Raw genomic sequence first — 72,089 nt, forward strand, 5'->3', positions numbered from 1 at the left:
GCAACCCCTTGATTTTGAATAAATGCTTATTAAATTTTCATTCAAATTAAACTTCATATCTAATAACTAATTTACGAGAAACACAAATCACAAACACAAAGTTGTTCAGATATTTTATTTATTGAGTTTTAGATTTGGTTTTATCTATAGGTTAGGTTGTTATGAGGTAGTGTCTATATGTAGGTTCCTATTTTGATTATGAAAAATATTGCTATTCTACTACAAGCCTAAAAACCCAAGTTTCTCCGGGTACATTCAATTTGGAATGTATCCGGAGATCTTCCAATTTTTTAAATTCTACTATAATTTTTTTATATATATATATTTTTTGGGGGAAATAATATATATATATATATATATGGAGAGAGAAGAAACTACAAATCTATCTGGAGCGACAGAGTGATATGACAATGAATGCAGTCGTGAATACACTACAAGACAAGTACAATGATAGCAAAAGAGTGTCCAGGTTAAAATTCACCAAACAATGGTTACTTCTAGCCAAGGAGTTCTCCAAACACTCATTTATTTTACCCTTTGTTGTGTCTTATTTAGGTCCTCTTCTTCGCCAGAATCCTCTCGCCGTCACCAAAATGGTATTGAGATTGCGGCAATACCACGCTTCCCATCTCAACCAAGACAAGGGAAGATGACGAGAAAGTATAGACTTTGTTTATTGATATTTCAACTTTGTGTTCACTCCCATTCATCAAAGTTTTATCTCTGAAATTAAAAAATCATATATTACTACATATTCTTTTAAAAAAGAAAAGAAAAGACAAAGAGTTGACTTAAACATTTATCTTACTTTGAAACGTCTATCACATCCCATATATATTTATATCATATAAAATTCCCATTTCTTATCCAACTTTTTATTATTTTGAAAACACTTTCAAAATATATACTCTGAAGTTTTTCATCATGTTTGTATTATATATTATGCATTGTATACATAAAATCATGAGTCATTTTCTGATAGATGTTTGTACTCTAATATTGTTTCTTGCCAATTCCCTTTGTAGAAACTCGAGGATGCACAAGTCATTGTCAGCTACAGAAGTTGTAGTTCGTAACGCCACTCATGTGTGGTATATTGTCAATAGGAGGGTATATTCTTTAACTTCTTTTTGCATTATAGTGATATATTTAATAGATTTATTTTTGTAAAAATATTATATTTAATGGTTGTTAGTATTTCTCTGCATGCAGAAATATGTAGAAGGTTTCACACAAGACAGTGACATTTTCTGCCTATGTTGTAATTTCATGGTATTTGTTTCAATAAAACTATCGTTGTTAGAATCACTTACTTCCATAAATACAAGCAGTTGCATCTGACATTTGTAAATACTTATATATAAACTCAGAGCCACGTTCATGCCCAAGTACATCCCGTTAGAAAATGTTGGATTTGGCAGAAGAGAAATTTACAATAACGAACAACGGAGTGGACAATTCAGAAATTTGCCTTCTCACTTAATAACACAATACACAAACATTATAAATAGCAAAAACAAAGCAACCAAACAGTCCCTTAACACATAATTCAAACACTGAGAAACTAAACGGACAACACACAATAATTAATTCTAGACACAACAATATCTCAATACATAATTTAATGCCAAACTTAACTAAGTTTATATTACTAACACCCCTTAAATTGAACCTTTGTGACACCCAAGAGTGCTCTTGCCCAATTGAAATCACTGAACTTCAACGGTTTGGTGAAGATGTCAGCAGCTTGATCATGAGTCTTCACATACTAGAGTTGGACCTCATTCTTTGCAGCACTTTCTCTTATGAAATGATATCGCAAGTCAATATGCTTACTCCTTTCATGAATACAGGATTTTTGCTCAAAGATATTGCCGATCGATTGTCAACATGAATGGAAGTAGCTTCATCTCGAGGATAGCCAATATATTCCAACAATTTTCGCAACCAAATTGCATGACAAACACAGGACGCAGCAGCAACGTATTCAGCCTCACAGGTGGAAAGTGCTACGATTTCTTGCTTCTTTGAACTCCAAGTGAATGCAGCATTTTCCAAATTAAAAACATAGCCAGGGGTGCTCTTTCGGTCATCGATATTTCCTCCCCCATCACTATCGCTGTATCCAATTACTCCAAAATATTCAACAACAGAATAAAATGAACCATAATCAATGGTTCCTCTGATGTATCTCAATATTCGCTTAGCTTCTTTCATATGGATTGAACTTGATGATTCCATGAATCGACTGATGATGCCAACACTGTACAAGATATTTGGTCTTGTACATGTCAAATACCTCAGACAACCAACCAAGCTTCTGAATATTCCAGGATCTACCTTTTAGTTTCATCATATTTTGAAAACTTCAGCCCACACTCCATTGGTGTGCTCACGGGTTTGGAATTCATCATGCGAAAATCTTTTAGCACTTTCTCAGCATAAGTCTTTTAGGAGATGGAAATCCCTTCATCACTTTGCTGCACCTCAATTCCAAGAGAATATGACATGGGGCCTAAATCCGTCATTTCGAATTCTTTAGTCATCCTCCTTTTAAAATCATCGAACATGCTCGGATCATTCCCCGTAAAAATCAAGTCATCCACATATAGACATACAAGTAAAACACCAGCATTTTTGTTTTTCATTAGATACACAGCATGTCCATGTGCGCATTTTTCAAATCCACATTTCAGAACATATGCATTATCAATCCGATTATACCAATTTCTCGGCTTGCTTGAGCCCATACAACGCCCTTTTCAATCACAACACCTTATCCTCCTTCCCTTCAACAATGTAACCTGGTGGCTGCTCTACATATACTTCTTTTTCCAAGTATCCATTCAAGAAAGCCAATTTCACATCCATTTGGAAGATTTTCCAATTGTGTTGGGCTGCTAAAAATATGACCAGTCGAATGGTTTCCAGTCGAGCAACTGGAGCAAACACTTCCTCATAATCAATTCCAGCTTCTTGCGTAAAGCCACGAGCAACAAGTCTAGCTTTGTATTTCTCGATCTCTCCTTTGGCATTTCTCTTTATCTTGAATAACCATTTCAGTCCCACTGTTTGTTTTCCTAGTGGAAGTGTCGCCATTTCCCAAGTATCATTTTTCAAGATCGCCTTTATTTCATCATCCATCGCCTGCTTCCATTTTTCATCCTGGACAGCTTCATCAAATGTAATTGTTTCAGCATCAGTATATAAGCAAAACTGAGCTTTTACCTCATCAGTTTCCTCATAAAGATCTGATAATTGACTAGCACGACGAGGGCTACCAGACGAACTTGGTGAGGGCATTGAATTCGGATGAGAACCTTGGGATGGAGAGAGGTGCGAAGGTATTTCCCACTTTACATGTCCGCATTTCCATTTTCGTCAGTCCTACTTATTTTGCCACTTTTCTTTTCTGGAAAAGAATTATACACTTTAATCTTATTTTAAAAAATTTAATCTATATTTTTTTTAATTTTAATTATACTAATAAGTTATCTTAATGTTGATTTATAATTATTTTATTATACGATAATTATTTTCACTAATACATTTTTAATTATTTACTAATTATATCCCTCCTAAATTTCTGTGTCTACAGTCAGTCGAATAGGAGGGAGTAATAGATTTGGATAAAATAAAATTTTAGGCTAATCTAGATTTGGGTGGAAATAATATAAATAGAGCTAAGGACACCCTTCCTTCTACCTCATCTCTTCCTATACAAATTTTAATCTTTATATATTTATTTTTCTTTCCTTCAATTTACTTTCCTTCCTACTTTTATTTTTCTTTTAGCTTTCCTTAATTTCTTGTCATATTCCTTTAATTTTCTTACTTTATTCTCCTTTTTGTCTTTGTCCATTTTTTTCTCTGTTTCTTGATTTTCTACTATTGAACGCAGTTCCGAATCTTATTGGAGGAAGACGGAGGACTCACTCGATTTTCGGCAGGCTCACTACGAGAAGCCACCGGAAAATATTTTGAGCGACAACAATTAGGTCATCCAAAATTGCGTTTAATGAACACACAAATACTTTAAAGATGCTATCAGCAAATCGTGCTTTCAGCGTTGCAGGCCACAAAACTTTTGTGGGCGATAAGGGAGGGAAATTGCAAGAATCCAAACAGCACCCTGCACCTCACATCACTGGCATACTTTCTTTAATAATTAATGTTACCTTATGATATATATATATCATTCGTATATGATTATATATTACCTTTAAGAACCGTGCAAGGAGTAGTAGTTGAACGCTGTGGACGAGGAGGGCTACTGCAGTTTGTTGTGATTATAACTTTTATATTGTAACACAATAACTATATATATATATATATATATGTTAAAAACTATGAAATATGATTTGGTCACTACGACTCTTCTGATGAATTCTTTGTTTACACAGCTAGAAATCCACACATGTGCAGAAAATAGAGTCAGTTAATATTCGTCTTACAAAAATTACAACTTTGGCTATGAACTAACTAAAGAGGATCATCGAATTGAATCATGCATCTAGAATTATCAACAATCTCGATACAACCATAACCAGACCACAAAACAATAGAAGAGATTAAAAATAAAAATAAAAACTTTTTTCAACCGAACATAAGTCTGTCTTTCAACTTTGATCTTCAAATTGACACTCTCTCTGCTGTTGCCATTCAAAAGTGCAGGATCTAAATGTCTAACACCTTGTACATCACTTTCTTTTTCATCGAAATATGCAGGAACCAATTTAATGACACCATCCTTGTCAGCACTCCACTTCAATGCAGCCTCTTCATTGAATATCACATTCCTACGTATTACCACTTTGCCATTTATAGGATTATACAGACGATATGCTTTTGATTGAGGACAATAACCGATGAAAATGCACTTCTCAGATTTTTCATCCAGTTTTGAACACAGGTTAATCAAAGCATATGCTGGACAACCAAAAACTTTTAAATGGCTCACCCGGGGTTTTCTACCATTCCAAACTTCATATGGTGTTCTATTCAAAACAGCCTTCGTAGGAGATATATTTAATAAATACACGGCTGTTGCCACTGCTTCTCCCCAAAAAGAATTCGGAAGTCCTTTAGCTTTTAAAAGACTCCTCGCCATTTCCACCACTGTTCTATTTTTTCTTTCAGCAACACCATTTTGCTCCGGTGTATAAGGCGCTGTAAGTTCCCTACGAATGCCATGATTTTCGCAGAAAGAGATAAAATCATTAGACAAGAACTCACCGCCTCTGTCAGTGCGCAACACCTTCATACTCTTTCCGCATAGCTTTTCCACCATAACCTTGAACTTCTTAAAGTTATCGAAACTTTCAGATTTGAGTTTCAAGAAATAAACCCAAGTCATACGACTATAGTCATCAATAAACAGGAGAAAATATCGACTTCCACCAAGAGATTCTGTTTGCATTGGCCCACATAAATTAGCATGTACAAGCTCCAAGAACTTTGAAGATCTCCAAGATCGTCCACTAGGAAATGAACCTCTGGACTGTTTTCCATACACACATGCTTCACAAAAATCAATCTCTGAAATATTTGGCAATCCAAACACCATTTCTTTTTGACATAACAACTTCAAACCATTTACATGTAGATGGCCATAACGTAAGTGCCAAATATTTGATTCTTCATTTCTCCTAACAACCAAAACTTTGCCCATTGATTGAGAGACATCCAATGATAACATTCGACTTGTTGTCATACAGATAGTCGCTAGTGTCTGACAAGAATTTTTTTCACAAATAATGCATGATTCGTCATCAAACATAACCGAATAGCCACTTGAAATTAATTGTCCTACACTTAGCAAATTATGAGCTAATGTAGGCACAAATTGCACATGATGGAGAAGACGAAAATCACCTTGAATTGTTTTCACAATAATTGTACCTTTTCCTTCAATATTCATTTTCTTTCCATCACCAAGTCGAACTTCTCCTTTTTGTGTTTCATCAAGATCTTTGAATAAAGCTTTATTTCCCGACATGTGATTTGAGCAATCACTGTCCACAAACCAAATATCTTTATTTTCATCACCACACATCAATGAATGTGTCATAAATGATTTGCTTGTTTCTTCCGTTTGCTCGGTAAAATTTGTCTGCTTCTGTTCATCCTTTTGCTTTGCCCAACAATAAGCCTCCTTATGCCCTAAGTTGTTACAATATCTGCATTGATAATGATTTTTTAATTGGCGTGGTTCAGAAGACCTGCCCCTGCCTCCACCACGACCTCATCCTCGAAAGCTACCTCTGCCGTGCCCACGATTTACAGAAAATTCAGACTTTCCCTTTGAACTCCCCCCCTAATTTGAAACGCTTTTTCTACTGATTTTTCAGAGAATCTGTTCAATCTTGCTTCATGCGACATCAGAGAACTCATCAATTCATCAAGTGTATACGTTGACAAGTCCTTACTTTCCTCAATTGCAGCAACAACGTGATCAAATTTTGTAATCAAACTTTTGAGAACCTTACTGACAACAATCTGATCACTGACCGATCCAGATTCTCCATAACACTTCATCTGGTTGACAATACCAGAAACACGTGACATATATTCTTGGACAGATTCTTTTTCTTTCATACTCAGTGTTTCAAAATCACACCGAAGGGTTTGCAATTTAATCATAAGTACTTTGTCGTCACCCAAATATTCTTGCTTCAGAATATCCCATGCCATCTTGGATGTTCTCGCAGCTGCAATACGGGGAAAAATATCACCCTCTAATGCCGATTGGATGAGTGGCAATGCCTTTGCATCTTTTCTACGATTTTCCCACAATTGTTGATCAGGTGTTGCAGGAGCCGGGTCTGGGTCATCAAATCCAATTTCAACCAAATCCCACAATTCTTGAGACTTGAATAACGTCTTCATTTTCAAACTCCAAAGATGGTACTTCTCTCCTTTGAAGATTGGAATTAATGGTTGAATTGAAGAACTTCCGTTTGACATTTTGCAGACGAACAAAAAACTTCAAAAAACTTTACTTTTGAAAAGAAGATACGACACAAGCCTTCACTTTCTTCTTCGCTGCGGAGAATATGGACCAAAAAACCTGGAATTTATTTTTGAAGTCATGTTGCGCTCCATATGTCTTGAGTTTCATTGAGGTAATGATAATGTGAATTTGTTTGTGGAGATTATGATTGCAACAAGTTCTTGCGTGTACTTTTTTTGTTTATGCTTGAGGGCATGCATGGTTTGGGTGTGCGGGAATCGATGATGCATATATTGTCCTATATTTATATAGATAAAAATTATAAAATATAATTAATGTTATGGATAGATTTCTACTCATTTAGTTATGTTATTGATTGGTGCAAATGAATGGAGTAAATCACGCCCATGCCATGTAGCTTGCATGTCAAGGAAAGTGATGGATTACGTGGATTGAGACGTACTTGTAGGCACGATGATTGAGATTGAGTGATTAAAGGCGTATTGAAGAACCGATCATCTATAAAATGGGGGCCAAGGCATGAGATGAGATATCACAACTTACACTCATATTTCATAGTTTGAAGGATTGGGCGAGGCATTTGAGAGGAAGCGCCACTAGGAGATCATCATTATCTTTATCTTATTGCATTCTTTTATTTTGAGCATCAGTAGCTAGTTTTCTTTATTCTAGTCCAAGGTTGAATTTAGATTTCAGGTTTATATTTGTAAGATTATGTATTGATCTAAATTGCATCTTGTTTATGAAATTGATATTCGTGCAATTTCTGTGATTCATAACTATAATTGTTTTATTTAATCTTTTATCACGGCCGGATTTTAGATTGGTTTAGCAATTGGGTGCCAATAGAACATTTGCATCTGTAATTGTGCACTTGTTTGATAAAATGGTAAATAGGTTGACAAGCTTAGCCTAGGAATTGCATGATCAAATAATTTAATATTTTCGTAATTTATTGAATATTTGTATTAGGTTTTTCTCGGGCTATTTTCAATTGAGGAAATTAATTTAAGGTCGTACCTAAATTATTCCTTGATTAGGGAACATCAGAGTGGAGTTTGTACACTTTACTTAATCTTGTTTGTTTGTTTAATTCTGATTTTTAGTTTTTTTAGCCTTTGGAATAATTGTAGTTCGGTATTATTACTTTTTTGAGTTTTTTCGATTATTTCTACGGCTCCTTTTCTAATTGTAGTTTGTTTGCAGTTTGTGGCTGATTATTGGCTTGGGAGAGAATCCCGCGTCTTGGGTCGCCGGAAAATTTCTCTAGTGATCCAATTTTGAATTTAATTTTTTTGTAAATATTAAAATTGCTTCGGAAAATCCGAAACAATTCTGAGACAACTGGTAACATTACCGCACGCGCCCATGATGCCTGTTGCTTCAGATTTGGTCTCGGAAATTCCGAGGCTATTAAAAATTGCCTCAGAATTTCTGAGACCACTAAAATGCCAACAAGTTTTACTCTTCGGGCACCATGACTGGTTTGTTTTGAGTTCTAAAGATGGCACCGGAGTGGGCTGTGTGATGCCATCCAGCTGGGTTATAGACAGTGATGGCACTACTTTTCACAAAGTTCGTTCATTTCTGCGCTTAGTTCTATGATTTTTTTGAGCTGGATAATAACAATACTTCTTCAATAGAATCTTTGTCCTTACCTCATCTTAATTGCTGAAAGAGGGAGAGTGTAATACCCTGGAGTTGAATAATTATATGAGTATGGGATGATGTAATACTCTATGTTGAATAAAGGTTAAATGAATTGAATAGACTACTCATGTCAACAATGTGCAAATTATTTTTTGGTAGCTCTACTGAAAGAACTCTAAAGTTAAGCTTGCTTACATAGAGTAATTTGAGTGTCCCAGGGTCCATGTGAGTGAGAACAAAGGGCACTGGAGAGGACTTGTGTGACCTGTGGGGCTAGTCTAATCCCGACACGCCCGGTCCAACCGAGGTGTCACAAAAGGTATCAGAGCCGCTCTGCGACATCCCATTGTTGTTGATTGGACTATTAAGAGACCTAGCAATTGATGGATCCTTGGCAACACGCCCTGTCTAGTATGAATCGTGGGTCGGGGTGTCACAGTTGGTATGAGAGCGGACCTGTGATAGTCCATTGTCGTTGAGTGGAGTATTGAGGGACCTAGCAGTTAATGGATCCTTGGGGTGCAACATAAGTCGGGAAGGAGGTGCAGAAGCAGCTTCTGGAGTAGGATGTGGTGAAGCAGCTTTTGGAAGAGGAGGTGCAGGACCAGCTGCTGGAGTTGTACGCAATTACGGAAAAGTCTCATCCAGACCAGTACTAAAACACACTCCTCACCCGGACTAGTAATCATACACGTAGGAGGGGGTATATCATAAATGCATGAGACATATGGTGGTCGAATTGGGGTGTGACATTCTCCACATCAGATGGTTTAAGGGCATCGACAATATCATGATCAAAGAAAGAGGAGATGTCCAAGTCATGACGAGGTGTGAGAGAACTCGATTCAGCAAAAGGAAACAAGACTTGTGTACGTATGCCCACATGGCTAAGAAGCACATTCTCTTATGATTGGGTCAAGACTTGTGTACATATGCCCACATGCATTTTTTGTTTTCAGTTATTATTATAATTACTATTATCATAATAATAATTATTATTATTATTACTATTAGCTTATTTTGTTGTTTGATACTATTGATTTACATCAATGTTGTTGGGTTCGATTATTACATTCTTCACTCTCACAGTGACAACTATAAATAGATTGTAAGTGATTTACAATAACTAAATTTTTAAAAGTATGTTTTAATTAAATCTTCAATAGAGGATGTAATTTTATACTTCACTTATGCTTAGTCATCTAGCAAAAGAAAATTGTACTAAAATTGCATTCATGTTGAACACTACTACATAAACAATTTTTGTGTAGTCATGAAGTTCACAAGATACTTTAAAACAAATAAATAAATAGAACATATATAAGACTTATTCGGTTAGACTTTCAAAAATACATTGAACTATCGTCAACCTCAATCTGAGCTGAAAGAGAACAAAAAAATACTAAATAAAAATGACCACTCTTATGATGTCGAAGTTATCTATTGGTTTCCTAACATTGCACTTCCATTTTGTAGGAATATTGAGATGATGAACAAATCAATTTTAAAAGAAAAGTTTCTTCTTGATGGCGCAAGTTGGACATATATCATACACGTGTCATGGGTTAACTTCAATCGTCGAAGTAACCGTGCACTTCTTAGCAACTTACTCCATCGGCTACTAAGGCAGGCTTCCCAACCCAGTTAAGCACCACAATGCCAAAAGTTTAATAGAGAGAGAAAGTGTGAAGATAAACTTATAAACACGTTGATTGTCAATGCTTGAACGATACAAATGAGAGGGGTGGTGGTCCTTTTATAGGCCAAGGACTTTACAAGACTATTCTAGAATGTACAACTATCAAATCCATATTTACAACGCTCTAGAATATTCTATAACACCTTCCAAAATGGTTCCAGAGTATACCAGAGAATATTCCGAGTCTAGAATATGCTAGGGAATATTTCAGGTCTAGAACCTTCTGCCGAGTTTGAGTAAATTCTCTTGCACAAGAAAAATTCCTAAGTATGTGAAAACCACTGTACTGCGACCACCTCGAAGCCCAATCGTGACAATTCTCCCCCACCTAAGCCTTGACGTCCTTGTCAAGTCCTCGCTCAGTATGCCTCGATGTGGGACTTGAATTTCCATAGGTCTTGCTCCTTCTTCCATATTGCCTCACTAACCGGAGCACCTTTCTACCGGACAAAGTACTCAGTTCAACGGGGCATTCTCTGCTTGCCCATCTTGCGATCCGCCATGATCTCCGTAACCTTCTTCTCGTATGACACCGTGGTAGTAGGTGGAGCACGGTGTGAGTCATTTCGGGATGGGTCCTCCTAATATTTATGATATGGCTTCAAAAAACTTACATAGAAGACCGGGTGGATCTTGAAGTCATCGGGTTGGTTGAGTCAATAGAATCGAGTGCCGACTTTCTTCACCACCTCGAACGGTCCCTCATACCTCCGCGTCAAGCCTTTGTGCACTTGACGGATCGCCTTTTTGTTTCTCCGCAATATCTGGACCAACACTTGAAGGATTCGATGTCCATTCCAAAACCTCCCCATAATAGTAAATCAGAGTTCGGATGCAAAATTATGGCCAAAATATGATTTACCGACAAAACTCATAAATTCAAACTTCGAATCCCCAATTCACTCAATTCTTTGATCATTTGATGTGTATAGACTCAAAACCAACTATAATACTCAATCAAGGTCTAAGAACACTTAGGAAACAACAAAGCTTGTTAGTGCCGTAAAAAAATCACTACTATTTGTGTTTCTTGAGAGACGAATTCAACAACATAACACATGTTTGGCAACTAACAATGGATTGGAAGTAGCTTTCATTTCCACTAGAGAGGAATTTTTGCAACAACAATTTGGTTATTTCAAGAAACCATGAACTATCTCCAAACAACATGTGTTAAACATATTTTTTAACATGAATTAAAACAAGTAGGACATAGAGATACATGATCGAACATGTTGTGAACAAAATAGCTTCGAAATCTTATGAAAAAAATAAAAAACCGCTCTGATACCAATTTATGACATGGATTACGATCATCTCCATAAATCAAACTCGAAATGAAATATGTAATACATTTGGGAAAATGGCAAATCAAACTTACAAATGAAGAATCGAAAGAAAATTAGGATAAATCGAATTCCAAAAGCAATAACTCTTCTCGAGCGAGCACTTTCAAGAATCCAAAGACTGTCCCAGGCTGCCGATACGTGTTTCATCTCTTACGAAATTGCATCCGAAGCTCTAATAATTGATTTGCCTTCTAGGCAGCTGTAATCACTCCAATATTAAGGAATCTCTCCAAAGATAGCAAAGGTAAACCCTTTCTAATTGTTCTCTCAAGTCTAGGTAGTGTGTGCAACAAGAAAATACAAGACACTATATATACTAAGTGGTGAATTAATCTAAGCCGCACATCTTGAGTGACAATTAAATCTAAGTCATATATCTTGATTAAGATTAAGGGATCATAACTTCCTAGCAAATAAGTAACTTCGACTTGGTCCGGGTTGTGATTGGTCTTTCTATGGTCGGGTTCGGATCATCCAAAGCTGTGTCAACTCTTATGATGTCGAAGTTACTATTGGTATCCTAACATATCACGTCCACTTTTTAAGGGTGATGAACACATCGATTTTAAAAAGAAATCTTCTTCTTAATGACACAAGGCTGACATATATTATGCACGGACAAGTATTTACAAGTTTCCTTTTTTTTTTGTACATTTTATGTGGTCCTTTGTTCGTACTGTAAAAAAGTGGTATATGTTTTTATTTGATAATAAACCCAACTAAAAAATTTTACTCTTATCTTCATTATCGTAACTGTTTTATATCTTAAATGTTGTTAACTGCACCATATATGAATAGCTTAGTGCCAGTGAGTTTGAAGAGCATGCAGGGTTTGGTCATCGAAGAAAGCCGTAAGTATCTCTTTAAATTTCTTATTTTTATCAGAAAATCTTGCCCTATAATTTTTCTATTGCACCTCAATGTTTCAGTCGACACAAGTCTGTAGTTTTAGGCTGTAAATATGACAATTTATGTCGACCATACAAATAGAGCTGTGCGTGAAGCATTACCTTTTTTATTTTAAGCTATAGTTTATTTTGCTACGTCTTAGCTTGAGACTACTTTTTCTTTTTTTCGCAGGTCAACAAACATATGCACGTCGAAAAATGAATCACTCAAGGAACTCTCTGCAAGGCTTCAAGCTGCACTGATTTTCGGCAATGCTTTGTGCAGCGAATGTCATGATAGCACAGATCTATTGCTCTGAAAAGAATGCCGGCGTAGTGGTCTATATTGTGCCATTATAGAAAGATGGAAGATTTGGAAGAAGAATGAATTCTTTTTATTTTTTACTTTTTATTTTCTGTTAGATGCACCGAACTAAGTACTTTCTTTTAACAAAGAAGCACTTGAATGTGCATTGTTTTTTTGCTATTCATGCCCCAACTTGATCTTTTTATAAAACTTATTACTATTATTATCTCTTCTTTGTTTCTCATACAGAATGTGTCCATCATTCCACTTCTAAAGACAACAAACAAATTGCGAATATTGCAAAGACATGTTCAGAGAGAAACAGAATACCTTGGATGATGCTCAAGCACCCCTTCCTACGGCTCAATCCACAGGGGCATCGACGCTGAGCAGCAGTGCTAGTAGCGATGATCTTGTGAAGATGACATATATAAATGCTTCATTTGCAGGTACATTCGAAAAGACAAGTTATTCAAAACACTTTTCTACATTTAGAATGAAATGCAAATAATAAAATAAAATGCTGAGAAAGTTTGCAGATGTATTTGTTTTTGCAGGGGTAACTCTTTCTCCATGAATATCTTCAATGACCACACAATTATGATATGCCAGCAGGTATATATGATTTTATTCACTTCAGATTTTAGAAAGATTTATTTGTTTAGATTTATTTGGGTGTTGAATCGGGTTCTAAAGCCTACCGAATGTTGAACCCAATTGAGCTGAAGGTTGTGGTTGCTCGTGATGTCATTTTTTATGAAAAGAAAAAATGAAGTTGGGCCCAATCACACACAGAAGGGGCTGATGCAAATAAATTGTGGGTTAACGATTTTTTCAAACATATCCCGGAAGAAGAACTACCAGCCGACACCAACAGAGAACATCAGCCCAAACTTCCTGCTGAGCATGCTGATGGAAATTCTGCAGCAGCTCCGAATGCAGCTCCTTCAAGCGAAAATAGTGCAGCAAATGTGGACCCCTCGACGTATGAACACACTCCTATTAAAGGCTTTCGACCGATATCTACAATGAGATGGAGCATGTGGAAAAGGAATCCGATGAATTGATGTTTGTAGGTGATGAACCTACAACATTTACAGAGGCTGCTGGTGTTCCTTCGTGGCAAGAAGCAATGAAAATGGAATTTTGTTCGATTGAAAAGAATCATACTTGGAAGCTTACAACTCTTCCACCTGGGCACAAACCAATCGGACTGAAATGGGTGTTTGAAGTCAAGAAAAATATTGATGGAAATGTCGTCAAACACAAAGCTTTATTGGTCGCAAAAGGATATGTTCAACGGAAATGGATAGATTTTGATGAAGTCTTTGCACCGGTGGCCCGATTGGAAAGTATAAGGCTGCTATTGGCTACAGCTGGGATGAAAGGATGGTTGGTCCATCATCTTGATGTGAAGTCGGCGTTCTTAACTGGAGAATTGTAAGAAGAAGTATATGTGTCTTAACCCGATGGTTTTGTTGCTAAAGGGAAGGAGCATATGGTATACCGTCTATACAAGGCCCTCTATGGATTAGGCCCACCGCCACAAGCATGGAAGATACATCTTCACAAGGCACTCAAAGATTTGGACTTATTATTCGAACACAATTTTGATAGTTGGAGTATATGTGGATGATTTAATTGTCATAGGATCTAATGAAGACCAAGTAACCCGGTTCAAAGGAAAAATGCAGCAGGTGTTCGAGACGAGTGCTTGGGGCTGTTGACATACTTCTTGGGAATAGAAGTGCGGGAAAGTGAGAAAGGCATAGAGATAAGTCAAGCGGGGTATACAAAACGGATTCTACTAGCAGCTGGAATGTGGGACTGTAACCCAACAAAGTGGCCGATGGATGCAAAATTTAGCTTATCGAAGGATGAGGAAGGCACACCTGTGAATGCAACAAATTATCACCAACTCATTGGCCGTCTTCGATACTTGACTCATACAAGGCCATACCTTGCTTAATCTGTAGGGGTTGCTAGTCGTTATATGAGCAGTCCAAAAGAAAGCCATCTGAAGGCAGTGAAACAGGTACTTCGATACTTGAAAGGTATGGTGCAATATGGTTTGGCCTACACAAGAGGAGGCAATGGAAAGTTAGCAGGCTACAGTGACAGCAGCTGTGGAATAGATTTTGATGATCGAAAGAGCACCACCGGGACAGTGTTTTACTTCTCGTATAATCCAATTGCGTGGTTATTTCAGAAGCAATAAACTGTGGCTCTATCGTCTTGCGAAGCAAAGTTTATGGCAGCAACAGCGGCTGCGTGCCAAGCTGTATGGTTAAGGAATTTTTTAAAGGACTTAACTGGATGGGAAAGCTCGAGAGTGACGCTGTTCGTTGATAATAAATCAGCAATAGAGCTAATGAAAAATCCAGTGTTTCATGGTCGTAGCAAACACATAGATGCGAGATATCATTTTATACGTGAATGTGTTGAAAAAGAGATCATTAGCGTGAAGCATGTTAGTGGAGAAGAGCAACAAACTGACATATTGACCGAAGCATTACCACGAGTCAAGTATATCGAGATGAGAAGTCTATTGGGGTTGAAGAATCTTGGTGACAAAAATCAGAATTAAGGGGGAAAAACAATAAATAATTCTTATTTTATTAACGTGGTAAAAAAAAAATTCAATTTGGTAATTAATGGTGGAAGTAATTGAGACATAATTGGTACATTTGAATATGAAAATGTTTTTAACAGTTTCAGGTTGTGCATTTAGTTTTCATTTGGTTTATGTTTGATTTTCATTCGTTAAAAAAAAAAAAAAAAAAAAAAAAAAAAAAAAAAAACAGAGTGAATTCCAGAAAACAAAAAAAACAGATTTTACTACTGTTCTATTCTTCTTCCTTGTATTTGCCTTGTGTTTTTGGTGTGAATCTTAATTCCAATCTAGGTGAGTGCCAACACGCCGAGCAGCAGTGGTAGTAGAGATATCATTGTGAAGATGACATATATAAATGCTTCATTTGTAGGAACATTCGAAAAAACAAGTTATTCAAAAAACTTTTTTACATTTAAAATAGAATGCAAATAAATAAAACAAAATGCTGATAAAGTTTGCGGATGTATTTGTTTTCGTAGGGGTAATTCTTTCTCCATGAATATCTTGATCAATGACCAGACAATGATGATATGCTAGCTTTATTCATTTCGGATTTTATAAAGAATGATTTGTTTAGATTTATTTAGCTTTAACGGAATGTGTGCTCATATTTCAAAATCCATTCATTTTGTTTTAACTTTTGAAGATTTTGCATCATTTAATGTCTTTAAAAATTAAATGGAAGCTTAATATTTGTAATGTATTAATATACAGTGGATTGTATAATTTTTTTGTTAAAAAAAAGTAAAAAATAACCATATGTTTCTCTATGCACTCTTGTGTCATAGTTACTCAATCAAATATAATTTTTCATTTTTATTACCACATCCGGTGCATAGCCCGACCCAGTGACCCAATTTGCGCATCCGTTCATTCTAGGGTTGTAATTCTAGTTGCCTATCCGTTAATATATATATATATGTGTATTTATATAGGAGTGTTGCCCTTCATTGAGAGATATACGCCAGCCGCTTGTATTAATACAGTTCTCTCTTCTCCGTTTGGATTCGCTCTTCTCGGTTTGCTTGAGATTTCCGATGGGTCTAGTTTTAGAGAGGCAATTATTCCGTGGATATTTTCGGAGAGATTAGTGATTTCTAAGGTATGATTTTCTCTATTTTGAGTTCTTTCACTAGGGATTAGGGTTCTTTGGAGAGGATAAAGGCGTCTCCGGTGGTGTTGGACCGAGTTCGATCCTCCTGTTTTTGCCTCCTTTTGTTAATTCAATTCATTTTTATTGACAGAGAATTATCATGTATATAATTTTTTTTTTTTAATTTATAAACCTAAGGTGAGTTTCGGCTGACCTTGACCCACATCTGGTGTATATCCCAACCCGTCCCAGGATGCGATCTGATGCGTTCATTCTAGGAGTGTAATTATAGTTGTCTATTCATTCATATATGTGGATATATATATGTATATATATATATATATATGAGTGTTGCCCTTCATTCTCATATATGGGCAACCTCTTGTAATCTCTCTCTGAAAAGTGTTCTCCCTTCTCCGTTTGCGTTCACTCGTTTTTGGTTTGCTTTAAATTATCGAGACGCAATTATTCAGTGGGATATTTGTGGAGAGATTAGTGAGTTTGTTAGGTGTGATTTTCTCTATTTTGAGTTGTTTCACTAAGGATTAGGGTTCTTTGGATAGGATAGAGGTATTTTTGCCTCCTTTTGTTAATAAGGGTTAGCGTTATAAATCTGAGCCACAAGTCGAAATTCTTTGTTGGTGTTTGTTTACTGTTTTGTGTGTTTGGATTTTCTACAAAATAAAATCTTTATCTAGTATTTTTTTTTTCAAGTGTTTTTCATCGTATCCAAAAACTTAATGAAGTTTAATTTTTTAAATATTCTTTATAAATATAAGAAGTTCTTGATACTATAAAATTGATGTGAATCTATTCATTCTACTTTCGATTTATTTTTAAAATCCTAACATTGCAGTAGCATGATGACAATGACTTTGTTTTCTTTGCAGTGTGAAAGAGAATTTCAGGTCGGATGTTTGAGAGAGAAAAGGATGAATTATTTAAGGGTTTGCTATGAAACAACTTAATGATTCTTTTCTTAGTTAATGGTTTCATACAAACTGCATGCATTGCCCGAGTATGAATGGTTCTGTGGTGAACAATGCAACAGAATGCATTCACCTCTTTGGAAGTTTCTCGCCGCTGGAAATTTGAAGCTTCCCAAAACTGTTGTGAAGATTTTGAAGAAGAAAGTTAAGGGAAAAGCTTCAACGCCGAGCCCATATTAATTTGAGTGTAGCTCTCACTCTCATCAATATTTGGGCTTCTGGAAGATAAACGGGTGTGAATTGGTCATTTTACCTCTCTCATCCTACTGCACATTAATAATTGCAATGATGGGTCTCTATCCTAATTGGGTATTGTATCATTTCTTGTCAACGAAACACAATAGTAAGCATATAAAGCAACAAAGTTTTGACTTGAGAAGATGGCAGCAGGGTGCATGCATGAAGCCATCCAGCTGGGTTGTCGGCTCCGATGGCATTGCTTTCTCACAAAGTTTGTTTATGTTTGTGCTTAGTTCTATGAATTTTTCGAGCTTGATTTTGTAAATGCTTCTTGAATTGAATCTTTGTCCTTAACTCATTTTAGTTACATTTATGTGAATCTGGATTTGAGCTCTTCATATGTAATTTGTGGGCCAAACTGTGGTTTTTTCCACACTTCCATTTTCTACAAATTGACACTATGCTTCTAAATTTTTTCATCTTAACTCTTTTTCGGTTTGTTTTTAAATAACATCTCCAGTTTCTATCACTATCCTAAATACACAAATATATTTATGTACATTTAAAATTCTCTGTCTTCAATAAATTAATACAAACTGCCTTCATAAAAAGAAACAACTAAGAATTTTTGTTTATACATTAATTTATTTACCAACTACACCAGCCCCTAATTACTGCTGCCATTACTAACACAAAATGCGTTCATCCTCCTAACCCTCCAAACCTACACAACACAAAACACCTACCCCAATTCAACTTGGAGTGCAGAATTATAGAAGTATACAATGGAAAAGTTTCATTGATAATGCACTCAGCATATCTCCAATCCATATGTCCTATAGCAATTTATATGAAAAAGGAAAAAAACTGATATAATATGCCTGGATCCATCTAGTTCTTAGATGCGGAACTGTGAACTCGAACAATTGGTATTACGGTATTCCTCAACTGAATCGCCTAATGGGTCCTTCGTAATCTATTCCGATGGAGAGAATAGATAACAATAATTGATTTAATGTCTTGGGGACCATAACCGAATGTCCTTTATATAGTGATCAATAGGTCACCGCTATGCTATTTGCTATCTACTCAATTTATCTCATAATTGTTCCATAAATAAATCACGTAATTTAAGTCAATCAAATAAGTAATTGATTATTTTCATAATCAAATATCGTAATCTAAGTCAATCAAATAAATGATTGATTATTTCTATAATCATATTACGTAATTTAAGTCAATCAAATAAAGTAGAATAATTAATATAATTGTACATTATTATTTGTCCATATTTAGATAGGAAAATGTATATATTCCTAACAGTATAAACAAAAGAGCACACTCAAAGAAGACCCTATACCAGCACCATGTTCATATCTTTTCATTGGTGTTTGTACCAAGGTTAAAGCTGATTTGCCTATACCATCACTAATGCTTTGGAAAGCCTGTCAGAAGCCACAATTTAGATCAAAAGCTATGTTAGACAAATTGCTGGTCCTGGGAATAGCATATTGTTCATCTACTGCAGTATTCTTTTCCAAATTAAGTGAATTCAGGGGAAGAAGTATTTCTTTTCCGAACGTCACAAATATTGAATGGTGATGATTAAATATTAATGGGAAAAAAATTGCACAAGACAACTATAGCGAAAATTTAGTAAAAGAAATTAGGATATTATAACCTGTTGGATTCCTTCTTGGGCATCATTGGGTTTATTTGTTCTTACAATTGTCCCTCTCTGCTTTCTACGTGGCACGGTACAAAAGGTGGAATGCTTGCAAGAATATATACTCTGCCTGTAGGAGGATATTATGGGCTCCTGCTGCCAAGAAGTCAGAAAGTTCTCAGAAGAAGTTGTCCAATGCCTATAATCTTAGTGTATCAAATTAAATATGTGTATGATTGTGTGTATCTTCTATTAATAGGAAGTGTATTGTATTATATATATATATGGATTGATCAATAAAATAAACATATCAAAGTAATCATATTATGCTTGTTGGATCAGTTAAAATAAACAACAAATCATGTCACCCAAAAATAGACAAAAATGTAAAGGGCAAAGGAATAGACTCAACACAAATAGCCCGAAAAGTATGCATTCTACATTGTATATTTAGTAACAGTAAAATCCACATTGGTGTCTTCCCAATTTGACAAGAGAACAATACAAAGTTATTCGCAACAATAAATATTTGTACTCAAAACTATAACATTAGAGTAGGAATAAAAAATTGTACATGATTATTAATCTTTGAGTAACAGAATAACAAAAAGCACAAACCAAGCAGAGGCTTTTATGCTTCCAATAAGCTAGAAATTGAAGAGACATGTCAAGGGAAAACTTTAATAAAAGTGCATATGAGTTTATGAAGTAGATCATTGAAACTTTATTGAATTTAAAGGTAAAATTATACTAAAGAATTTGAAGTGTGGAAAGTAGAGTATAGATGAAGTGAGGTGAGTGGCGATTGGAGTGCATAATGTGTTCGCACGGTGATGGAGGTGAGAACGTTGAATGAATGTTCACGATCTCGCGTAGGTGTTTATGCGTGAAGTCGATTAATTTTTATTGAGAGTGATAAGTTTGTAAGCATGCATAAATAGTAACAGATGATCTATGGGGATGAAAGTATATGTGATATATGTATAAATTTCGTAGGGAGAGTGACGCATGCAAGTTGATATATAAGACTTCTGTTGGCTAATGAACTTCCATAGGCAATCATGGAAAGATAAGTTAATTCGCAGCAAATTCAAGAATTGCATACTTATCCCAGATGGTAGAACTTTAAACTATCCTTTCTATAAATGACAATTACTTCCATTAAGATACGTAACCTCTCTGTATTCTTCTCGATCATTCAAGCAAGTCAATACACCAATTATTTAAACCAAGCTCTAATTGAACTCTGATAGGATTACGGAACCCTATTTTGCAGGATTCTTCAAAGAGCACTAATTATGATCAAGAATCCTTCAAATCAATGGTAAAACTTGGGTGGTCCAAACCAAAGAGAACAGCTCCTCCACATTAAAACAATGTACAGAAGACCTTCAAGAAATCTTATAATAATACTCCAACAGACAATTTATGACAAAAGCAAGCAGCAATTAAAAAAATATATATAATATCACCCCCTCCCCCTATAAAGAGGATAAGCAAAAAGACCTGGTCTAGTATATCTCGAACAGCAGACCTCATGGCTTCAAATGTCATAAATTTATGCATTTTTATCCACATGGAAAGGGAGTTCAACCCAACAATTATACAAAAATTTCTTCGGGTGTGGGCCATGTTTGGGATGTTCACAATTTCCCAGCTGGCTAGCGATTTTTTACGGGCTTCAGCTTACCAAAATTAACCACCACCCCAGTCAAGATGGGCTTTCCATTAAAATTATGAGTTATTATCCACATAGAAAGGGAGCTCGAACTAGTAACTATGCAAAAATTTCATCGGGTGTATGCGGTGTTTTCTAAGTTCACATTTCTGCAGCTCGCGTGCAGTTGTTACAAGCTGTCACTTACAAGACATAAATCCTTCCCCTCTCTCTTTTTCACTCCCTCAAGCAATCTCGAGCAAGAGCCAAGACAAGGAAAAGGAAAGAACGGTACAAAAACTATATAAGTTGAGATGGCTTTTCGAAAACAACATAAAGTTATCTTGTGTGACGAGAAGGAGGATAACAGAGCTGCAAAGGCTCAAAAGTTATATAAAGAAGATCCAACGTATAAACCTACATCCGAGATTAGGCTTCTAAATAAAAGCATTTTGTGTTTGATTCTGAGATTCATTTTGCTTGTTATTATGTAGGGGGTTTTGACTGTGCGTCTACTTTGCATTGTGTCAAGAAAAGGTGGTTGGAATGGGGCAGGAAGAATAAAAGGGCTCCGAGAAAGTCAAGAAACTTGAAATCTAGAGATGCTCAGGTGAGATGTTCTTACCGTGTTTTTTTTATCTTAGTTATATATCTTGGTGCGTGGTTTTAATTAGAAATTTTCCGATGTATTTATGTGAGTTGTTCGGAACAGATATCCAGACTTATTGTATTGGGTTGTCTACGTTTGGTGTCATAATGCTTTTAGGTATTCAGATTTAGGCTTGTTTGGTTTTCTTTTAGGATCAGGACTCAATTTCAGGTGTGAAAGTTTCCGACTGAACAGAGCATCAGTGATGCACTTTCTGTGTTGTCCAGCAATGCATTGAGTATGCATTTTCTTGTTGGATGTGCATCAGCGATGCATTCTCCCGTCATTCCATTCATCACTGATGATTTCTTCTCATTGTAGACAAATTTAGATTGTTTAATATATTTGAGTTTCTCATTTGTGAAAAATAGTTTTCGATAGTGCTGATGGCGTCCGGTGGGGCTTGCATTGGCTTTCGGAGCATTGGGTGGCATTTATTAATTTTAGTTTCTTGCAGCGAATGCACTAGAATTCAGTGTCAAGAATCAATTTCTAGTCGAATCATGATATTAAAATTTTAAAAATGTTTCACATTGGGGATATCGACATTGTTTGGCGCTTGAACGGGTTCTAAAATTTTCAGCGGAATTTATCATAGGTTATTAAGGCTGATGCTGTTAGTTTTATATGACATATAGTCCAAGAAATGATGAAAACAAGCTACGACTATCGTTAGTTGTACAGTTATTCCTGGAACTTGCGTCGGGTTCAAGAATGTTTAGTAGTATTTATTGTAATTCGTTAGGGCTTATGCAATTACTGTAGTTGGTCACATAGTAGTATAATACTACAACCAAGAGTAAAATTGAAAAATATAATCTAAAAGTATCCATAATTATCACTACGACTTCTACATATTTTTCATGATGTGTTTTTAGCCTATTCTTTTTAATACTCAACAATTTTTTTTACTTGGGACATACATGGGGAGCACTTGAGGGACAAACCTCCATTTTCTAGTGAGAGCCATACATGGCATGCTATGATTATTTTTGGTACATATATAGATAAGTATATAATCTGTTATTACAACTTATTTCAATTTAATCTACAGAGTTAAATTGTAATTTAAATTTTCATTATAATTACTGGATTTAGTGAATTCATTATAAAACAACACTTGAGAAATGAATTCACTTAGTGAAGTAATTGTGTTGAAAAATTAAATTGCAACTTTAGCTCAATCGTTTAATTAAATTTTTTTTTTAAATATTAGAAATAGCAACATATATATTTATCTATAGTTTGGTTTGAGCACTATGAATTGGCTTCTAATCAAGTCTTAAATTTTGAATTGCAATAACAATATTTAACATTGGGGACATAGATTGGTTCAATGGTCGTTTAATACAATTGGTTTGGGTAAGCACAATGACAATAGTAGGAATTGGTTTCAATGAGAGATTGAAGATTGGAATTGTAGGATATGAATTTTCTACAGGCATGCTATATTGAGATTAAAGGTCATTTTACATTAGACTTCAATTTTTTGTATTTAAAAAAATGTCCTAATGTAAAGTGGGCATAAAATCAAAGAAATTAAATTAATCTCCTTAAGTTCTATACATTGTACATTCAAATATTGTTTGTGTGCTATTTTATTTCTTCCCTATTTATCAAAGAAAATATTAACCATCATACTTTAGAAGTTTGGTAATAAATAGATCTTAGAATTTTATTTTTACTTAGTTTTTTTTTTATGGTTCATTCATTCGTATCATTTTATTTTATTTTACTTTTTCTTCCACAATTTTTACACAGGTTTTCATGGATAATGCCAATAATGCATGGAAGTCCGTAATTTAGGATTTAAATCATTGATTGAATTCTAAATCTAAAATTTTGTGCTACAAAATCCAAAAAGTAGTGATGCACGTAGAGACCTATTTGACGATATCAATACTCTCGGTGAAAGAGTGGGCATGGCAGATCCTCAATCACTTGGGATACAAGTGCCCACACTTTGGTAAATGTATGCTGGCATTGAATGTCTTGCGTGGATATTGGCTGGTAATTTTTATGAGCTAAGAAATGCTATTTTTAGTATGATTTCAATTAAGATCGAAATCAGCGAACCACATATGCATTTTGGTTTCTCTTAATCTCACTTTACCATATACCTAGGGAATTCTACAATTCTTGTTTGCCCACTTGTAGCACACCTATTAAATTGGTTGATGAATGCGCCAAGGAACGTATAGCATCCTATCTGACTAAAAGATGTCGTCTAAGTGGTAGATGGAGGGCGTTCAAAGCACACCAATTACAGAAATGGGATATAGGGATCTTCGGATCGATTTACACTTGCAAGTTATAGGTAATTTGCAATTACTAATGATGTATTTGAATTGTTTCTTGCTTGGGAAGGTAACTTCATGATTAGTTGATAGCTTCAAAATGCTTGTGACATTTCAGTGTAATTTTAGTGCGATATTATTTGTACTTGTCATATTTTTGTTTATTTTTGTTTTTGTGCATGTGCGTGTATTAATTATCAGCAATTCATTTTGCATTTAATATTTTAGATGAATAGCTTTTATTTTGGTTAAAATTTCACAAAGCATTATATCTTGAAGTTGCACATCGTACAAGTGAATGAGCTGGATGTGGGAAGTGCAGCTCTCACTCTCATCAACATTCGTGATTCTGGAAGATAAATTGGTGCTAGTTGGTCATTTTACCTCTCTCTCTCTCATCCTATTGCACGCTAATAAATGCAATTAACAGCCATGGATGAATCTCTCTGCTACTTGGGCAATGCATCAATTTCATGCTAACGAAAGGAAATAGTAAGCGTACAATTAAAGTAACAAGCTATGGAGCCTTTCTTGTCAGAGAATCCTTAACCAAAGAGGAGTCACATACATTTGTAAGTGACGCAGCTGTGCATTAGTTTTAAGGTGTTAGGTTCAAACCTAACAAGGGTACGGATTAAAAACAATAATATAATTTTCTTGTCTCATATATATTACTTAAACTTGAATCAATTAAACATGTGAAATGGATATGCCTGATTTATTACATGTCCACGCTCACATGGCACGACTCCAACTCTTCAACATTTACACACTTGTGTATGTGTTTAAGTATAACAATAATAATAATAATAATAATAATATTCTATATATATTATTTTATTTTGTTGAAAAGCTTGAGCCTTCCAAATGGTCTCCGAGTATGTTGAAAAGCCTCGGAAATTTCGGAGCTTTTCAAATGGTCTCGAAATTTAACTATATTATTTTTGTTATATTAGAAAGGTTCGGGAATTTCCGAAGCTTTGTTATATATATTATTTTACTTAATCAATAAGCTTCTGAAATTTCTGAACCGGTAAAAATATTCAAATTCCCGCCTCTTTTCCTTCTTCGTCTTCCTGTTTCCCTTTTTCTTGAATAAGCCTTCCGTTGGTGGAGAAACGCTGTCAATCTGTTGCTAGAATCAGCTGTTACCCTCATTTTCCAATGCACTTTTTCCTCACTCATGCGTACCTGGAAGACTTCCGAGAGGTTACCAATCCTCAAATTACTCTAAAGCAAACTCGCTAAGTCTAGAGTTTGGCTCCAAAAAATAATTGTGCAAATGGTTGACATGACTAGTCTATTCAACCATTTTACCCACTCATCAACCTCGGGGGTATAGATTGGACAAACTATTCATGTCAAAATGGTAGCCTCGGTGCTTCCAATAAAAATACTTTAACATCACAATTTTCGCATAGCAAGTGGTGCCGAGGTCGATCCACTGAGAATGTGAAGTTTAATTTATGTTTTGTCACAATTTCAAATATTAGGGGGAATCTAGATTTCAAAAAGATTAAACTTCTAGTCCAACGAGTGAACAGTAAAACCGGATTAAAGATTCCATCATTGATTTTAAATAATCTCGTTATTCAATTGATAAATTAGTATATTAAAATAGAAATAGTTGAAAAAAAATGAAAATAGTGGATGGTATTAAAAAAATATATATATGAAAATTATATATTACATTCTAGAAAGATCTATCTGGTATTGTAAAAAGCTTGTACAAGTAGGGTTTCTCACTCTCTTCCCTCCTTCTCTTTCCTACGGCCGCCTGCATTGCTTTCGTAGTTGATTTATATTTTGCGTTTCTTATATTTGGTTGATCAACTTGATTTATAGTGAATGGGACCCATAGATAATAGAGGGAGACCTATTCGATTCAGTTGATTTACACTGATTTGGGTGAGACTGCGAGTAGATTATCAGACCGAATTGTGGATGGTTGCGAGAATATTTCTTCATTTATTTGAGTGGACAAAAATTGGAGTTGGGTGTAAATCTACATCTGAAGACGCTTCCCAGGTACATATGTTTCCGTTAGGGTATCGAAATTGTGATCGGTTCGCTTGAAAGGGCAATCCATACTCGGAATTACACTTATATGCACAAGAACAACAGTTAAAGATGTATGCGAGGTAGGTAGTTCATCCATCCATCCATCCCTTTGTTTATAATTGATATGGTTTGTTAGGGTGTTTTTTGTTCCTACAGAATGATATGAAAATGAATGCAGACGCGAAAAAAGGAAGAACGACAGAAAAAAACAACAAAACTGGTAGAAATGGCTGGGCGGAAACACGTGTCGCTCTCAGCCACCACTGAGTCCAAGCGCCTTGACGAATTAGTTCTACCTCAGGTTGAGATTAGGGAAACACAAGAAAAGTAGTGTGGCATAGATTCGAATGGCGAAAAGGCCTGTGGCAAGAGAAAAACAAGCACAACTATCACGGTAGATTGTGGATCTGATGATGATGCCGTGACTCAGGTATTCTTTTTTTAAACTACCCTTTTTGTTAATTAGAATCAAATTTCATTACTAATCTGAAATTTTCATTTTTGAGAGATTCCTAGATATTGTCAGGAATATATATATATATATAAGAATTGTTTAATAATATTTTAATAAAGTGATATGATATATGTTATTTTTATTTTTTAGTGACAACTTGTTGCATGATGTGAGATTAGGAAAGAAGAATCTATTTTTCCCTTCAGATGTTCTTTTGTGAAATCAAAGTACTTCTTACATATATTAAGAGAAATTTTATTTGCTTTCTTCTGGTTGCAATAATAGCTTTTCTGTTTCTCCTTCCTCTTTCCTCTTTTCTTATTAAAATATTCAATTATAGCAAAATACATGTTTTCTTTCTTGTTATTAAACTATTTGTAATTTATTTGTATTTAATTTCTTGGGTGTTTAAATGTGTAGCCATCAGATTATTCGACCTTTCATCAAGATATGTGTGTTTATGTACAGACATACATTAATTGATTTGTTGATTGCTTTGTTCGAGATGTGCTAAGAAGGGATCAAAGTTTCCAACCTAATACCAATTTCTTTTAAGTGGAGGGCCTTTCACCCTTGCACGTGATGGGTGCGTTGGTGGACTTCTGTTTGCAGATATTTGGCGGCATCGTACTCTTCTTGTTTGAATTGTGTTTTATTTGGGTGATCTAAGCAGGTATACATATGTGATCTTCTTTCTTTAATCTCTTAGATTTTCAGAATTAAAACTTGTGTTTCAAGAAATGAAATGCTTATTTATTTACTTTTTTATATATATATAAAAAAAAAGAAAAACCCATCTTCCTTTACCAAATATTATATTCTCTTTCTTTTCAAAGTTGCTTTGATTTTCATCAATGTTATTTTTTTATTATTATTTTTCAATATGTGATGTTTTGGAAGTTAAGTTTCACCCTTCGATCAACATAACTAAATTTATTTCTAAAACAATCATCAAATTTGATTTTTACCATTACGATCCTTACACTATTGATTGAATGATTCCCCGGATACGATCGCAACGTCTTTCTTAGTCGCGCTTGGTTCAACAGCGGGGTTATCTTGACGTAGGTTTGCCTTGTTAGTTATTTAAATGCACTAATTTATTTTTATTACACACTACAAAAAAATAATATATTTGTAACGGAATTCCGTCCCTAAAGTTCATGTAGCTAACGTAATTCCATTCATAATTCCGTCTCTAATGTCATTAGTAACGGAAAAAGTAGATTCAGAGACAAAAAAAAATTGTTACAAAACTGATTTCTTTTTACTGATTTTTTTTTGTCGTGACAGATCCTATCAAATCCAATCATGGATTGTTAGGTAGCTGGTTGTCAAGTTTATTTATTTGTTTTTATTGATGTCATCAAGTGAAAATTTTACTTTTGCACACTGTGTTATGTTGACCTCTTTGCGCTTATTTTTCACTCTAGGAATATATTGTTTTAAAAGAAAATAATTTTTAGCTACATAAGTATCTCCTTGATCTTAATCTTATGCATTGAGTAGATTTTTATTGTGTTGGTTGGAGTTATGTCTCACTTAACTTTCATATTTTGTTTTCTTTTTCCAACACCTACTCAATGTTTCAACAAATGTTTGATCAAATATTACATAGTTTGATAGTATTTTATTATTTGATGTAGTATAAACATTTGTTAACTTAGATTCTTAGTAAAGTGTAAAAGTTCAATTACACATGTTCATTAATTTTTCACAACCATATTTTGAATATGTAAGTAATTGGAATATGCTTTATTATCTTAAATTTTCACATAAATATCCCGTGCGTAAGAATATAATAAAAAAAAAAACATAATATGAAATACTGAAAACAAACTAAGGAAAAAAATCTTATTTTTTCATCAAAAGACATAAGTGATTTTGAAGCTTTTGCCATTGCTAAGTATTAAATTTACTAATACTCTATTATCTTCCAACATTGCGACTATATTTTTGGAGGGAGCTTGCTTATATAGAAAGAGAAAATGTTGTTGGTACTTACATTTTGATTTTATATAGTTACGTATTTTGTTAAACATAACAAACTACTTGATTATTTGATAGATGAACAGCTAGGCCTGTTTGTATTTTATATTTATTTTTATTTATAATTTCTTGAAATAATGTAAATGAAACATTTGTTTTTTTAAATGTTCAAAGTGAATGTTGTAATATGTGTCCTTACATTCTGACATATCTTGCTTTCTATTATTGAAGTATTACCATTATTATTATTATTGTACATATTTTTTATAAATGTCATATAGTAATATAAATATATAATTAGATTCTTCTGCCGGAGGAACTCTATCTGTCCTATGTGATATATATACGTACTAGATATTTACATATTCTTTTCACTTTTGAAATGTTATTTTTCTTTGGAAGGACTTCATATTTCTTATATATTATATAACATACACGCTTATAGTTGGATGTTTGTCCTTTTGTATGTAGTATACTTTTTTGGGATTGGAGCCGATAAGTTTTTTGAATAAGTTTTCATGTGTATCATCATGTTGTCAGAAGCAACAAGTAATGGGTAAATTCTGGCACTCTAACATATTGAACGCAGTATAAAAGAAATTAAAGATCCAAATGTTCATTTAATTTTTTCACGGCAGCTAAGGAGTGCGGATTTATTGCTAGCAATATGCATGGTGTCTTTTTTTCTTTTTTTTTGTTTTTAAGCATTTCACTATGTTTAACCCCTCTATATTGTTATGTAGAATAATCATCAATCAATGGATAAGAGAAGGGAATTGTCATCTCCGTCAATGACCAATATGGACGACGGAAGGGCTGTTTCATTGAGCACTGGCAGAGTCCAAACAGCTCAAACTGAAGGATGCACTGACAGGAACCAAGACCTGTCCTGTATGGAGGATCGGAGGAATCAAGCAGACAATTATGCTGCATTATTTGGGCCTGAATTGACGGTCCCTGAACTAGAGGGCCACTCCGATGGGGGCATTGCCGACACCCCCTCCAGTACAATGGCTCCTATAGAGAAGGGGAAAGAAGTGACTAATTTGAGTGAGGATTTGCGGGATATTGTCTGCGGAGGAAATGCTGACGATGGAATTCGGGTACATGGTGACAGTTCTTCTGGCATTGGAGGTCGGATTCGATCTCTAAGTAGGACCAATAAATGCCAGTCGTATGAGTTGAGTGATTTGTCTGGCGATGAAATTGGGAACTTCATGGTTGATGAGGATGATCAAGACTTTACTCTGGCGAGGAGGCAAAAACGGAAGAATCAGAAAAGAAGTGAAACCGAAAAGGATAGCGCGCCAGTGAAGGCTTCAGGGCAGCGCTGCAATGGAACGCCGAAAAGAAATATGCCAGTGAACGCTCCGCAGAGGAAGAGAAAGCAGAGGAGGGTGGGTGGCGATGATGATGACCGAACAGTCAAGGCAGGAGCGCACCAAGTCTCAGCCTCAAATGCCTAGAGCCCGAAAGCTACACGGATTTGCAAAAGTGGCGGGGATGGAGAAGATATGCCGCATTGGCATAAGGAGATGACAAAGTTTATGATGGGGGCTAAAGCTAAGAAGCTGAAGCCTAAAAGATTTGACATCTCCAAAGTCCTGAGGGAATCTATTCTCGGACAACCGTCTCGATCAATGCATACTGGAGAAGGGAGTGGGGCAGCAGATGCAGCTGAAGGCTACCCTCCTCTTCCAAAGAAGTTTCGGTTTGAGGACGATGTCGTGCCACTCACAGAAGAGGGACAGAGACAAGCTGAGCGGGCGGAGGAGATGGAAGACTTGTTTGAAGAGTTCAACTTTAGTTGTGCTGTTGAGGAAATAGGAACGACTGCCAGCCGTGAGGTAAGTAAATCATCTCCAGCACTTGTGTAGAATAATTCAATATTCAAACAATAGACAAGAACTGATTTGACATGAATTGAGAACTAAATCTGCACTATATTATTCAGAAAGTGAAATGATAACTAATGATCAATTCATGGCCTGCAGGTTCTTGGAGTAGACGATGAGGAGGAGGAAGAGACTCAGGAGCGCAGGTGTGCTCGAGGGCTGCATGAATTGATATTAGAAGACGATCGAGGATGGTTTTGTATCTACTGTCAGCATGCGGCGATTTAACCAAAGGATGTAATTCCTCCATAGGTAAGTATATATCAATTTCTTCCTTAAATAACTGAAATCAGAAAACCATCCAACTATGGAACATCAAAATTGTTCCTTTTAATTAATTATCTACCATCCTTAATTCTATACTAATTTGTTATCTGAATGTAGGTCAGTGCAATTTTAGGTTGATTTAAAATTTGTGCAGCTACCCTTATTTATACCACTTCTTCTTCTTTCTTTCGCAGGCGATCAAAGCTCGTAATGCTTCCGGAAAGAAGAAGCAGGAGAAAGGGAAGGGTCTGGATCTTAGCGCCGTTAATCTCCCAGAAGCTGATGCAACGGATATAAGAAGCTGGACTAGCGGCTCAGTGTGGAGCATCAAGGCTGGTGTGCGGGAAAGTATGTACAAACACCAGCAAGAAGGAACTTGGCAGGCAGTACCGATATTGCCGATTTAAAGAACTCAAATCTAGTTGGAGTGGGCGGATGCATCATTTCTCATGCCCCAGGGACAGGAAAGAAATGTCTCATGATCATATTCCTCGAGACATATCTAAAGATATATCCAAACTGTCTTCCGATGATCATCGCCCCGGCTGGATTGCTTCAGAACTGGGAAGGGGAGTTCAGGAAGTGGAAAGGGCTGGTTTAATTTCCACAACCTGAACAATCTGGCAATTATCAGTGACGAGATGGCGGCTGCTGATCATCTCCTTCAAGGAACGAGTATCAGATGCAGGGACATGGAGGCAATCCGGATGGTAAAGATATATTCATGGAAGAGAGGGGGAGGCCTTTTGGGGATTAGCTACAGTCTGTTTGAGAAGCTGACGGCGCAGAAAAACGTGGAAGCAGATGCAGGCGAAGAGGGGCGGAGGTCGGGTGTTGAAAAGAACTTCGAAGTTCTGAGGTCGATACTTCTTGAGATGCCTGGACTGGTGATTCTTGATGAAGGCCATACTCCACGCAACCGCCGGAGTAAAATTTGGACTTCACTGGTTCAGCTCAAGACCGAAAAGCGTGTTATATTGTCTGGGACTCTTTTCCAGAACAACTTTAGAGGGCTGTTCAACTCACTGAAGATCGTAAGGCCTACATTGGCAGAAGCAGCTATGCAGGACCCGACATTCACTGAGATTCTGCATTCAGATAGGAAACGCCGGAGATCTAGGGATGCTTTACTTCCGGAATCCATCAACCGTGCAGTGCAGAGGCTTAAAGTCTCAATGTCACCGTTTGTGCATGTGCACAAAGGCTCTATCCTGCAAAAGAGTCTTCCCGGATTAAGAGAGTGTGTCGTCCTCTTGAAATCGACTGGATTGCAAAAGAATCTGATCGACTGGTTGGAAGGGGAACGACTAAGGAAAACAATTAAGAGTTCAGATTTTGGATTTTCTTTGGTATCTGTTCATCCGTGCCTTATCCAACGATGCAAGTCGCAAGTGCCAACTGATGGAATTGATATGCAAGCAGCCGAGGCATCAAAGCTCAATCCCAACGAAGGAGTCAAAACAAAATTCATCATCGAGTTTGTCCGCCTCAGTATGACGCTGAAGGAAAAAGTACTCATCTTCAGCCAGTACCTTCCACCCTTGGACCTGATCGAAGAGCATCTGACCGCGACCTTCCAGTGAAATGCCGGGAAGGAAATTCTGAGGCTGGAAGGAAAGCTAGAGAAGAAGCAACGCCAGAATGTGATCAACGCATTCAACGATCCAGAAAATGATTCGAAGATCATGCTGGCGTCGACAAAGTGCTGCTCTGAGGGCATTAGTCTGGTTGGGGCTTCCAGGGTCATTCTGCTGGACGTCCTCTGGAATCCTTCTGTCCAGCAGCAGGCAATCTGTCGAGCTTATAGGATTGGGCAAAACAAGTTTGTCCATACCTACCATCTTATGACTGCTGGCACGACTGAGGCGGACAAATATTGCCGGCAAGCTGAGAAAGAGCGGCTATCCGAATTAGTATTTTGCTCTTCTTCAAATGAAAAAGATATCTCAAAGCAGCCGATGCCGGAGATTGAGGACAAGATTCTTGAGGCGATGGTCAAGCACGGAATGACAAAAGACATGTTTGAAAAGATTATCCACCAGCCAAAAACCACAGACTTGATCCAATCCTTAGGCCTCAGAGGTTGAGAATGCTCCCGGAAGTATTAAGGTACGGCTTGAGTGAAATTATTTTTTAAGAAACAAATTGAGTTGATTGATTCATTTTTGTTTGTGAATTGTTTGGCTCATTTTCTGGAAGAAATAGAATGTGAAAGAAGCTTTTTTGTTTATTTTCTTATGAATTTTAAAATTTTGTTTTTCTTATGAATGTTGCAGCTGAATTGTTGCGATAAAGCAGGGAATCCCTATGGGAACGGACTGCAGGCACCTGATGGTCTGTCTCTTTCTCTGTTTCTTATCCTTCAGTCGAAGCAAACACTAATGTTTCTTCCTCCTCTGTCTCTGAAAATTTTTTCTTGGATGGACTGTCGGACAGGTATAGTTATTTCATGAAATGAGAGCAGCCAAGACAGCAGCAGTCCCATCTTGTTTGTGGACACCAAGCCTAAGGATGATATCCCAATGTCTCCACGTTAACATAACAAAGACTCCTCCCCTCGATATGTAGTAAGTACAAGTACAATACTTCTGTTTTTCTTCATACATGCTCCATCTCTCACTCTCTCTCTCTCTCACTATATATTATTTTTTCCACGGCAGAAACAATAAATGATGGATTGTAGTTCGTATAGGTTTCTTATGAATTTTAAAATTTTGTTTTTCGATGGATGGTTGGCCTGATATTGCTAAATCTGTGTACCGGGAAAGTGATGCGGGTGAAAGGACAGTGATCCTTGTGATAAAGCAGAGAAACTTGCTGGCAACCGCCTGTCATCTAGAGCTAACTACAGACACCCGACGGTCTGTCTGTTTCTCTGTTTTTATCTGTAAGTAGAAGTGAACACTAATGTTTTCTTGAAGCTATCCGGTTTCTCCGCTGTTGCTGAATATTTTCTTGGATGTAGAGGCATAGTTATTTCATGAAGACTGTGGACGAGAGCAGCCAAGACAACACCCAGTCCTGTCTTGTTTGTACGCACAAAGGCTAAGTATATTAACAAAACAAGGACTCGTCTCCACAATACTTAGTAAGGACAAATATGTTTCTGTTTTTCTACATACATGGTTCCTCTCTCACACTCTTTCACACAATACATTATTTATGTGATGGGTTATATTGTTTCTGAAAGAAGTTTTGAATTTTTAAATTTTTTTCCATGGCAGAAACAAAAAATAGTGGATTGTAGTTCATATAGGTTTCTTATGAGTTTTAAATTTTGCGTTTCGACGGATGGCTGGTTTGACATTGTTAAATCTCTGTACCAGGAAAGTGCTGCGGCTGAAAAGACAGTGATCATTGGGATAAAGCAGGGAAAGTTGCTGGCAACTGAAGGTGCGTTTGTTTAGCTGTTTCTTGTCTTTAAGTAGAAATGTACACTAATGTTTTCTGAAGTTATTCCCTTCCTCCTCCGTTGCTGAATATTTTATTGGATGCACTGTCCGACAGGCATGGTTATTTCATTAAGACGGTGGACGAGAGCAGCCAAGAAAGCAGCGGTCCCATCTTGTTTGTTGACAGAAAGCCTAAGGATGATATCCCAATATTTCAACATAAACAAAACAAGGACTCCTCTCCTCAATATGTAGTAAGTACAAGTACAACACTTCTGTTTTTTCTATATACATGCTTCCTCTCTCTCTCACACTATATATTAATTCTGTGATGGGTTATATTGTTTTCGAAAGAAGTTTCAATTTTTTTCATTTTTTTCCACGAAAGAAATAAAATGTGGATTGTAGTTCATACAGGTTTCTTATGAATTTTAAAATTTGGTTTTTTTTGATTGATGGCTGGTTTGATATTTCTAAATCTGTGTACCAGAAAAGTGCGGCGGCTGAATGGATTCCAAAGTGCAGGTCCAAAATCCAAGAAGGCCCAAATGCAATTTATTTTTTATTTTTCCAGGACCATATTAAAGATATGACTGGTACCGTCCATGGAGAAAAAAGGCAATATGTTGTAACAACCTAGTGTTGTATTGTGATTGCTTGAAAAGATAGATAATCTTGCTGAAGGCCCAATTTAGTTGGATAGATAATCTTGCTGAATGGTGTTGCATAGAAATAATTTGCAGGTAGCAATTCTTGAGGGAGATGAACACAGGTCTGTGTAAGCTTAACTTGTTTTTGATTTTATCAATTTCGTGTGTTTTATAATTGATCTCGCAGAGTGTGCCTGTGTTGTTTGATCTGTTCATGAACTGTCCTTGGAAAAATCTATGTTGGTGTTGTGTTTATCTGCGGTTCGTTTTTTGTTGTGCTTTTAATTGGTTGCAGCTTGATTTTTGAATGAATTTGGGGCCAACAATAACAAATTTGTGTGAGAGTTATATTGGTTTCTTGTGGCTTGTCTGGCTTTCCAATCATTTGATTTGGGTTGATTATGATATCCCAATATTTCAACATTAACAAACCTAGGACACCTCTACTCAATATGCAGTAAGTATAAGTACAATACTTCTGTTTTTCAATATACATGCTCCCTCTCTCACTCTCTTTAGCTCTCACTACATATTATTTTTGTGATGGATTGTACTGTTCCCCAAAAAGTTTCAAATTTTTTCATTCTTTTTCCACCGAAGAAACAAAATATGGTGATTTGTAGTTCATAAAGGTTTCTTATGAATTTGTAAATTTTGTTTTCCGACTAATGGCTGGTTTGATATTGCTAAATTGTTTACGAGGAAAGTGCTGTGGCTGTAAAGATCATTGCGATAAAGCAGGAAATCTTGCTGGCAACCGCTTCTCATTCTGAGCAGAATGCAGACACCCATCGGTCTGTCTGTATCTCTGTTTCTTATCCTTAAGTAGAAATGAACACTAATGTTTTCTGAAGCTATTCCCTCCCTCCTCCGTTGCTGAATATTTTCTTGGATGGACAAGCATTGTTTTTTCATGAAGATGGAGGATGAGAGCAGCCAAGACAACACCAGTCCTGTCTTGTTTCTGCACACAAAGCCTAAGGATAGAACGCAGTCCTTGAGATTGATTTAATCCATTTTCAGCAAGTCTACTCCAAAAAATGATGATCACAGACAGCCCTTACTGAAACCATTTGCAAGGAAATGGGGAGTGTTCGGAGATTATAAATAAACCCACCTCATTGCTTCAAAGATTCAATTTCAGAATAAGAAAATGTTTGTTGGATTTTTTGTCCTTATGGTCCACCCCAAAAGTAAATACACAAATACACACTCGTCTCGCAGCCCGAGCGCATTCGGGCCTGGCCCATGTCCCGACCTCACTGACCGTCCGGCTGCGTCCCGACTTAGCGACCTGTCCGACTTCGACCGCTTGACTACTTCCTGATTCAGAGATCTGTCCTGAGTCGGACCGTCCGCCCGACTTCGTCCGACTTAGGCCGTCCGCCCGACTTCGTCCGACTTAGACCATCCGTCCGACTTCGTCCGACTTCGACCATCCGTCCGACTTAGTCCGACTTCGACCATCCGTCCGACTTCGTCCGACCTCGACCGTCCGCCCAATTTAGTCCCGGCTTGGACCGTCCGAACTCATACCCACTGTCCGACTTTATACCTCCCGACCTTGACCCACGTCCTGATCCGACCAGACTAGGATCCGCGTCTTTTTCTTAGCCATGCCCCTGGCCGTCCGATCTGGGGCTTTGATCCTGTCCGTCCATTCGACCTGTATATATATATATATACTTGGAATGTGAGAGGAACAATTCATTCGATACATTACTCACTCTCTCTCTAAAGCTTACCCTCTCTAGCCTCTCTCTCTCTCGACTTTTTCTCTCACTCTCCCGTCCGACGGCGGTTCACGGCGGTTGTTTGTGCAGTGCCTTTCCTCCTATGTTTGTGGAGTTCCTTTGGCACCTGTTTCCCCCTGTGTGTGTGTTGTTCGTAGCCGAAAGGGGCTCGTTCAACTATAGGCTTGTGGTTTCTGTTTCCTGTATGCCTGTTACTTTTACTGTGGGGGTGTTTTGTGGTTGTGAGTCGTGGTGTTGTGGCCGGTGTGCTTGTGTTAGTCGCGATTCGAGTGTGTATGTGTATATTTTGTGTTTTGAGTGGTTAGGGACTGAGCCTAGCCAAAACGAGTTAAAGTTTTTGTTCGATTTTCTTAATAAAGAATTTGATCCTTTTCCGCAATTTTTAATAACAAGTGGTATCAGAGCTCTGTGTGCCTTCTTCGTTCTTTTTAGAAAATCGTTTTGTTCTTCTAAGTTTCAGTTAATTTGTTACTAAACCGGTGTATTTTTCCAAAAACGGTTTTGTTTTTCAAACTTTCTTTGTTAAACAAAGTATAAGTCAGGATAATTGCCTCTGTGTGGTTTTAGATCTGTTAAATTCGTTTGGATCTCTTTACTGTGGAGTCAAGCTCAAAAGTTTTTCGAAAATATTAAAAGTTTTTTGAAAAAGGTTCTTTAATATTCAAACTGTTCTCGTTTGAAAATTAGTGATAAAATCTGTAAGCCAGTCAGCCAGTTTGTTTTTGCATTGTTGTGTCGGATCTGTGGAGAACACTGTTTTTGGTGTTAATTTCGGTGATTCTAACTTTTGGTTAGAAGAGAAACAAATTCTTGTAATTTTTGTTTCTTGGAAATTAACCATTGCTAACCCCTATTCTCCAAAAAGGAGAATAGGCCGTTTTTTGTTCTCTGTTCCTATTTTTGTAGGAATATTATTTTTGTTGTTGCTGTGCTTCAAGGGTAATCTCTAAAACTCATCTTTTACAATTACTGTTTTGTGTATGTTGATATAGTTAGGTTATATCTTGTGATTAATTCTTTGCCTGCTGTGATTATCTGTTGTGTGTGATAATCTGTATTTTCTTGCTCGACAGTGTGATATTTTGCCAAATTTTTTGTTTCTGTTTTGTGTGAAAATTAGAAAATAATTTTCTGAAAACTAAGTAATATTTGACTGAAAATCTGTTTTTCAATATAAATAAAATGGCTAGTCATTCTGGTTTTAGTATTCAACCTTTTGATGGAAAAATGGATTTTGCAATTTGGAAACAAAAAATGAGAAGTATTTTAGTAACTCAAAGGTTGATTAAAGCAGTGGAGCCTGATCATTCGATTCAAGTTCCTCTTGAGAGGAGGGTTGAATTGGATGAAATTGCTTCATCTACTATAATCTTACATTTGGCTGATCATGTAATTAGAAAAGTAGGCAAACAAGAATCTGCTTTGGCATTATGGAATAAATTAGATGAACTATACACTCAAACATCATTACCAAGTAGAATGTATTTGTTAGAAAAATTTTTCAGTTTTAAACTTGATTTATCAAAATCAATTGAAGAGAATCTGGATGTTTTTTCTAAACTAATACAAGATATTAAACTTACTGGTGATAAAAACATTGATGATTATAGTGCTATAGTTTTATTGAATGCCATACCTAACTCATACTCTGATGTAAAATCAGCCATTAAATATGGGCGTGATTTTATTTCATTAGATGTAGTTATTAATGGTTTAAAATCTAAAGAATTAGATTTACAAACTCACAAGTCAAGTAAGGGTGAAATTATGTATGTTAGGGGTAGGTCACCTTTTAGATCAAATAAGAAAAATAATTTTGGTAGTAACAAAAACCAAAATAATAATAATAAAAATAGATCTAAAAGTAGAAATAAAAACAGATCTAAAACTCCTAATAAAGGGGGTAGAAGATGTTTTAATTGTGGTGACCCAAATCATTTTATACGCGAATGCCCTAAAAGAAATAAAATTACAGTAATGATAGCAGTAACAATAGTCAAAGGCAGCAAACTTGTGAAGTAGCCAATATGACATTGCTTGATAAAATGTGTGATGATGTTTTTGCTGTTAAGACCGACTGTTCAAATGTGGATATTTGTGCAAATGAATGGCTTATAGATTCTGGTTGTACTTATCATATGACTCCTTTAAAATCAATTTTTAGTGAATACAAAACCTTAGAAAACTGCACTGTTTCGATGGCTGACAACAGTGTATCCAATGTTCTTGGAATAGGAAGTGTAAATTTAAAATTTAGCACTGGTTTTGTATTGAAACTAAATAATGTGAGGCATGTTCCTGGTTTATCAAATAACTTGTTATCTTGTGCTGCTTTGTCCGATTTAGAATTAGAGGGTAAATGGGGGAGTAATTGCATGAAAATTACTAAGGGGTCCTTAGTCGTGTTTAAAGCTGAAAAACGTAATAATCTGTATGTTACTTGCGTTGAACCAATAAATGTGCCTGTAAATTCTGTAAATTCTGTTTTAGAGAATAGTGATTTGTGGCATAAACGACTAGGACACTTAAGTAATAGAGGTCTAGAAATTTTACATAAAACTGGCTGTTTTGGAAATGTAAAATTTGAACCTGTTGCTTTCTGTGATAACTGTGTTTATGGTAAACACCATAAAGTGCAATTTCCCCAAACCCCCAATAATAACAACAGAATTTTTTCAAAACAAATTCTAGACTATTTACATGCTGATGTGTGGGGCCCAGCTAGTGAGCCCACACAAGGAGGGTCTAGGTATTTTTTGTCCATTATAGACGATTTTTCAAGAAAAGTATGGGTTTTTCTGTTAAAAAACAAATCTGATGTGTTTGAAACTTTCAAAAATTGGAAAGTTAAAATTGAAAATCAAACTGAAAAGAAAATAAAATGTCTTAGGACTGATAATGGCTTAGAATTCTGTAATTCTTGGTTTGATATGTTTTGTCAAGAAAATGGTATTAAAAGGCATAAAACTGTCCCCTACACACCCCAACAAAATGGGGTGGCTGAGAGGATGAACCGGACTCTCTTAGAGAGAGTTCGAAGCCTTTTGGCTTCTTCCGGTTTATCCAAGAAATTTTGGGGTGAAGCTGTTGTTACAGCAGCTTACATAATAAATAGATCACCTTCGATTCCATTAAATGGTTTGTGTCCTGAATTTAAGTGGACCGGTAAAAATGTTGATTTTTCAAACCTTAGGGTTTTTGGGTGTTCTGCCTTTATACGTACTAATAATGACAAGTTAGACCCTAGAGCTGAAAAGTGTGTTTTTCTAGGGTACCCGGAGGGAGTTAAGGGGTATAGACTTTGGTTAAGGTCTAGGCCCGGTTTTAAGGCCATTATTAGTAGAGATGTTGTGTTTAATGAAAATGAAATGCCATGCTTAAATGTTGAAAAATCTGTGTGGGATAAATCTGAATCAAATGTTGAAAATGTAGATTCAATTGGTACACCAAATGAGGTGGAGTATAATTCTGAGCATAACTCTGTTGATATTAGAAATGATGGAAATTATGATAGTCTGTCTGATATTCATAATGAAATTACTCCTGAAAATAATTCTGAAATGAATTCCAATGTGCCTGAAATTGATAATTCTGTTGAGAATAATAATAATTCTGATTTTGATAGAAATGATCAAAATGAACTAGAAAATTATCAATTGACTAGAGATAGGGATATGAGAGTCCCTAGATTACCTAGTAGGTTTGGTGATTTTGATTTAACTTCGTTAGCTTTTAGTGTGTTTGAGAATTTAGATGGTAGTGAACCTAAGACCTTTAGGGAGGCATAAATTCTGAAAATAAAATAGATTGGTTAAAAGCTATGAAAGAAGAAATGGATTCTTTATATAATAATAAAACTTGGAGTCTAGTCCCTAAACCACCTAATTGTTCTCTTGTTGATTGTAAATGGATTTATAAGGTTAAACAAGAAGATAGTGGAATTAGGTTTAAAGCAAGATTAGTAGCCAAAGGTTTTACTCAAAAGGAGGGAATAGATTATAATGAAATTTTTGCCCCTGTTGTCAAATTTACCACTGTGAGAATCATGTTAGCTTTAGTTGCCTTTTATGACTGGGAATTAAAGCAATTAGATGTTAAAACTGCCTTTTTACATGGTGAATTAGATGAGAAGATTTATATGAAACAACCTGAAGGTTTTATTGATAAAAATGAAACTAATCATGTTTGTTTGTTAAACAAGTCTTTGTATGGTTTAAAACAGTCACCTAGACAATGGAATATCAAATTTGATAATTGTATGAAAAATCTTGAGTTTACTAAAAGCAAATTTGATTATTGTTTATACTTTAAAACTGTTAAAAGCCAACCTATTTTTCTTCTCATTTATGTGGATGATATGTTGATTATAAGTCCATGTATAAAGCTGATTGATAATGTGATTAAGTGTTTGTGTGATAATTTTGACATGAAATTGTTGGGGGATGCCAAGGTGATATTAGGCATGACAATTATTAGAGATAGAAAAAATTTCAAACTGTTTTTAAATCAATCCTCCTATATTTCGAAAATTATTAAAAAATTTTCCATGTGTGATGCAAAATCTGTATCTGTTCCAATGGCTTCTAATTTTGTGTTAAGTAGGGACCAATGTCCAAAATCTGAATCTGATTGTGAATATATGAAGCATGTGCCATACTCTAATGCAATAGGTTCCATAATGTACTTAATGGTTAGCACTAGGCCTGACTTAGCCTATGCAATTAGTTGTTTAAGTAGGTATATGTCAAATCCAGGCTTAGAACATTGGCATGCCTTAAAGTGGGTGTTTAGATACTTATCTGGTACAATCAATGTGGGTTTAGTTTTTGGTAAATATACTAAAAATATATAGTTAGAGGGTTTTGTAGATTCAAATTATGCTAATGATAGAGACACTAGGAAAAGTACTACTTCATATATTTTTACCTTGTGTGGAACTAGTGTTAGCTGGAAATCACAATTACAACATATTGTTGCTCTATCCACAACTGAATCTGAGTATGTAGCAATAACTGAAGCTTTAAAAGAAGCAGTGTGGTTAAAGGGTTTAATTACTGAAATTGGTTATTTGCAACATACTGTCACTGTATTTTCGGATAGCCAGTCCGGAATTCAATTGTGTAAAAATCCTATGTTTCATGATAGAACTAAACACATTGATGTACGTTTTCATTTCATTCGGGACATAGTATCTAAAGACATAGTAAAATTAGAGAAGATCCCGTCTGAATATAACCCAGCTGATATGGGTACTAAGGTTTTGCCTGCAAGTAAATTCGTATCTTGTATGAGATATATACATTGTGATACTTTTGATTAGTCTTATACTACTTAGTGTAGTTGGTAGGCTAATTTAATGTTCTTTCACTAACATTATGTATCTATGTTGCAGGTATAAGGTAATATAAAATGAAATAAAATAGGCGATGATGTTCCCCGACCATTCGGACCAAAAGTCAGGTGGAGGATTTGTTGGATTTTTTGTCCTTATGGTCCACCCCAAAAGTAAATACACAAATACACACTCGTCTCGCAGCCCGAGCGCATTCGGGCCTAGCCCATGTCCCGACCTCACTGACCGTCCGGCTGCGTCCCGACTTAGCGACCTGTCCGACTTCGACCGCTTGACTACTTCCTGATTCAGAGATCTGTCCTGAGTCGGACCGTCCGCCCGACTTCGTCCGACTTAGGCCGTCCGCCCGACTTCGTCCGACTTAGACCATCCGTCCGACTTCGTCCGACTTCGACCATCCGTCCGACTTAGTCCGACTTCGACCATCCGTCCGACTTCGTCCGACCTCGACCGTCCACCCAATTTAGTCCCGGCTTGGACCGTCCGAAGTCATACCCACTGTCCGACTTTATACCTCCCGACCTTGACCCACGTCCTGATCCGACCAGACTAGGATCCGCGTCTTTTTCTTAGCCACGCCCCTGGCCGTCCGATCTGGGGCTTTGATCCTGTCCGTCCATTCGACCTGTATATATATATATATACTTGGAATGTGAGAGGAACAATTCATTCGATACATTACTCACTCTCTCTCTAAAGCTTACCCTCTCTAGCCTCTCTCTCTCTCGACTTTTTCTCTCACTCTCCCGTCCGACGGCGGTTCACGGCGGTTGTTTGTGCAGTGCCTTTCCTCCTGTGTTTGTGGAGTTCCTTTGGCACCTGTTTCCCCCTGTGTGTGTGTTGTTCGTAGCCGAAAGGGGCTCGTTCAACTATAGGCTTGTGGTTTCTGTTTCCTGTATGCCTGTTACTTTTACTGTGGGGGTGTTTTGTGGTTGTGAGTCGTGGTGTTGTGGCCGGTGTGCTTGTGTTAGTCGCGATTCGAGTGTGTATGTGTATATTTTGTGTTTCGAGTGGTTAGGGGCTGAGCCTAGCCAAAACGAGTTAAAGTTTTTGTTCGATTTTCTTAATAAAGAATTTGATCCTTTTCCGCAATTTTTAATAACAATGTTATTTTGTCATTTTCCCAACACCTCCTTTCTTCATAATCGTTTATAGAAGAAGCTTCATTGACGTACTCAATGCACTCCATTGGATTCGTGATTTCTTTTGACTGAATATCAAGTAGGCCTTAGTACATTGTGTGTTCCTAAAAGTGATGGGGCTTCTGGTCACTATGCACTGCGCTCATAACTTCGACTAGGATTCCTTCAAAGGTGCCTTTTCTGGTCAATATCATAAAGGGAGGACATACGGTGGAACAAGGAAGCTTCGAGCACCGAAAACCATTATGAACTTGCATCCAGACCCTAGATATATGTATATAGTTGCAATTGATTTACAACTCGAAACTATATGCATTGTATTCAACAATATATAAGTCGATCCGGCCATTATATAATTAGTTGTGAAACTTTCTATTGTCCATGAAAATTGGTAAAATACCTATAATCCATAACTACTTGTGGTTATATATAAAATTGTTTACAAACTTTCCGTCATAGTTATAAATGATCACTATTAAAAATCTTACGAGAATATTCTTACAATTCTAATATACTTATAATCTATCCAATCAAACACATTAATTAGTGCAAACCTAGAGCAATCTTCAATGAAGAATTGTCGGAAGAAATGAAAATTTCAGAAATTATCATATACCTATACAATCTTGTGTATATGTATGCAATATAGCAATCTGAAACTAATAACTGGTCAAAAAATAATAAATATTCATAAGAATCTATATGAACTATAATCCACCATATTCTATTTTTTCCTTGGAATAAAAAATAAAAAGCTCCAAACTTCTTTAGGAAACTATACAACCACTCACATTTTATTTCTTCTAACTAATCAACCAAACAAATCACAAATAAAAATGAATCAATCAACTCAATGTGTTTTTTCCAGTTCATTCAAGATGTACCTTAATACTTCCGGGAATATTCTCAACTTTTGATGCCCAATGATAGGACAAGTTGGCTTTCTTAGGCTGGTGGATGATCTTTTCAAAGATACCTTTTATCTTTGCATGCTGTACAATCTCTTCGAGAATCTTATCCTCAATATCCAGCCTCTAACAAACTTGATTACCAGCTAATAGGCAACACTACAAAAAAAATTACAAATTACTACGGAAAAATTCCGTCACAACTGACAAAATTTTTGTCGCAACTTTTAATTACAACGGAATTTGCAACCAAGTGGAAGTTGTAGTAAATATTATTGTAGTAACCCAATGTAACAATTAAAATATTCCGTTGCAGAGAATTGCAATAGAATTAGTGACAGTCATTTCTATCGCAATTTTTTGTTACGGAATTATACTACAGTGGCTAATTCTGTTGCAAGTTTTTGCAATGCAAATTGCGAGATAATATAACTATTGCTAGTTTTGTTGCAAGTTTTTGCAAATAGAATAGCAAATTGCGAGAGAATATAACTATTGCTAATTCTATCGCAATTTTTACAATTTCTTTTGCTCGTTTCTTGTCAATTTTTTTTTAATATCTATCTAAAAAATATTAATTCAATCCTCCATAATCAATAAATTTAATGATTCGATTAATATACCTTCTCAAAGATACAAGAACTAGTTGAAATCATATAAAATTTTCAAATTTAAACAATATCAATAGACCTAAAATACAATGTATTTAGTGTGAATACCGCAAGTAGCACATATCAGAAAAATGTATAGATCTAATTCAAGTTACCATATTATCATACCAAAACAACTAAGGTCGTAACTAAAACACTTGTAATGATAAAATATCATGATTTCGGAGCACTACCACCATCTGAATCGGGTTCGGACCTATGAATTGATAGTGCTCCCATACGTCGTAATTGCTCCATAATGGTCAAGTTCAAATCGTAGATGGCTCGTTGTTGGTTCTCCATATTTGTGACACGTTGTATCACTTCTCATTGACTACGTCCCTCGGCAAGATCTGTCCTCAACTCACCCAACTCACACTCTATCTTTGTCAATCGTTCCTCAAGAATAAATGTGCCCGGAGTACGACCATCGCTGCAGAAGGATGATGGTCGAGGAGGAACAGTCGCACCTAATGACCCCAACCCATAAATGCAATTTTTCTTGTCACGGGGTACTACAATGAGGAACACATTATCCTAATCATATGACGTATTTCCTTGTTGAGTCAGGTGTGCTTCAACATCCACCTTGTCCTGAAATTAATTTAGATGAATACAATGTTAGTTTTCCAAACAAAATCATAAAAATATTTGATACAAATGAATAATAATAATAATAATAATAATAATAATAATAATAATAATAACAATAAGAACAACAACAATATGGTGGCAACACTAAAATTTACATGCCCCAATAAATGCCCGGAAGGAGGCAACCAAATCCATTTAAAGTCAATATTTCAATAGGTCTATAACTTTTAGTCCCTTATGTTAATCCTTTAATCATGAGCTCAATCAATCAATACAAAACAAAATTTCTGCTCTTGAAGTATATTATGATCAATAAACGGTTACTTTTGGTTCAACTTAATTTACAACATCAAAAAAAAATTAACGTAAAATATATGTCCAATTTAACTAAAAATTTAAGTTATGATAAGAATCTCACTAAATGACAACAAAAAATACAAAATGAGATTGTCTAACAATATAATTAATCCATTCCCCAACAAAATTTAAACAATAAAATATTTTTATTTAGAATGAATCATAACATAATAATAACATCAATTTAACCCACCAACCAACCTAAAGATGAATAATAAACCTATGCCAACCAACACAATAATAACGCCAAATAAAAATTTAAGCTATGATAAGAATCCCACTAAAATTCATCGGCAACTTAATAATAAAGAATGCATTACAAGAAAAAATTCACAATGAGCTTATCTAACAATATAAATAATCCATTCCCAACAAAATTTAAACAATAAAATATATTTATTTAGAATGAATTATGAAAACGATAATGGAAATCAACTCACAGCTACTTTAGTTGTGATAGTTAAAAATCGCATGCGTTTTATATTCATATCATATGCTATATTTGGGTGATTTTGATTGGATTCTACCTAATTTATATGCGAATTTTTTATTTGCTGTGTGCCAGAGGGCAAATATTAAATTTGGCATAATTGGCAGAAAAAAAGAAATAAAATTAATTAAAGGCCCAAAAGCCCATCTACAAAATAATTAGGGCAAAAATCAAATAAGAAGAGAAAAAGACACGCCTATTTGGCAGGAGAGGACGGCTAGGGCAGAAACGCACAGGACCAGGAGACTAACAGATTCATAGATCGCGCAGGAGCAAATCGACATAGAAGATTTCCCCTTCCCTCTATGACTTTATCTTTCTCTTTTGTTCTTTGTTATTTGATTATGGAATAGATACTTTTCTGGTTTGAGGGGTAATAATGTTTTGGTTCTTTTGTTTTGGAGATTCTTGATTTTCTTTATAAAAGTTCTTTTTGATTATCAATATTTCTAATTCTGAGAATAGCATTTGTGATTGTTAGATTGATTGAATATTTTGGTACTGATATTTAAATTAGTCTGATAATCTAAAGTCAATTCAGGTAGGATATCCGTAATTGTATTCGCACTTGAATAGGTGACAACCAGGTTGAATAGTTCCTTCCCGGGGGTTAGACAATCAAATCTAATTGCTCCTCTTTGGTAATAATTTTTTTGAATTGGGTTTTTCTAGATTGGAATGCGGTTAGGCAATATTCTTATGGGCGCACCTAGGTTTATTTGCTTAATTAGGGGTAGTTAACGGTCGTACCTTAATTACCTACACTGTAAGTAAAAATTGGTTGTCAGAGCTTGTTGATAACTATAACCAATTTATTGATACTTTAATAAGAATTAACTTTATTGAATTTATGATAAAACACAAGTGTCATAACTGTATCATCCCTTGAGCCAGGCATCCCCTTGATAGTCAGTTCCCCTTTAATTTAATTGCTTTCTTATTTTATTTTAATTAGATAATAAAAGAAAAATCACCCTTTATTTACTGCATTAGAATACGAAAGAGTGAATCACACAATCCCTGTAGAGACGATTCCCCTGTATTACATTAAATTGTGATAACGGATTAAGTGAAATATTTGATTGACCTCGCGACATGTCAATTTTTGGCGCCGTTTCCGGGGATTGGCGCTTTGTTTTACTCTTTTGTGTAATTTTAACTTATCCTCTTGTTTATGTCCCGTTCTTCTCGTACAGGTGAACTGATATTTAATCTTGAGATCGAGAAGGTTGAGCGAAAGCTACGAAAGGAAGCCAAGCAACGAAAAGCTGCTCAGGTTGCGAAGCTGGGAAACCACCTCAAAATCTCTAGCTCTAGCAACTCTGAGAGTGATCAAGAGACTGTCATGGCTGAGGATACCTGCACTTTAAGGGAGTTGGCTGCTCCCGACTTGGCGCAACAGCCCTTATGCATTAACTTTCCAACACTCAATAACATTGTTGCTCTGAACTGAAATCTGAATTAATTCATTTATTGCATTTTTTTCATGGACTTGCAGGTGAAGAACCTCACAAACACTTGCAAGAGTTCGACGTAGTGTGCTCCAGCATGAAACCACCAGGTGTTACTGACGAACATATCAAACTCAGAGCCTTCCCATTCTCACTCAAAGATACTGCAAAGGATTGGCTCTACTATTTCCCACCTGGAAGCATCGACACGTGGAACGACATGAAGAAGAAATTTTTGGAGAAGTACTTTCCCGCTTCCAGAGCTGCGATCCTGAGGAAGGAGATATGTGGCATCAAGCAACAATCAGGTGAAACGCTCCATGAATATTGGGAGCGATTCAATAAGCTTATCATTAAATGTCCACAACATCAAATTCCCCCTCAATTATTGATTCAATACTTTTATGATGGTTTGTCGTTGATGGACAGGAGCATTATCGATCCTGCAAGTGGTGGAGCTTTAGTAAATAAGACGCCGGCACAAGCTTGGGATCTTATTGCGAGGATGGCTGAAAACACGCAGCAATTTGGTTCAAGAGATGTTGGACATATGAGCGGAAACAACAACGATCATGCCATCCAATCGATGCAGCAACAACTTTCTGAGTTGACGAGCTTCGTTCGCAAGATGGTCGTGGAAAATCCAACCCGGAATATGCACGAGTGCAGGACACCCTACAGATGCATGTCCGACCCTCCAAGAAGAATGTGCAGTGGATGTGAACACTGCAAACTACGGTATGAATAGACCTCCAACGTACAATCCGTACTCCAACACTTACAATCGAGGCTGGAGAGATCATCCGAACCTGCGTTATGGAAACGCACAGCAGGGTAATGCTCATCAACCATTCGGAGCTATGCAACAGATGCAACAACCTCGTTTCTATGAGAAACAGCCACCCCAAGCACCCACAAGCAACTTTAGTCCATCTTTGGAAGACATGGTGAAGTCTATGGCTACCAGTACCCTGCAATTCCAACAAGAGATGAAGTCAACTGTCGACAAGTTACAAGGTCAGATCAATCAAGTGTCATAGGAGGTGAAGGAGCTACGTGAAAGAGGAAAGTGGCCTGCTCAGCTTGAGCCAAATCTAGCAAATGTCAGCGCCATCACTATCTGCAGTGATACAAAGATTGAATGTTCTTCCCGGCCTAATCCAAAGAATACGAGTGCTATAACTCTTCGTAGCGGAAAGGAATTGGAAGGTCCATCTCCTATCTCAAAGGAACAAAAGGAGGATCAGATTGAGATGGAGATTGAAAAAGAAGTTGAACTTCACGAAAAGGTACTTCCTAACTCTCTTCTTCCTACTGAAACTAAATCAGCTCATTTTCCTGACAGGTTGAAGAAACCACAAAAGGTAAACAAACGAAAAGAGATGATGGAAATATTCAAGAAGGTGGAACTTAATATCCCGCTCCTGGAAGCTATCAACCAGATCCCCAAGTACGCAAAGTTTTTGAAAGAACTGTGCACCAACAAAAGAAAATTGCGAGGGGACGAGCATATTATAGCGGGTGAGAACGTTTCTGTTGTTATCAAAAGAAAGGTACCACCTAAAACAGGTGATCCAGATATGTTTTCTATCCCTTGTAAGATTGGAAAAACTGAGATAACTAAGGCTATGCTAGATCTAGGAGCTGCTGTTAATGTCATGCCTCGATCAATATACGACTCTTTAAATCTAGGGCCTCTAAAAGAAACAGGAATTATTATTCAACTTGTTGATCGAACCCATGCTTATCCCGATGGTATGATAGAAGATGTATTAGTTCAAGTGAATGAATTAATTTTTCCTGTTGATTTTTATATTCTTCATATGCACGATGCACATTGTTTTAATCCACCGCCTCTTTTGTTAGGAAGACCTTTTATGTGCACTGCAGGAACAAAGATAGATGTTAAAAAAGACACACTCAGCTTGGAGTTTGATGGAGAAGAATTTAATTTCAATATATTTAATCCGTCAAATGTCCTGTTGAATCTGAATCGTTATATGCAATTAATGTTATTAATTCTGTGGTGCAGGAAACTTGTGAAGTTGGTAATGAGAATAAACGAAGAACTGTGTTGACAAAACAGTTAGAGAAAAGACCAACTGGAGAGAGTAAGAAAAGAAAAAAGATTGTCGAAAAGTGAAGATGGATTCCCAAGGGATCACCATTGCTGGCAGCGAAAAAATGTCATAAGGAGAATCAAAATTCTAAGCCGAAGAAAAAGTGTGTGGCCAATAGACATCGCTTCAAATTATACCACGAGGGACCCTCACTTGATCCTATAAAGTCGGCACCCGTTGCGGATTTTGATGTTCAGAATTGATGCGAGGCGAAGTCTAGCTCAAAGACTATAAAGAAAAGCGCTTTTTGGGAAACAACTCAAAATCATTTAATTGCTTTATTTAATTTTATTTAATTTTATTGTTTAATTGCTAATACACTTTTGATAGTTTTTTTTGGTTTAGTTGCCGCCTCCAATCTCCGGTGCCGTCGACTTCTTTCTCCCCTGCTCAGTCATCGCCGATCACCACATCCGTTTCTCTAAATGGCTTGCGTTGGTTAGTTGTTTTCGCAAGACTCAGGAGAACTTCAAGCCTCCCTAAAAATCACGATCAAATGAAGAGGTGTTAACAAAGCTCCCAACTACTACACCCCCTATGGACTCCAGGGAAGTTCCTCTCTTCTTTTATTGCTTTCTTTACATTGAGGACAATGCATACTTTAGGTGTGGGGAGAGTTATGCAAATTTTTGGGCAAAATTTTCATTTTTGTGCTATTTTTATGCCTGATTTGCTGTCTTTTCGCATGTTTTTGAGATTAGTCTGAAGTGAGTCAAAGGTGATTTGTGTGATATGTTAGTTTGGCATGACTAATGACATTTGATTGGTGATATGTTGAGTCAAGTTGACGTTTGAACCCTGTGAGAATTTGAGTCTATGTTCCGAAAGTCACATTAGAAAATAAATTGCACATATTCAAGCTTTTGAAAATTTCTTTCATGTGTCATTTGTAGTGCTCAATTAGATGACCTAGAACTTGAGTGATTATGCACGTTGAACTTGCAACTATTGAGTCTTGCGTTTTGAAAATGATAAGGGCATTAGGTAACCCATTAAGCCTTTCTTTATTACCCAGCACAATATATTCCCCTAGTTAGCCCATTTGAGCCTTCTTAGCCTATTTTTCTTTTATAATAACCTTTCTTTTAGCCTCATACCCTTCTTTTGATTAAGCCTTCTCCATTTGAACCCTATGTTAGAAAGAATTACTTTAAATCCATATTATGATGCACTTTATTTCTTCGGCACTAGTTAAAGAAGAACTTTGGGTACGAATAAGTCATAGTATGAAGGAATAACTGTGGGTAGTGTAGGTATATTTATATATATATATAAAGGCAAAAGCCAAAAAAAATAAAAAAATAAAAAATAAAAAAAAAAAGAAAAAAATAAAAAAGAAAAAAAAAAAAGAAAAAAAAAAGAAAAAAAAAGAATATATATAAAATAAATACTAAATGAATACTAAAATAATCATCTTGAAGTATTTTATTTAATTATATTATTGAAGTTTGGGCAGTGAATAAAATAAGGATTTCATTGTTTATGCCGATTTGTTCTTCATGTGCTAGCATCGTGTTCTTACTGTATTCTTTTCTGACATATTTTAGCCCTTGTATATCCTTTTTCCTACCCTGACCATAAGCCCCGTTACAACCCTTATTGAAAGTCCATTTGATTCTCTATGCTAGATTCGAATATCTTAAGGGAGATTTGATTTTTACTCAAGCCTATAGGATAATCTTTTGTTGCACTACCTGAGTGTTGAGCCAATTATACACTTAATTCCTTCAGAGAGCATGTGCGAATACACTTTATCTTGTGAGGTTGACTTGGCTTGATGTGTTAAAATTTGGATTGAATTGGTTGTGTTGGATCCTCTTGTCATATCGAGTTGTCTGCGATTTCTTTGGCTTATTTCGAATTTATGCTTGAGGGCAAGCATGATCTAGGTGTGGGGAGAATTGATAGTTAAAAATCGCATGCGGTTTATATTCATATCATATGCGATATTTGGGTGATTTTGATTGGATTCTACCTAATTTATATGCGAATTGTTTATTTTTGTGTGCAGAGGGCAAATATTAAATTTGGCATAATTGGCAGAAAAAAAAGAAATAAAATTAATTAAAGACCCAAAAGCCCATCTACAAAATAATTAGGGCAAAAATCAAATAAAAAGAGAAAAAGACATGCCTATTTGGCTGGAGAGGACGGCTAGGGCAGAAACGCACAGGAACAGGAGACTGAAAGATTCATAGATCGCGCAGGAGCAAACCGACAGAGAAGATTTCCCCCTCCCTCTGTGACTTTATCTTTCTCTTTTGTTTTTTGTTATTTGATTATGGAGTAGATACTTTTCTAGTTTGAGGGGTGATAATGTTTTGGTTCTTTTGGTTTGGAGATTCTTGATTTTCTTTATAAAAGTTCTTTTTGATTATCAATATTTGTCTAATTCTGATAATAGCGTTTGTGATTGTTAGATTGATTGAATATTTTGGTACTGATATTTAAATTAGTCTGATAATCTAAAGTCAATTCATGTAGGATATCCGTAATTGTATTCGCACTTGAATAGGTGACAACCGGGCTGAATAGCTCCTTCCCGGGGGTTAGACAATCAAATCTAATTGCTCCTCTTAGGTAGTAATTATTTTGAATTGGGTTTTTCTAGATTGGAATGCGGTTACGCAATATTCTTATGGGCGCACTTAGGTTTATTTGCTTAATTAGGGTTAGTTAACGGTCGTACCTTAATTACCTACACGGTAAGAAAAAATTGGTTGTCAGAGCTTGTTGATAACTATAACCAATTTATTGATACTTTAATAAGAATTAAATTTATTGAATTTATGATAAAACACAAGTGTCATAATTGCATCATCCCTTGAGCCAGACATCCCCTTGATAGTCAGTTCCCCTTTAATTTAATTTCTTTGTTATTTTATTTTAATTAGATAATAAAAGAAAAATCCCCCTTTATTTACTGTATTAGAATACGAAAGAGTGAATCACACAATCCCTGTGGAGACGATCCGTTCCCCTGTATTACATTAAATTGTGATCACGGATTAGGTGAAATATTTGATTGACCACGCATAGGTCAAGTTGCTTTCGCATTAATGAATGTGACGCAATTGTGTTCTTTAGAATGGACCCATTTATAGGTTCCAACCTTATTCATTCCCTGAATATTTGCAAATGATAAAAAAAATTAATAATTTAATCTAAAAAAACATAAATCAATGTTAATAACTAAATAAAGAAAAGCTTAACATCAAAATACATAAGTGAATATCTTAACCTCGGCGTAACACATACAAAACATGACCATCATTAAGAATTCAAAACTCTTTCAGACATGTGCCATGCATAATACATGAGCCTCAACCCATGTAGATGAGACAAGAAAGATATTGCAGTTTAAAGAGACACACCAAGAAGAATACTATCCGCCCAGGAACGTACCCACTAATGTTGTTCACCTGTTTTAGAAAATGACATTTCATTTATCAAATAACCATTCCATATTCATTCTGAAATGTTTTAACAGTGATCCACCCAGGAAAGATTTAACAGAAGCAATGTTTGATAGTCAGCAGTTGGATTACATTTTGTAGTTCTAGTTTTTTCAAATAATTTCCTAAGATTGCAAATCCTTTTGTGTGCATGCAATTCAAGAAAATTTTTTATTATGAAGCATTAACAATATGGTTTCTGCTCTAATGTATTATTTCATTACATCAAAGAAGATTTATCCCTAGCATCATGAGATTTTCCAACAAGATGCTCCTTATGTTCAACTATGACTGTGAACACCAGATTTCATCAACTTTTAAGAGAAATTAGACAATAGCACATGTTGAAAGAATTGTATGTAGCAACAATACAGATCCGTATAAATGACATTTGAGAGAGATATTTTGGTTAAATAATACATAGTCGTTACAGAGATCAATAAGTTTCATGTAAAAGAGTACATTGCTCGTGCAAGAACTTTAGATTTTGCAGGTAATCTATATGGACAGATCAGGGTGGTTATTCTTCATAAATTTCACCACAAGATTAGAGTATATCCAAGGAATCAAACCCTCAAAAAGAGGAAGTTCAATTCATTTTTTTTTTTCTGTTGTCTCATTTTGCTTTTTCCCATGTGTCAATACTGATCCATCATTAGCATTACAATATATATTTCTTCTTCTGAACAAATATATGTCGTGACAACCTGGTCACAAATGTTTGTGAGCTGGATCAAGGCTTTTCCAATGTTGCCTTTCATATTCCATCCCCACATCCCAACCTCAGAACTTCCCAATAACATTTTCTTTTTGAGTTGTTTGATTTCAAAATTCTTTAATAACAGGCCATCACTTTTACCGTATCAATATAATTTTACAAGTTTATATTTAAGACATTAAGGTTCAAAAATTTTATGACCTATTTTTAAAATGTAAAATATAAATTCCAAGTATACAACTTATATTGTAATCTAACTGGTATATAGATATTTTCTTTCTTTGTAAAAAGAAACTATTAATTAGTTAAATGCTTTCCTAACATATGGAAAACAAGAGGAGATAATACATCACCACAAAGTACCTGATTAACTCCATGCTTAAGCCTTCGATACTGCAGTCAAAATACACAATTATGCAGCTTTTTCTTTATACCCAATTTCACCTAATGAATAAAGACTAACAATGCAGAGAAAATACCTTTCCACATTAAAGTGTTTAGTCTTGTGACTTAACCAACGAAGATATTGAGTAAGTTTGGCTGCAGTAAAAGTTTTGCCACGAGCAGGCAATCCAACCTGACGAAAATCATAAAATTAATCAGGAAATTTTTTATCACCCATGTAACAATCCAAACCTTAAGCATATGAAAATCATATTAGCAAAATACCAAGACAATCGCTAGATGCCTATCCTCTTTTAGACCGAGCAACTGATCTGCTACAGCTGCAGCTGCAACTGCTCCTGCAGCTGCTCGCATAGCGTTCTAACAGACTTTGTAACATCCAACTAAGGTAACTATTTAATTTCCTGGATAGACTTTGTAACACTCTGGTTTCCAACTACTTTTTATGGTCAACTTCCATAACCTCTTTGAGATGTTAGCGGCACAGCCATGCCTGTGTAAGAAGATGCAGGTATGCTACACCCACCTAAGTTGGTGCAATGCAAAATTTTCATCTCACTCCAATCCATAACCAAGACCATAAACTTAAAAAGACTTTAAATTCCAATAAATATGTTCAAGATTCTAATTTACATGATTACCATCACAGTGCTAATCTATTCATGGTTTGCTTGTAAATCCTTGTCCAAGGGGTTAAAGAAAGAAAAAATTATATATATGTGTGTATATATATGTGTATATATATATATCTCAATTTGAATGAGCTGTCTTTAGACCTTTGCTTATCCTTGGTTATATGTGTTGGCCAATTGGGTAACTAAACTTAAGGGAAGCAGATACAATACAAGTAGAAAGAAACTAAGGAAGTGTGAGAAGTTATAAAGTAAAAATGATACAGAGGAAAAAGAACACTCCCACTTGATCCATCAATCTTGGAAAACATTCCTACATTACTTAGGGACCTAGGAGTAGCAGCCATGTTAGCCGCATAAACCATATCTGAATTTGCAGATGTACCTGGAGCTGGGACAACATAGTGCTCGATGTCAAGCTCCAAACCTGCCCTTTCATTCTAAATTGGAAAGTGTAGAAATGAAATTGAAAGTTTTATAAATGAAACTCCATAAAAAGAAATAATGAAAGTTGCAAAATAACATTGAAGAATTGCAATATCACATTATAATGTGAGAGATCATTTCAATGCCATAAATTTGACAAGGGAGCAAATCAAGAATTTGAGAACTATATCTTTTTCAAATGCACCTACCACATTACTTTCAGCAGCAGAAATTATATTGATATCTGGTATTCCATGAACAGAGGAAGGCTGGAAATTCTCCTGATGTGCTCTCCAACTTGCAGCAAGATCAAATGGCGAAACCCTATCCGCTTTAATCCATACTTTGTACTCAAGAATCTCGTCACCACTCAAATTAAATACAACCATCCCTCTGTCCCCCCTTAAGGTACCCCCAGTAAGTTACCGGTTCAGACCCTCCTCCACAACGCAAGGGACATTACTACACTTTGGTTTCAACAAAAACTTAAAATCCAATGTCTCTGTTTCGGAAATGAATGAAATAGACAGGAAAAAAACGGATCAATCATTAGCTTACACATTTCAGAAACACGAATTTACAAATATAATCTTAGTAAATCACTAGAAAAGTGGCACAATCACGGTATATGACCCATTTAGCACTTCTTTCAATCTATGCTGTTTCCAATAAACGATAAAGCGTATGTAGAGGCACAAACATAATATTGTTTGAGAAATGATAGCACTGAACCTTACCTTAAAATGGAGATGAAGTAACCTAAAATCAGAGATGTTTACCATGGTTAGATGATACAACAAAGCTTAACTCCCACATAGATGTCGACTCACATTCCATCGGGAGCTGAACAACAATGACATAAAGATTAATCAACAAGCGCAATCATTAGTTTTCAAAAACAAAATTATTCATATACATACATACAAAAACAAAGCTTTTTTTTTTTTTTTAATCTCTCACCATGGCAGGGGCAGGCAGGCGCGGAGCAGAAGAAGAAGAAGAAAAAAGGATGAAAGGAGGAGAAAGGAAAGAAATGGGAGGAAGAAGGAAGGAAGAGGGAGAACTTGTGTATGCGGGTGCAGGCGCCAAGGAAGAGAAGAACTTGTGTGCGAGGGCGGCTGCGGCGTTAGTGGACTGTGGATGTGGATGGGTAGTATTGATTAGACATTAGGATTAAATTGTGTATATTTTATAATAATATCATTATATTTATCATTAAAATTTAAAATACAACATTAATAATATTAATAAATATAAATAATTATTAATAATATTAAAAAATAATAATACTATTAATATTTTTTTTTATTTTATAATTCTTTTATTATATAATTTAAATTATTTTATTATGCATTACAATATTTTTATAATTTAATTATTTACTATATTTGTTATTTTAATTATTTTTATATTGTAACAATTTAATTAATTATTTATATATATGATTTTTATATAATAAATAAATAATAAATATATATAAATAAAATTAAAATAAAACTTAATTATTTTTAAATAAAATTCAAATTTTTAGAAAAATAGAAAATAAAAAAAAATTATTAAAAATAAGTATATATAAACCGGCAGTTCAAACCGTAATCGAAATTGTCATTCGAAAGGTTCGGTTTCGATTTAAGACAAACCGTAACCGGCGGTTTGTAATCGTAACCGACGGTTTGAACCGTTTGGGCAAGTCTAAGCTTGTTTGCGAGTGAGTAGCGTCGAGTGAGAATTAGGGAGTGAGTATCGCTGAGTGAGAATTAGGGCAGATTTGTTAAAAATCAAAATTAATAAAAATATATAAAAAAAATTAAAAATTAAAATTATTTAATAAATAAATAAAATTAATTATTAAAAATTAAAATTTTAAAAAATAAATTAAAAATTTTTAAAATAATAATTTTAAAAATTAAATTAAAAATTTAAAAAATAATAATTATTAAATTATTTATAAAATTAAAAATTAATTTTTTTTTATTTGAACTCTGCAACAAATTTAATTTGTTATTATTTCTGTCGCAATTTTGAAACAGAATATTATATTTGTTACATAATTTTTGGAAAATCTGCAACAGATTTAATGTATTATTTCCATTGTAATTTTGCAACGGAATATTTTATTTGTTGCATAATTTTTGGAAAATCTGCAACAAATTTAATATGTTGCTATTTCCGTCGCAATTTTGCAACGGAATATTATATTCTTTGTGTAATTTCAAAAATATTTGTGACAAATTTATTCTATTGCAGTATTCTCTCACAACATATCGCAATTGAGACTATTTCTTTGTTGCCTAGCAAGTTCCGTTGCAATTTTGCAATAGATTGTATTCGGTAGCAATATTCCATTGCAATTTCCATTTTTTTTTTTTTTGTAGTGCAAAGAATTCGTATGTAGCATATAAAAGATTCTATTAGATAGGAACGTAAATAAAATTAATATCGTGCATTTAAATAATACACAATAATGGACAAGTGCGACTAACAACAGATGTTGGGATCATATCTAGGGTATCAATCGATAGTGTAAGTATCCTTAGGTTAAAAATCGAACTTGATAATTGTTGTAGAAATAACTTTAGTAATGTTGGAAGAAGTGTAAAAACTAATTTGTCAAACTATCACATACTGAGAAAAAAAAAATTAAAAAAAAATAATAATATCAAGTAAAGGAAGATAAGTTTTTTTTTTTAAAAAAATATATAAATAAATATGGATTACATCTATTGAAACCCTCGTTTTAATCGGTGGAAATCTAGAGATTAAACAAAAAGGAACAGATATGTTTACCTGCTTAGATTAGCCAAATCAAATAAGAAGAACCCAAGCTACCAGATAGCCTCAAGAAATTAAGCTACACTAAAGATGAATAAATTAATATTCATTCATATTCGAAAAAAAAAATAAAAAATGACGAGCTGGAAAAAGTTCATCCAAGTTGAAAGGTAGATAGATACATATATATATATATATATATATGCATACAACCTCTCTACACCTGCCCGCGTATCTTCCTTTGACAACATGTTGATTTGAATGACGGTTCTTCAGAGGCTTTTTTGTGTGAGGACGGAGTGGATGGGAGAGTGGCTAGGACAGTCTAAAACAACATTTTTTTTCCTTTTTTGTCCAAAACTTGACCAAAAAAATGACATTGGGTCGTATTAACACCGAATCTTGTCCGAGTGTTCTTTTGTTTTCGGATTTATTTCTAATTTTATTATCTTTTTAAAGCCCATGAATTTTATAGTTAAACAATAACTGGTTTGTGTGTGTGCGCGCACGGGCAGATCATTTTTTACCAAATAAGAAATATATATAATTAGATATTACACTACAAGAAAAAATCATTTTTGTAACAAAATTTTTTTTTCTCTAAATCTACTTTTTCCGTTACTAATGACAGTAGAGACGGAATTAGGAACGGAATTACAGCTACGCTCATATGATTATTGTGAAATTTGTAAATTTTGTTGAAAGTCAGAAAATTATAACCAATTTTAACACGTACTTAAATTGAATAATCATAAGTTCGAGTCTACACGCTCATATGATTATATTTTCTTTTATTACAGCAGATTTCTTATTACTTTATTTTTAAATAAAATTTATATAAAAACTAACAAAGTGAGACCAATTAAATGATACATAATTAGTATGTATTACTCAAATTAAGTACAACTCATATATTGAAATGTATAAGCAATGATGCAATCCATATTTAGGACTGTTGTATGCTTTGAAGGCTGGCACTTTGGGGCTCTAGGCCTCTGCGTCTTCCGTACCATTTCGCCCTTCATTCGGTCTATAGCCCAGGAGATTATTGGCATATCTTCGGGCTGGAGCCAAGGCTATATTTCGGTCAAAGTTTACAAAAGGAAGAAGATGATTAAACATAAATTCCATCGATTGCGCTACGGCCATTTGGCTGATGACAGCCGTGGAGGGAAGGGGAGGGTGGCCTTGGCTTCCTTTTCGGATGGTGCCACATGGATGGAAAGATTTTATAACCTTTCCTTTTCTACTAGATGTTGTTTTCCACGGATTTGATTATACACCTTCCTTTCTCACCAAAATCTTTATATTATTGTTTTTTTAGAAGATATTAATTTATATACTTCATTTATTGACAAGATCTTTATATCATTGCCTAATTTGGAAGATATTAATTTATATACTTCATTTATTGACAAGATTAATTTATTTTGCTGCCAAATTTATTATGGCTCTATGCACATAATATTTGTATGATATATTCCACTTTAAGCAGATTTTTGCATTAATGGTTGATATTTATTATACAAAAATTTACATATGTGCATAATTAAATACCATATATTTATATTATTGGAATTTTATTTTCTTCCAAAATACATGATATTTAATTTAATTTAGACATTTAATTTTTCATGCCTACAAAATGCCCTCTCGAGACTTGTTTAAGCCGACGCAAAATGTTTAAGGCGTGAACGAGTCTCGAAACATAGAAAAACAATTTCTTTTTTTTTCTTTTTTTTTAATGGCTTTTTTTTGCCTTTTTTTTTTTTTGCAAAGTTTGCATTTTTTTGCAATTTTTTCTTTTTTGTAAATGGCGTTTTTGCCATTTTTTATGCAAAATTGGCATTTTTTTTTTGCAAAATTCTTTTTTTTTTTTTCCTAAATGGCGTTTTTGCCATTTTTTTATGCAAAATTGGTACTTTTTTTTGCAAAATTCTTTTTTTCTTTCTTTTTTTTTTCTTTGCAAAATTCTTTTTTTTTTTATAAATGGCGTCTTTGCCATTTTTTTAAATGGCGTTTTTGCCAATATTTTTTTTATATATATATACACATATCATATATATATATATATTATTTCCTTATTCTTTGTTTTTATTTTTATCTTCCTTCCCCTTTTTTTTTTATTTCCTTATCTTCTTCCTTCCCTTTTTTTTTATTTCTTTATCTTCTTCCTTCCATTATGCCTGTCTTTCTATGTCTCAATTTTTAGACACTATATAAACCCCTCACCATGAGAGAACTTTATCATTCTCAACTTATCACAACTTTGATTTCTCTCATTCTAGGGTAGGCTTCTTTCTCTTGTGTTGTTCTTTTTTTTTTTTTCATCTTTTGATCTTTGCTTATGTTTTTTTTTTTTTTTTTGTAGGCGAGATGACTTACTTCAAGGATGTCTCCTCCCCCTCTGGAAATGCCGAGTTGGTGATTTGCGAGTTTAAAGGTCAACCGCTGGACAAGGCGACTCGTCTATTGGTGCATCCACCACTCATAGGACGCGGAGCTGCTCGCCCTTGCTTGGAGGTCCCAAATTTCCCAAAGACGTGGTCTCGGAATGTCGCTGGCGGAAAGCATACTTTGCAATCCTCACTCCATCAACACATGCCAAGCGATGTTCTTCCACTTCCAACCTTGGGGCGGCGGATCATGGAGGGAGCGTGCGTTTGGAATGGTCTTCCTTCATTTGATGGCAACTTCTCGTACGTGGCCGGCTATTGGGAATGGGCGGAGGATGTGCTGGATCGATGCGAGATTCAACTAAAGAGAGGATGCATTTACGATGCGGTCTATGCTTCCTTGTTCTCCTACGACTATTCTCCGGAGATCGTGAAGGCCGTTTGCGAGGCGTGGTGTCCCAAAACCAACACCCTTTTGATTGCCGCCGATGAAGTATCGATCTCTCTCCGTGACTTGGCGGGCCTCCCTATACACGGCTCATTTTACGAAGAGGTGGTACCAAGCGCAAAGGAGCTATGCGGCAGTAAAGAGGATAGGAAGCTGGTTCCCCGTTCGTGCCGGTACTTGTTGCATGCCTATCACCTTCTTCGGAGTCGTGACAAAGGTCGACGTGGCGTTAGCGCAACCGAATGGATTTCTTTTTGGTGCAAAAAGACCGTCAAATACGAGCGTCCTCAAATTCGTCGTGGCAAGGAGTCTACTCGTTCTTCTCGGCCTGACACGACTTACAATCCTACCGGAGAGATTGGTGCCCACGAGCCATGGTCGAAGGCGCAAGAGTCATCTTTTGCCAAACGCAAAGTTGGACGGAAGCACCTTGAGGAGATTTTTCTCGCAGCGTTCCTTTCTTGTTGGCTTTGCATCTTTGTGCTTCCACTCGACGATGTTGGTTTGATACGTCCTTCAACTTTCAAGATGGCAAGTGTCCTAGCGTCGGGATTTTCAGTAAGCTTGGCCATTCCAGTCTTAACCAGTATTTATAGAGGGCTGAACCAGATCGCGGATTCATCATGTCCTGGGAAAGTTCGGTTGACAATTCCTCTCCACTTTTTGACCGGATGGATCGCTGAGTATTTTTAGACCCATTACGGCGTATGGAAGGGAATCCGTGGTCCGGGGATGGTGAAGCACTCCGGGGCTATTAGTGCTCGTGCGTATAGAGCAGATATTGCATGCCAAAAAATCTTGCGGTGTGACTACTTTCGTTGGGCTTGCACCATGATCACGAAAGACTTCGACGTACGGTTTGTTGATGACGGGAAGCGCAAAGACTACGAGCAAGAATACTTCATCTCCATTCGCTCTTGTTTTCTGACTTTACGGGATGGATTTCGATGCTTCATGGAGCCGTATAGTCCCCACCGTTTTTTCCGTCAATTTGGTTTTTTCCAAAAGATTCCCGGAGTTCTTTTGAAAGGCGTCCGTTGCTGCGCTTTTGTGGAAGGCTATCAACATTGGCACCAATCCACTTACTTGAAATCTTCAGCCGAAGTTATTCTTCCACGCATTCCTGCGATTCCGAGGGGATTTTCTTCCGACGTATACAAGAAGTGGTGGACTCAAGTTTGCGGGTCTTTCTTGGATGAGTATATCCCGCCGGTACAAAAGACCACCGATCATACCAAGCCATTGGATAAAGCTCGAAAAATGCCGCTACTTATCCCGGGTGTTCCTGAGAGGAACAATGGAAATTCAAGTACTCCCAATGTCGGTTCTTCAAAGCGGGCGGTACCTTTTGTCTCTGAATGAAGCAGTAGTGAGCATGATGTTCATTGGAAGCAAGCTCGTCGAGATCCCCATATCATCAACCCGTTAAGTCCTCGTTCGAGCCGACACCATTCTTCGAGCGATTTCGCGAGAGAGGTAACTTCTATCTCTTTTTTTTCTCTCTTTTTTTTTTCTTTTTTTGACATGATTTATTTTTTTATCACTTTTTTCAGTTGGAGCAAAGAATCCCGAGTATGGATGAAAAGATGGCGAGCCGAGATTCCATTGTTGAGATGATTGGGGAAAGCAGAGGTGTTTGCAATGAGCAAGTAAAGGATGCTCCAACCAAGCCCATAGTTGTTCATTCCGCTGTGCCCGCGGTTTCAGAATTCTATGGTGCGGATTTGTGAAAGGGATCCAACGCGAATATATAGGAAAAGTATGGTCGGATCTTCGGGGTAAGCTTTTGAGGACACCAGCTCGTTTGCTTTCCTCGATTATGGACGAGGTTGACGTAGTGCTCCAATCAATGAAAAGCTTTCAGTATTCTGACATTTCTCATATTGAGGACCGAGTCAAGGCCCTTTTTGATGACGCTGCATCTTTTGATGAGGCATGTTCTGACTCGATCGACGCTGTATCCTTGGCGGCTCGTAACCAACAGATTTCCGAGATCAATGATCGCTTGTCGCACCTTGAGACGAGGCATGTTGAGGAGTGCGAAGCTATCAAGGAGTTAGAGGGGTGTGTGAAGAATATTGACGTGAAGCTTTGCTCTTTACAAGAGCAAAAAAAAGAGAATATTTCCCTTATTAAGAGACGTCAAGGAGTTAATGAGAATATCACCATTCAAATTGCTGAAGTCAAGGATGAACTCGCCGCCGCAGAGAATGTACTCTTCATTTTGATTGCCAATCAATAAATTTAAATTCTCTCTTCTTTTTTTTATTATTTTTTTCTCGGGCATTTTTTTTTACCCAAATCCTTTATTATTATTTTTTTATTTATTTATTTGACTGAACTTGAAGGTATATCTCAAGTTGCATACGTACCCAGTAAAGGGATCGAGTCATAACGTAGTTCAAAGCAACTTGAATTTGATTTTATTATTATTTCGCAGTTTATTCTCATGCTAAGGAGTCTTGATTTGATTTGAAGGTCTCACGTATAATATCTTTTGAGGAACCTCCCATTGATTGGCCCTATCCGGAGTCCGTCTTGAGATGTCAACTTGTATGCACCATTTGTGTAGACCTGAGTGATGACGTAGGGTCCATCCCACTTGGATAAAAATTTATTTCCCGAACGAAAGTTGATCACAATGGGCCTTCTAACAGCAAGAACCAAGTCCCCGATTTGAAAGGATCGTGATTTGACTTTTTTATTGTAAGCTCAAGATAATCGTGCTTGATAACACTCCAGTCTTTGTTGAGCTTGTAGTCTTTTCTCGTCGAGAGCCTCTAGCTCTTCGAGTCTTAATCTGACATTTTCTTCGGTCGTCAATTCTTTCTGAAGAGCAATCCTTAGTGAAGGAATTTGTCTTTCCAATGGGAGGACAGCTTCAACCCCATATACAAGTGAGTATGGTGTCGCTTGTGTTGGAGTGCGGAATGTAGTACGATAGGCCCACAAAGCTTCACCAATGCGGTCATGCCAATCTCTTTTTGATTTGGAGACAACCTTTTTTAGCAAGTTACAAAGTGTTTTATTGAATGCCTCTGTGAGTTCATTTGCCAGTGCATAATACATCGAGGACTTCTTTTGTTGGAAGCCAAACTTTTCACAAAGCTTGTCGATGTGAGTATTGGCAAAAGATCTTCCATTATCAGTGATGATACACCGAGGAACCCCATAACGGTAAATGATGTTGACTCGTATGAAGTCAGCTACCGTCTCCTTTTTAACTTCTTTCAAATGAACTGCTTCTGCCTATTTGGAGAAGTAGTCAGTTGCGGCCAAGATATAGAGATGTCCAGCAGACGACTTTGTGAGTGGTCCTACGACGTCCATGCCCCAGGTATCGAATGGCCACGAAGCAATAGTTGGGTGCAATGGTTCCGGTGGTTGATTGATAAAGTTAGCATGAAATTGACACGGTTGGCATCTCCGTGCAAACTCTATACAGTCTTTAACCATGGTTGGCCAATAATACCCCATCCTCTTTATTCGGAAGTGTAACTTTGGGCCAGCTTGATGAGCTCCACAGATTCCGGCATGAGTTTCCTCCATAGCTTGTTTGGCTTGATGATTGCTGAGGCATCGAAGGAACATGTTGTCGAACAACCGACGATAGAGTATGCCGTTGAAGTAGGCATAGCGTGAAGCTCTTCTTCGGATATCTGCTCGTCTGCGCGGGTCACTCGGGAGCTTGTCATATTTTAAGAAATCTAATATTGGTTGCCGCCAATCTTCTTCTTCAATTTCAAACACCTCGATGAGGTGATTTACCTCTTTTTCAACACATTCTTCTTCTTCATACTTGCAGGAATCCATCCAAACTTTGCGTATCGGAATATACACCTGTTGATCGGGGATGGATAGAGTCGATGCCAGTTTAGCCAGAGCGTCAGCTTGCCCATTCTCTTTCCTTGGGACATATTGAATAGAGACATCCCCGAGCAACTCAATGAGTGTCTTAGCATACTTTAAGTAAGGCATTAGTTCTGGTTTCTTCACTTCAAACTCTCCAGTGATTTGATTTATAACCAACTTGAAGTCCCCTTATACTTGAAGTTGGAGTTGCTTGATGTCTACCGCCATTTTTAGGCCGAGGATGAGTGCTTGATACTCATCCACATTATTTGAACACTTCTCTTTTAAGGCAAAAGAGTAAGGAAGGACTTCTCCTTGTGATGTGACAAATATTACTCCGGCTCCAGCTTCATTTTTGTGTGATGAGCCGTCAAAATACATTTTCCATGGTGGGGTGATTTCGAGGAAAAAACGCGTCTTCATCAGGGAAGTCGTCAGACAACTGCCACTCAGAGGGGATGGGATGATCAACAAGGAAGTCAGCCAATATTTGTCCTTTTACAGCTTTCTGTGGTACATAAATGATTTCAAATTGTTGCAGCTGCAGGTACCACCTCGCGAGTCGATCAGAATGGACAGGCTTTGACATGACATATTTTAAGGGATTTGCTTTGGACACCAACCGGATAGTGTGCGCTTGGAAGTAATGCTTCAACTTTTTTATGGCGAAGATGAGCGCCAAGCATATCTTTTCCACCGGTGAATAATTTAGTTCATTTGGTGTCATCATTCTACTGAGGTAGTAGAGGGCATTTTCTTTCCTTTTATTGGCTTCCTGTGCTAACAAGCCTCCAACTGAACGTTCTTGTGCAGTGATGTAAAGCGTCAACGGATGTCCAGGAATTGGGGCTGTTAGCACTGGTGGCTTTGTCAAGTAGTCTTTGATACTTTGGAATGCCTTCTTGCATGCTTCATTCCAATGGAAAGGCACTCCCTTCTTCATGATTCGGCTGAAAGGTTGGCATCGTCCAGCGAGGTTAGAGATAAATCTTCTTATATATGCTAATTTCCCTTGTAAGCTTTTTAGCTCGTGGATGTTACGAGGCTCAGGCATTTTTGTGATGGCATCTATCTTTGCCTGTTCAATCTCAATTCCACGACTATGGACAATGAATCCGAGGAATTTTCCGGAGGTGACTTCAAAAGCGCACTTGAGAGGATTCATTTTTAATTGGTAGCGCCTCAACCTTTCAAAAACATTTCTTAAGTCTTGCAGGTGATCTTCTTTTCTCTTGGATTTGACAACCAAGTCATCAACATAGCACTCTACATTTTTGTATAGCATGTCATCAAAAATATTTTGCATTGCTCTTTGGTAGGTTGCCCCAGCATTTTCAATCCGAAAGGCATAACTTTGTAACAGTAGATACCTTTCGGTGTATGAAAGGTGGTTAACTCTTCGTCTTCAGGTGCCATACGAATTTGGTTATATCCAGATGATCCATCCATAAAAGAAAGTGCATCATGTCCTGTCGTTGCATCAATCGTCAATTCAGTTATGGGTAAAGGAAAATCATCTTTTGGGCATGCTTCGTTTAAGTCCCGGAAATCCACAGAAACTCGGATTTGTCCATTCTTCTTCTTTACAGGCACGATGTTGGAAATCCATTAGGGGTATTTGACTTCCCGGATGAACCCCACTTCAATGAGTTTGTTGACTTCATTTTCAATTTGAGGGATGAGTTCAGGACGGAATCTTCGTTGCGCTTGCTTTACAGAGCGAGCTCCCTTCCTCACACCTAGATGGTGGACCGCAACTTTCGGGTCTAAGCCGGGCATTTCTTTATATGACCAAGCGAAGACATCTTGGAATTCGTTGAGAAGTTGGGGTGTAGGCATTCATATCATCCTCACCCAGCTCTTTGCTGACATAGACGGGTCTTAGGTGATCTTCACTTCCCAAGTTGATTTCTTCTAACTCGTCCACTGCAGCTTTGACCCCTTCTTGAAGCGCGGCGGGTGCATTTCCTCCATCTTCTTCAATCATTGTCTCTTCTCCCCCTTCAGTGATGTAGCAGGATGATGCAACACTTTCTTCGTTATCTTCTTTGGGTTTGGTGAAGACAACGGTTTGCCATTTAGCCTTTAAAACTTTACCGCAATGTATCGTCATTTTTGTTTGACGCGTCATGCGGGATGGAAAGCGGCTCTTGATTTCTTCATTGATCTCCACATATTTTGTTGATGTGGAATTCGTCTTGTTTTTCTCTTTATTGATTTTTGGTCCTAACCTTGTGAAGACAGAAGGTTTTAGCCTCTCGAAAACCGATACTCTTGCATTCTTCCCCTTTTGAGGTAAATTGGAAGACAAAGTCTCGCTTTCGGTGATATGATGATTTGCAGCCCTTTTGATAGCGATGCGTACGGGAGCTTGTGGCATGTATCCAAGACCAGCCCTCGAACCTAGGGTTGTCTGTGGTGGTAACTTTTCCAGCAGTGACTCCTCATTTGGATTATATCCAACTTTTGTGAGAAGTTTGTAGGCTTTTGGGCCAAAGCTTTTGTCCTTTTGCAATCGCATAGCCTCTATTTTTTCTTCTTTTCCGTTCCTTGTCTGTAAGGGGGAGATTGGATTGAGTGGGGTCTTCGGAAGAGTCAAATCTTTCAGAGGCTCAATTAATGAGTCTGCAGAACCTGAGGCAGGTGTTTTTTCTTTATCTCTTGACTTTGCCGCCAAGTTTGGTTGTGGTGCTTTGACATTTTCATGTACCTTGGATTTTTTTGCTTCTGTAGAGAAATATTTGGCGTCCGCAAAGTGTGACTCGGCTTCTGCATATGACTTTGTGTCTCCGAGAACTTTCTTTGTCGCTCCATTTTGAGTGTATTTGAAGCACTGGTGCCACATTGATGGAACTACACCATTCTCGTGTATCCATGGTCTTCCCAAAAGAACGTCGAAAGATGTCTTCGCATCTTTCACGTAGAACAAAGGGTTAGTTTCCATTTCATCGATTGACAGTCTCAATCTTATGGTGCCAAGTGCTCTTTGCCCCTCTTGATTGTATCCATGTATTGTCATACGACTCTCGAACAACTGATCTACTGGTATTCCCAATTTCTGCAATGTATATAGAGGAAGGACATTGTCTATGGCTCCTCTGTCTAAAAATATCCGGCTAATCGTTTGTTCATGGATATAACCCACGACCAGTAATGGACGATTATGGGGTTTGGATCCTAACATCAAATCTTCATCAGTGAAAGTTATCGTGGCACATTCTTCACTCGATTTGTCTCTGATCGTCTTGCCATCTTTCTCGGTAGTGAGGCAATATGATTCTTTGTCTTTTATGTCAACTTCGAGAGACCCGAACATGATTGAAGTGACATTAACAGAAACAGAATCGTCTTCAAGGGTGATCTTTCGTTCATGAGCCAACTCCATGACTTTGTCTTTAAGGACGAAACAGTTATGGATGGGATGTCCTACGACACGATGGTATTTGCAGTATCTTGGGTCATCAACCTTTCCAGCTTCGTCCGGTCTTTTTGAATTCGGAAGTTCAATGAGGTTTTCTCTGAGTAGATCGTCAAAGATGCCCGAGACGTCAGAATCCAGGAAAGGATAAGTTTTGGATTGCAACTCTTTAAGGGTTGGCCTTGGCGGTCTTTCTGTCTGAGTTGACTGTCTATTCCTTGCAACTTCCTTTTCTTTACTTTGGATCTTCACTGGTGCTTTGGTCGTCGCTTTTATGGCCAAGGTTTCTTTTCCGAAAAACTTGATAGGGGCGTTGTTCCCCTTCTTTGCGGCATCATATCTTTCGTATCTTTTTGCTTTTGAAGATTCTTGAACTAGTGGTCTGTGCATCCCGCTTGAGCCATACTTAACTCCATGTCATGAGCGCGGGTAGCAAGTTCTTCGAAAGTGTGGGGTCGGATCCCTTGCAGGATGTATTTCAACCCCCAGTGCATTCCTTGGACGCACATCTCTATACCAGAGGCCTCAGACAACCGGTCTTTGCAGTTCAAGCTCAGACTCCTCAAGCGGTTGATGTAGTCGATTGCTGGTTCATCTTTCCATTGACGAGTATTGGTGAGTTCTGTCATACTGACGGTCCTTTTCGTGCTGTAGAACCGGTTCAAGAACTCGTACTCCAACTGCTCCCAACTGTCAATGGAACCAGCGTCCAGGTCGATGTACCAGTCGAAGGCGTTGTCTTTTAATGACCGTACGAACTTCTTCACCAAGAGATCGTCGTACGTCGCAGCGTTGTTGCATGTTTCCATGAAGTGTGTCATATGCTGCTTTGGGTTGCCTTTGCCATCAAATTGTTGGAACTTCGGCGGTTGATATCCCAACGGCATCTTGAGGGCGTCGATCCTTGAAGTGTAAGGCTTGGCATACAAATTTGTTGGCCTTGAACTTCCTTCAAACTCCCTTTTGAGAGCTCCTTTGATATACTCGTCAAGTTGGGATAGATGGATGAAAGAGTCAGATGATGCTTGAACGGCATTGGTCCCGCCATTTTTTTTTTACCGTGGCGTTGATCCATGGATGTTTCTGCTTCATTTTGGGCTTCTGAAGCATTCTGGTTGGTTGGTTCCGGCTTGTCTAATTTTGCAAACAGTTTTGCGATGACATTGTCTTGTTGCTGCATGTGTTGAGACATCCCTTCAACAACTTTGGCCAGTGCAATAAGTTGGTCTTCTATGTTTGAAGCATTTGTTGTCATCACCGGGGCATAACTCGATGCAGTCGAACGAGTTGCAACTTCTTGAGGGGTGCCCGGTGCGGAGGTACTCTTGAAGCTTTCGTCCTCCTCACAGAATGAGCTTTGCTCTATGATTTTCGGATGTGCATCCTCGGAAAATGACAGTACTCTTTTAGCCATGCTTCGTGTCATCACTCCAGCATTCGTTGAAGCACTTGAGGTTCTTGATGTAGTAGCAGCGACTCCTTTGGCGGTGGCGGCTAGAGCGGCAGCTTTTGACACAACGTTGGAAGTCTTGATCTTGTAGGAAGCCATGGATCGTTTGAGAATTCGACGGAAAGAGAGATGAAAGGTAGAGTTGTCCCATTGGGCGTGCCAAAAATCTGTAGACAAAAAAATTGTGTTATATTTTTATAAACACAAAATCGTACAAATTACATATGATTTAAATATATGCGGGTCCTATTCTCTATTCGGATCCTTTGATTCTCTCTTCAGGTCGATCCATTTTTTCAATTTGAATTTGGGTGGCTTCTTTGATCCAAAGGGATTTTGGTCTTCGGTTTGACTTCGCCGGCTTTTGAAAGACCTTGTTATCCATGTTGGCGATTTTGATCGTCGACTATGGATTGATGCCTCATTTGGATGATCAATTTGATCCTTGAGGGAGGGATTTGGTGCTCCATAACGCTTTTGGCGGCGTGTCCCTTTGACTTTTGGATCGAAGAGGGCCTGGTTTGCACCTTTTATGTGACGAACATCTTGAAGCTTTGGGAGCGACTTTGGAGGCTCTTCTTTGGCTTTGATGGATTCCTCGATGGCTTTGAGAGCTTTGATCCTTCCTCCGGCTCGGACATACGACGAAGAACGTTAACTCCATCGATTCGTCAACCAATATTGGATCATTTGTCCAAATCGGTGACTTTTCGACGAAGAACGCTTCGAAGGACACGAAGAACAATGAAGAACATTGCAGAGAGTCTAGAGAGACTTACCCTTGCGCGAGTCTCCAAATGAACTTCGGTGTGTCAAATGAATTGGCTAAGGCTCCTATTTATAGGGGAGGGTGGCCTTGGCTTCCTTTTCGGATGGTGCCACGTGGATGGAAAGATTTTATAATCTTTCCTTTTCCACCAGATGTTGTTTTCCATTCTTGACGGATTTGATTGTGCACCTTCCTTTCTCGCCAAAATCTTTATATCATTGTCTTTTTTAGAAGATATTAATTTATATACTTCCTTTATTGACAAGATCTTTATATCATTGCCTTGTTTGGAACATATTAATTTATATACTTCATTTATTGACAATATTAATTTATTTTGCTGCCAAATTTATTATGGCTCTATTTATGCACGTAATATTTGTACGATATCTTCCATTTTAAGCAGATTTTTGCATTAATGGTTGATATTTATTGTACAAAAATTAATATATGTGCATAATTAAATACCATATATTTATATTATTGGAATTTTATTTTCTTCTAAGATACATGATATTTAATTTACTTTAGACATTTAATTTTTAATGCCTACATATAGCCTATAGGCACTTTACTAGTTTCAGCGACAACATAATAAGATTTCTAATATTTTTATTGACCGTAACATACGAAGGGGTAAAGATAAGTAATTTCCACGAACACAACAAGGGTTTTCTCTCAAAACAGGTCCCTTGTGGTATGAAATTTGGCCATTCATTTCAATAACATCTATTTACACTTATAGGCCCCGTTATTGTCTGTATCGCAGCCTTTTATCAATGTTTTGTATCTCTTTTATTTATATGTCATGCTACTACAATCTCAGAAATTTTATTCCAAATTATCCAATAGTCACTTCAATTTTTCTTACAAGATGTTGACGTTGACTACTTTTGCAATCTATATAATATTACAATGGCAGATTTCTTGAATTATCTACCAATTGAGATTGTTCTTACATTCCTCACGCTATTGATTGATCCCCTACACTGATTCGATTGTCTTCTGCTTGTCGCACCTGGTACCATTTCGGTGAGTTTTTAAATGCACACATTTACTGTTATTGAAGTTCTTATCAAATAGACTCAACAAAGGCACTTGATCGTTATATGTTGCATACGCTCTTTGTCTACTAGCCTTATTGACTTCAGCAAGTGAGCACTTAATTTTGACATGTTGCATTTATGTAATTATCATATAGTGTGAAGTTATGACGGACTTAACCTTTACATTGTTTTTTCAACACCTACTCAATATTTCTATAACCGTTTGAGGTACTCTTGTGTAAATATTCAATTTTCACATGATCATTAATTCTTCACATAAATATTACATGATTAAGAATATAATAGCAAATACTACAAAGAGAAACAGCAAAGCATGACTGCCACAAATACTAATATATTCATGCAGACTGAAATGCTAAACACTAGTACAAACAAAATAGCAAAAACAAAAACGAGAAACACCTGGAGAAGATTCCGCTGCAATATCAGTTACCTCTTTTACTTGCATTCGACTTTGGCTTCCTACTGTCTGCACATCATGTGTCCTGACCAGGACACACTCGATCGAAAAACCAAACAGAAACGCAAATTTCATCGACAAGAGCCATCAAACCTAGGTAAAATCGAAGAGGAACCTGAACCTGAACCTGAACCTGAGCATCCTTCCTAAGCAGGAGAAACCAGCAAGTCACTTCTTAACCCTTATCTTCCCCTCCAAACACTTTTTTTCACCTCCAAAAACTTTGATCTCCAGCTCAAACACCCACCAAATTCATTGATTATGACCCAATTTCGGTTTTGGTC

The 72,089-nt window shown here is 36.5% G+C and overlaps 2 protein-coding genes, 1 long non-coding RNA gene, 1 other non-coding gene and 1 pseudogene across 10 annotated transcripts; 2 read left to right on the forward strand and 3 right to left on the reverse strand.

The window, feature by feature from the left end:
- The first annotated feature begins 30,028 nt into the window (after positions 1-30,028).
- LOC127240873 (SNF2 domain-containing protein CLASSY 3-like) lies at positions 30,029-32,763 on the forward strand (annotated as a pseudogene).
- Positions 32,764-33,398: 635 nt separating this feature from the next.
- Positions 33,399-34,229, forward strand: LOC127240854 (uncharacterized). The gene is made up of 4 exons (XR_007836391.1): positions 33,399-33,563; positions 33,642-33,764; positions 34,003-34,069; positions 34,184-34,229. It is a non-coding gene; the product is annotated as an uncharacterized LOC127240854 (long non-coding RNA).
- Positions 34,230-43,875: 9,646 nt separating this feature from the next.
- LOC127240853 (6-phosphofructo-2-kinase/fructose-2,6-bisphosphatase-like) lies at positions 43,876-56,298 on the reverse strand. Of its 7 annotated transcripts, none has more exons than XR_007836390.1 (6): positions 56,134-56,298; positions 55,383-56,016; positions 54,190-54,287; positions 54,074-54,103; positions 44,720-45,119; positions 43,876-44,034 (listed from the first exon to the last, which is right to left on the reverse strand). XR_007836390.1 is itself a non-coding variant. In XM_051259698.1 (6 exons), exons 3-6 carry the CDS (start codon positions 55,560-55,562, stop codon positions 45,092-45,094), a joined length of 336 nt encoding a protein of 111 aa, XP_051115655.1. In that variant the 5' UTR covers positions 55,563-55,675; positions 55,953-56,016; positions 56,134-56,298; the 3' UTR covers positions 44,572-45,091. The 7 variants fall into 7 exon arrangements, 6 of the variants coding, with proteins under 6 accessions (XP_051115655.1, XP_051115653.1, XP_051115659.1 ...); XM_051259698.1 differs by lacking the exon at positions 43,876-44,034 and having other exon boundaries at positions 44,572-45,119; positions 55,383-55,675; positions 55,953-56,016; XM_051259696.1 differs by lacking the exon at positions 43,876-44,034 and having other exon boundaries at positions 44,572-45,119; positions 55,383-55,675; positions 55,911-56,016.
- LOC127241145 (small nucleolar RNA R71) lies at positions 47,686-47,792 on the reverse strand. The gene has a single exon (XR_007836474.1). It is a non-coding gene; the product is annotated as a small nucleolar RNA R71 (small nucleolar RNA).
- Positions 56,299-63,501: 7,203 nt separating the features above from the next.
- LOC127240874 (uncharacterized) lies at positions 63,502-64,767 on the reverse strand. Its single transcript, XM_051259725.1, has 2 exons — positions 64,558-64,767; positions 63,502-64,038 (listed from the first exon to the last, which is right to left on the reverse strand). The coding sequence occupies exons 1-2, from the start codon at positions 64,765-64,767 to the stop codon at positions 63,502-63,504; spliced, it is 747 nt and encodes a 248-aa protein (XP_051115682.1).
- Between the last annotated feature and the right edge of the window lie 7,322 nt (positions 64,768-72,089).

The sequence above is a fragment of the Andrographis paniculata genome, unplaced genomic scaffold, assembly GCF_009805555.1.
Source record: "Andrographis paniculata isolate CXL003 unplaced genomic scaffold, ASM980555v1 Contig80END, whole genome shotgun sequence".
Lineage (NCBI taxonomy): Eukaryota > Viridiplantae > Streptophyta > Magnoliopsida > Lamiales > Acanthaceae > Andrographis > Andrographis paniculata.

What these genes read in the sequence shown, in the direction of transcription:
- LOC127240874 (XM_051259725.1), bottom strand. Translation starts at nt 64,767, where the DNA reads ATGCCTTACTTAAAGTATGCTAAGACACTCATTGAGTTGCTCGGGGAT. An exon ending in AAGAATGTGTTGAAAAAGAG is followed by an intron (nt 64,039 to 64,557) that starts GTAAATCACCTC and finishes TTCTCCAAATAG; the next exon opens with GCAGAAGCAGTTCATTTGAA.
- LOC127240853 (XM_051259698.1), bottom strand. Translation starts at nt 55,562, where the DNA reads ATGGTTGTATTTAATTTGAGTGGTGACGAGATTCTTGAGTACAAAGTA. An exon ending in CTGCTGCTGAAAGTAATGTG is followed by an intron (nt 54,288 to 55,382) that starts GTAGGTGCATTT and finishes GATTTTCGTCAG; the next exon opens with GTTGGATTGCCTGCTCGTGG. An exon ending in AAACACTTTAATGTGGAAAG is followed by an intron (nt 54,104 to 54,189) that starts GTATTTTCTCTG and finishes TTTTGACTGCAG; the next exon opens with TATCGAAGGCTTAAGCATGG.